General features: G+C 51.4%; 1 protein-coding gene and 1 long non-coding RNA gene across 2 annotated transcripts; one reads left to right on the forward strand and one right to left on the reverse strand.

Annotated features, from left to right (window-relative positions):
• The first annotated feature begins 2,359 nt into the window (after nt 1–2,359).
• Nucleotides 2,360–33,255, forward strand: LOC117879600. Its single transcript, XR_004646328.1, has 3 exons — nt 2,360–2,624; nt 19,106–19,271; nt 32,414–33,255. It is a non-coding gene; the product is annotated as an uncharacterized LOC117879600 (long non-coding RNA).
• FOXE1 (forkhead box E1) lies at nt 7,541–9,553 on the reverse strand. The gene has a single exon (XM_034774874.1). It carries the CDS (start codon nt 9,176–9,178, stop codon nt 8,225–8,227), a length of 954 nt encoding a protein of 317 aa, XP_034630765.1. The 5' UTR covers nt 9,179–9,553; the 3' UTR covers nt 7,541–8,224.
• Nucleotides 33,256–71,508: the final 38,253 nt, after the last annotated feature.

Genomic DNA, 71,508 nt, shown 5'->3' on the forward strand with positions numbered 1-71,508 from the left:
AAAAGTTTAGACCTTCTGTTTCTTGTCATTATAGCTGCGCAATTGCAGGCCCAGGCAGGCTTCCCCTGGGAAAGGCAAATCTCCTCTCCCTTGCACAAGGCTGTGTCCCTGCTGGGCAGAGGTGAGATTCTCTAGCAGTTCTACACTGCTCTGTGTTCAGAGGAGCGAGCAGGCCAGTATTGTGATCGCAGGGGGAAGGGTGCTTGCTTTTTAACTTCCATTTTTATTCATTTGCACTCAGATGCAATTTGTGACCAGGCACAAATGTAATTAATGCTAGAGTCAGGGGGCTGCCTCATTTCCCTAGGTGCCCAACATGGGCCTGATCCTGCACTCACTGTCATCAGCGGCAGCTTTTCCAGACAGCTCAAAGGGCGCAGGCTCCGACCCTCTGTGCCTTCAGTGTGTACCTGTAAAATGTGCATATGCTCCTGTTGCGCGTCCACACTTGTGGCCATGCAGGATACAATATCTGCATTTTCTCATGGAGGCAAAATGCATACATATGGACACAAATGCAGGACTTGCATATGCAGAGGTTGCAACTACAATTTAGGCAACATATTTTTTAATGTGGCCCTTAGAAGCAAATCCTGTGTTGGACCTAGGTTAACCTATAAAAACTACTGGTCTGTTGACTGTAAGATTCTTGGGGCGGGGCCCTGGCACCATAAGTGTTTGTACAGCACCTAGCACAGCAGATGCCTGATCCTAATTCAGGCCTCCAACTGCTACTCTGGCATAATTCTTTAATGCTAATGCATATAAAATGGGCAGGGGCATGCCATCGATGTATGCAACACATGCATTGCATGGCCAGGAATTAAAACATGGTTCACCTGGCTGCAGATTGAACCCCTTGGATGATTCTCTCTGGCCCCTGAAAGCGTATGGAGGATGCCATTTCATGGAACATCACTGAAAAGGCATGCAAGTGTTGAACTGACTACCTCAGGTGTTAATGGGGCCTTGCCATTATGTAAGTACAGAAGGGAGCATCTCTCTTTGCATGACTCAACAATTCAATAATTATTATTGAGACATTACTACAAGAAGGATGTGGAAAAATTGGAAAGAGTCCAGCGGAGGGCAACAAAAACGATTAGGGGGCTGGAACACATGACTTATGAGGAGAGGCTGAGGGAAGTGGGATTGTTTAGTCTCCAGAAGAGAAGAATGAGGGGGGATTTGATAGCTGCTTTCAACTACCTGAAAGGGGGTTCCAAAGAGGATGGATCTAGACTGTTCTCAGTGATACCTGATGGCAGAACAAGGAGTAATGGTCTCAAGTTGCAGTGGGGGAGGTTTAGGTTGGATATTAGAAAAAACTTTTTCACTAGGAGGGTGGTGAAGCACTGGAATGGATTACCTAGGGAGGTGGTGGAATCTCCTTCCTTAGAGGTTTTTAAGGTCAGGCTTAACAAAGCCCTGGCTGGGATGATTTAGTTGAGAATTGGTCCTGCTTTGAGCAGGGGGTTGGACTAGATGACCTCCTGAGGTCCCTTCCAACCCTGATATTCTATGATTCTATGATCAGGCCATTGTACATTCTGGCAGTTGACTAGATTAAATGCACTATAGATGTTTAACATAGTTCTTTGAGGTTTGCATTCAGATACCATGGATCTACTAAAACTTCACATGTGCTGATAAGATCAATTAGACTGTATCTATATGGAAACATTGTTGAGTTCTTGAGGTGAGTTGATCTGTATGGAAGACTAAAAAGGCATGCAAGTGTAGGGATGAATTATACGCGATAGAACAGAGCTATTTTTTTATCTGCCACCTACAAAGTTGCTGCATGGCTTACTAGCAATGTCACTGCATGCCCCTGAGGATGAGGCACTGGGCTACTCATTTGCATTGATTTGCTGTTATGCATATTCAGGATTATTTGGTGGTCCTGACATTGAATGGAGACATTTTAGGAGATTCTAGTTTGTATTCCCATCAGTCTTGAGGAAAATAAGAATAGTTCTCTGAGAATGGAGGCCCTGCTCCTGCAAACACTTACACAAAAGCTTCACTTTCACCTACCGTGTTCCAAGTCACTAAGGCCCTCACATGAACAGCCACGTGTTTGCAGGCTCAGGCCTTAGGGTATGTCTATATTACAATAAAAGACCCCTGGCATAGCTGCAGCTGGTTCAGGTCACCTGACTGGGGCTTGGGCTGCAGGGCTATAAAACTGCAGTATGGATGTTCAGGCTCAAGCTGCAAGTGGGACTCTGAGACCCTGCGAGGGGGGCGAGCTTCAGAGGCTGGGCTCCAGCTGGAGCCCAAACATCCGCACTGGAATTTTGTATCCCTGCTGGAGCCCCACAAGGCCAAGGCAGCTGACCCAGGCTTTGAGACTCTGTGCCGCTGGGTTTTTATCACAATGTAGACGTCCCCAGAGTGCTATTCTTCTACTGACAGGGTATTTGGAGGAGACTGAGCACATGCTGCTGCCGCTCACTGTGCTTGTCTTATCCAGTCCATGATGCTAATTGTGTCTGCTCACCTCAGGATGTTGAACTTAAAAGTACCTTACACAGACAAATGAGTTATGTGGCTTGGATCTCTTAATCACACAGAAACAAGCAAACCGTAAGAGGGGAGATGAACATTTATCCTAAATGGTAAGTGATCGGTCACTTTCCTTTTTGTTAGTTTGGGTTTCTGGGTAATCGTGGTGTATTTTCTATTCAGTTCAGCTCAGCTCATGGAATTAGGAGTTTCCTTCTGCAGGGCAGAGATACAAGGATTCTCAGGAGAGGCTGCCACAATTCCTGTGCCCCACCTCTCTGCCAGCCAAGGAAAAAGGACCTGGGGAGCAACTCAGAAGTTGCCTAATAAGGATGCACTTAGCTAGCACAGAGCAGAATTTTACCCTTATTTAACAACACTTAGTTAAGCAGCTCTGAGGCTGCATTACAGATGTTGGCAAATAGAAATTAAGGGTATATCTTCCTATGTGCTTCAACTGAACAGAATAAGAAGAAGAAATGCTGTCTGATTGCAGATGTGTTTGTTTCGGTGCTTTGAGCTCATCTAGAGTTAGATAACCTGGGGGAAAGCTTGATTAGTTCAACGGGCATAAACCCGCCTCACGCTGCCTAGGCTTGGCACAGTGCAAAGACACTGAGTGCTGAGTTGATGCACGCACAATCTCACATGCATCCACATGGACACACACATGTTCTCTCCACGTGCACACAAATATGCACACACTCTCACATACATGTGCATGTGCACACACACATGCTCTCACGCACACACATGTACATGTACGCACATGTACTCTCTCACACACGCACAGGCACACATGCACACACACACACTCGTGTGCACACATGCACACACACACATGCCCGCGCCCATGCACATACATTCTCACGCACATGCACGTACGCTAGCATACACACATGTACACATGCGCATGTGCACACAAGTTCATACACATGTATGCACACTCTCTCACATACATTAGCACACACACATACACACATACAGGTACACACACACATCCCCACGCACATGCTCTCACATACACACATTAGCATACACTCACATACACACACGCATGTGCGCACACACATATGCTCTGACCTATACATGCATGTGCACACACAATCCACATGTGCGTGCACGCGCACACACACACACACAAAAACCTTTTACCTTCGCTAAACTTCCTCTTGGTTCCAAGGGCCACCACTGCCATGATCTGTCCCTTCACACTTGTGCTGTCCAAGCTTTTCAGAGTGAGGCCAGGCCCGTTATTTCCAAAAGCCGAGTTGCCGCAGTCAGTGCTCTGGGGGCAGATTCCCTGGCTGGCCTGCCCCCGTTTGTGCTGCCCAGGTGGTGCAGAAACCCCCCAACAGGCTCCTGCGGGGGATTCTGCCTGTGTAGAGAAGTCCCCACCGGCCTAGCGGGGCCCTACGTGTCCTTCCCTGCAGCTCCCGGCGCCAGAGGCATATTGGGGCAGGACGGGGAGGCCTGGAGCGTGCTGTGCTCAGAGGGCAGGTGGCCCCTGGCCAACTGGAATAAGTTCGAGCTGCCCCTGGGTTCAAGCCTGGTCTGGGGCAGAGAACTGGGGAGTGTCGCTGGCTGTTTGCTCTCATCAGCTTTTCTTTCCCGCTGCCCAGAGTGGTTGCATGGGGAAGGGGGGCCAGCCTGCACTAGGGGCTCCCGTAGGCTCAGGCGGAGCCAGTGGAGCTCCTGCATCCTGCTCTCCCAGAGGCTTCTGCAGCCCATGGAGCAGCCAGCTGCTTTCTGCTCCTCTAGGGCAGTGCAACAACGGCCAGTGAGCAGCTGCAGCAGGCAAGGGGCAGCCTGTGCTCAGTGGGGCTGGGCTCTTCCCCAGGGCTGCAGGGGAGCCCCCGCCCCGGCACTCCGCAGTGACAGTCTGATGCCATCGGGCGTGGCACCAGTCCATGGGCACATACCCAAATCACAACGTTCCGCCTCAGGGGCCACCAGCCCCCCCGGCAGGTTGGACGCTGCTGTTCTAGACCCTTCGCTTTATACCCCCAAGACTTTGGTTAAGTCTGAGCCGACCAACCCAGCTCCAGAGCCCTGGCCAGGTCCTTGGCTGGTGTCTATGGGCACAGCGCAGCTCACTCGCTCGCAGAGCCTCGGGCTTTTAATGCAAAACCAAGGCAAGTTACAGACCTGTGCAGCGGGGCTCGCAGGAGTTGATACATTTAGAAATAGGCAAAAAACCCGGCCCCCTTCCAATGTTCCCAACAATCCGAAGTACCCGACGTGAAGGCACGCGCCGGCATGTGGACCCAGTGGGCAGCCACGCCCTGGCCTGGCTGCGGGGCGAGCAGAAATGGCTAGTCTCGTGCAGCCCTGCTGGGATCACCCAGCAATCCCAGACTAACCGGAGCGGGGCACTAGCCGCTGTGCTGCCCAGCAACGCCCAGGGCTTCCCTCGCTCCGAGCCGGCTACATGAGCAGCTCACGTCACTTCATTCAACCCCCTTGGCCAAATCTCCCCCCGCAGCCCGCAGTGTAACGGACTCCCGGTTTCACTCCGATTTGCGCCCCTGACAGCTTTCCAGAAGCCACAGGATTCACCCGCAGCCCAGCCCGCTCCCCCATGTCAGCGGGGATATCGCCATGGATCGCGGCCCGGGGAGGCCCGGCCAGCGCAGAGACAGAGGCGGGTTTTCATTCCACTGCCAGTTCTGAAAAACCAGGGGGGGGGATTACTTTGAACTGAATCAAAAACACCCCCCCTTCTTTTTTTTCAAAATTTTCGTTGATTGAAAAGTAAATAATCGTTTTAAAAATCATTTCAGGTCAAATGAAACGTTTTGTTCAACTCCAGACAAAATACTTTGCTTCAATTTTCAGCATTTGAAAAGGTTGTTGACTCTTTAAAATAAAATTAAAAGAAATGTTTAAATGAAGTCTGAACCAGAAACCGAAATATTGTTCCAAAAAGATCAAACACGAAACGTTTCCATTTGATTCGGGCGGGTTTTAGGTTATTTTGGACCAAAATGAGTTGGCAAAACCGACACGGCAGAGAACACGGCCACGCTGCCCACGCGGGATTGGTTGTTTTGTTTGGTTTTTTTGGCCAGAAACAATTTTGTACAAAAGTTTTGCCCCGCTCTATAGCTGGTGCTCCCCGGCTTCTAGCGGGAGTTGTTCCGGAGTAGGGACCATACAATCCGTGTGCCAAGCTGGGCCCGAGTTTACCTATTGTAAGTAAAGAATTGTACATCGCCCCCGCTCGCTTTCCCGGTCTGGTCCTGCTGCTTCGCGTCCTGCGCGGTTTTAACCTCCCTCAGCTGCCCGACCCCCAGGCGGTCTGGCGGTGTAACATTTCCCCCCGGTGCTGGTATTAGCCCCAGCACGGCTGCAGCGAGTGGCACCGGGCCTTGGCGTGTGGCATTTCCTGAGCCGGAATATCAGCATCTCTCTCCCCCTGGGATCAACAGTACCGGGATTTCAAACCGCTGTCCCGAACGCTAGCCCACACCGCACGTGCAAACTCAACACACTCGGTCCGCGGTGGCGAAGGGGCCTGTATTTGCCACCGAAGTTCTGTCTGACTGCTACAGCCCGACCGGAGTTTGCTTGTATAAATATTAGGGTAAATCTAGGTTCGGAAACCTTCTTCTCTCTCTCTTTTGGAGGTCTGGGTTTTCTCTCACACACTATACTACATTTTTACCTGTCTAGCAGTGAAGCATTTCAAATATGGGTAAGATTGTCAAGAGTGGCTGGCTGCCCACTTCGATGCGCTGTAAAGGGGCTGATTTTCAGAAAACTGCGCAGCACTTGCTCTCTGAACATCAGTGTCTCCAGTTGAGCATAACACCATTTTCAGGTACAAATTTCCCCAAACAGAAAAGGGCTGCATCCAGCACTCCTTGCTCAGGGAGTTGTGATAGTCACGTCAATGGCCCCACTCGAATAAGAGTTTGTGGAGTGGGGTCCACATTCTGCCCGCATCCCTTGTGCGCGCAAATCACCCCCTGACCTCCAGGGGAGCGTTGTGTGCAGGAACACACTTGGAACAGAGCCAGTGGGACTGCTCAGCTGAACAGAGAAACTCGGGGCGCCCCTAGGATCAGGATCAGGCCCTTACACGTCAAGCTCTTTGGGGTGAAGAACGATTTGCTGCCAGCTCCTAAAGACTCGGGGCTGTATATATTCATTACAAATACTTACGTTCATTTCAAAACATCGCTTTGCTGCCGCATACATTGCAAACGAGCAGACTGGTGCTAGCTGCTAGGGGCAAGTCGGGGAAAAGCCTCCCAAAGCCCGACTGACCGGTGTGGGCTTGCGGCAACATGACCAAGGAAAACACAGAAGCAGAGGCAGCCCGGGCCCGCGAGTAGCGCCCGATATCCTGAATGTGAGCAGGCTGCTGGGTGACCGTGGGAAGTCTCTTCCCCACGCTGGGCCTCAGTTTCCTTCCGCTATCTGTGAAGGGAAAGTGCTACTGGCATCTCCCCCCGGCTGGACACTTGGACCCATTCGGGGATGGGCGGCTTTTTTTCAATGTAGCTTAGGCCCCTTCCCACGCAACAAACTAAACTGAAACCAGAGTTTTACATTTTACACCGCACTACGCGCACCCAGCCGGGGGTGACACCTCTATAGCGGCATCGTTTTAATTCACCTGCCTTAGTTTACAGCCGTAGAACTGCCCCCGTAGACTCGCCCTGAGACAGCGAGTTCGGCGGGGTGGGGTGCGGGCTGTGTAGGGTATTGTGCAGCGCCTCCCACTGAGGCAAACAACCAGTCCGCCTGGGCTGCCTCTCCAGCCAGCGCTGAGTTGATAAAACCTCGCTCCCAAAAGGCTGGTGTCAGTGGCTTTGTCTCCGGTCCTGATTTCCCAGTTAACTGGCTTTTTTCCACTAATCAGACCGGGGAGGAGAAAGCGCTGTCTGCGGCCAGGGGACGGAATCTCACTTAAACTTCAGCCGGGAGAGGAGTCAAACCCAGCGTGGTGTGATCGCGCAGCTGCTCTGGGAACTAGCACTGCCCCTACCTGGAAGGAGCGGAGCGGAGAGCTGACCTGGGGCACATGACTAATGAGGGAGCGGCCCACGAATTAGCCAGGGGATGGGGAGGTTAAGCTATTTGCCTAAGACCCGTGAAGAGAACTGGAAATCTTGGTTTTAAAGATGGAAACCCAACGCGGTGCTGCCGGGAGAGCCATTTATTGCGGGGACACGTCCGAGGCCGTTAGGAACAGAACTGCGGGCACCCCCACCCCGTCTTTGGGATCTGAAGTATCGGGAGTCAAGGACCGATGAGTCCGGGCCAGAAGGACTTTATGGTTCATGTGGAATTGGGTCTTGTGCAGGAGCAGCTCGGGCCCTCTCCGTTCCCGGTACTGCCCTGCACCGCGCAGGGCCCCGGCGGGCAGAGAGGCGCCGGCGATGTGGGGAACAGCCCCCGCGCCCCATCGCTCCCCACGCGGGGCGAGTCCTGGAGCCAGTTCCGGCCGCAAGCAAAGGGGAACAACGCTGACTACTCGCCGTGTCCTGGGTCGCGGCCGGGGGCTTTGCCAGAGGTCCGTCTCGGTGTCCTCCCGAGTCCCGCACGGCCGCTCTGCACAGCGCAGCGGGAGCCACCCCTGGCTAGCCACGGCCCCGCGGGGACCCCGTTGGAGCCCATGGGGCCGGTTCCCGGCTTCTCACTCCCGGCGGCGCGGCTCGGTCCCTCCGGCGACCGCTCCAGCGCCAGCCCAGGGCCGGCCCCTTCACATGGCCGGGACGAACCTCTCCACGGCGCCGGGGTAGGGCGCGGGGCGCAGGTAGGCGCCGGGGCCGCCCAGCTGCGCGCCGGGGCCGTAGCCGTGGGCCAGCGCAGGGCAGGGCCCGGGGGACATGCGGCCGTAGAAGTCCCGGCTGTCGCCGCCGAGCGGGGGCGAGGCGGACAGGGCCAGGCGGCCGGGCGGGTACAGCTGGCCGCTGCCCTGCGGGTAGGGCCCCTGGGTGAGCGGCAGCGGCGCGCCGGGGCCCGGGTACGGGTAGGAGACGGCGCCCCCGGCGCAGCCCGGGCTGGCGTAGGCGGCTCCCCCGAAGGCGCAGGAGCTGGCGGTGCCCGGGGCCAGCTCGGGGCTGAGCGGGCGGCCGGGCTGCGGGACGAGCTGGGCGCCGGGCGGCCCCCCGAGGCCGAAGAGGCGGCGCGGGGCGGCGGGGTAGCAGGCGGCGGGCGGCCCGAAGGTCCCGTCGGGCGCGGGGCCCGGGTAGGTGGAGAGGTCGCTGCGCTTGAAGCGCTTCCTCCGGCGCAGGAAGCTGCCGCTCTCGAACATGTCGCGGGCCGCCGGGTCCAGCGCCCAGTAGTTGCCCTTGCCCGGGCGGCCCGGCTCCCGCGGCACCTTGACGAAGCAGTCGTTGAGGGTCAGGTTGTGGCGGATGCTGTTCTGCCACTTGCGCGGCCCGTCGCGGTAGAAGGCGAAGCGCTCGGTGATGAAGCGGTAGATGCCGCCCAGCGTGAGGCGCCGCTCCGGGGCTTGCGCGATGGCCATGGCGATGAGGGCGATGTAGCTGTACGGGGGCTTGCCCCGCTGCACCGGCCGCTTCCGCCGCCGCCCCGCGCCCCGCGCTCCCGCCTCAGGCGGCCCCGGCTCCGCCTTCACCAGGGGCATGAGCAGGAGGCCGGGCTCGGCGCGGCTGGCCCCGCACAGGGGCTGCTGACTCTCCGCGGTCATCCCCGGCCGGCCCCTACCCCTGGCGCGCAAGCTCCGCTCCGGGGCTCCCGAGGCCGGCGACTCAGTCCAGGAGGGGCGCGGTGGGGCGCAGGAACTCACTGCTGATGGGCGCGGGGGAGGCTCGGGCTCCGGGCCGCCCGGGGCAGTGAGGTCGGTGACTCCAGACCCAGGGCTGCGGGAGCTGCTGCCCCCATCACCATTAACTTGTGCCCGGCTGGCCGCGGGGCAGGGAGCCCGGGGCGGAGGGCGCCGCAGCTCCCGGCGCGCAGGTAACCCCGCCGGCCCGGCAAAGGAGGCGTGGGGGCGGGACTCCCTCCTTTTATGCCGCCTGCTGAGCCGCGATCTCCGGCTCCTTCTGTGCCTGCCGTACCTGGGCAGCCGGCACTCCCACCTGCCCGGGCCATCGCCTCCGCCCCCAGTGCCTTAAAGAGACAGGCCGGGCAGGGGCGCAGCCTCCCTGACGCACCTGCAGGAAGGGGCTGACCTGTCCAGAGCCGTGGCAGCCGCGGGGAAGGATATGCCCGAGCCCTTCCCCCACCTTCCCAGGTAACTCCTGACTCCGAGGCTCCAGAGTCGGGAATGGGCGCGGCGCAGGAGAGGAGCTGCCAGCCCGAAAAGCAGAGCGCCCATGCCCGCTCTCGGGCTCGGGAGCCCCGTGGGCAGCGTGCGCTCTGGAGAAGCGCTGGAGCGGAGCCAGGCGGGGTCGGCGCGTAGCTTTCTCCAGGGTCAGAGCAAGGCGCCAGGAGAGGGGCGCACTGGGCTGGGGAGAGGCACCTGGAGCCCGCCAGGCGCCAGGACATCGTGCCCAGGACTCCCCCACTGCTCTGGCCAGCGCCTTCCTGGAGTGGGGCCCCGGGCTGTAATCCTGAAATAGCGCCTTGTGCCCTGGAGCTCCGTCCCCGACCCCGCCTGGGGTTTGCATCGCTGGAGACGTACCCCTACAATAGGCCTCGGGTGCCCTGCGGCGGGCGCCTCCTTGGAGAGAGGGGCCCGTGCGTTCTCCTGGGTTTGTGCAGCGCCTGGCACGGCGGGGGCCCCGCGCCCAATCACAACAGCAGCGTGAACAAAACATGAACGATAAGCGCCTCGATGCGCCTTTCTGAAGCGCCCCCTACTCGGCTTAGGGCCTCACCGGCCGGTAGCGATAAAACTCCGCACTCGCTATAATAACCGCGGCGAGCGAATCACACAGCAACGAAACCCGCGTCCGCCCGAGGCCCCTGTCCGATTCGTTAGGGGCTGGGCTGGGATTCGTGCGGAGCTGCGGGAACCGGGGCCGAAGCCGTATCTAAACGGGGGCAGAGGTTTAAGATCGACATGAGGAGCTGGCTGGTCGTGTTCAAACGGATTCCTTGTGTCCAGTGCATTTCAATTGCAATGAGTGAAAGTGACCAGTCTAAACTTTTCTGAATGCGGCTATAACCTATTTCCTACAATGCTGAAACGCGGAGCCCGTCTGGGTGTGTGTGTACGGAGGTGTCTCTAACTCCTTTGCACAGCGGATGTAGACACTAGAGAGACAAGCTGGGTGAGGAATTATCTTTTATTGAACCAACCTACTCCTCAGAACTTTTGTTCTGTTCTAGTCTTGTTCATTAGCAGAAGTTGCTCCAATCCCAGATATTACCTCACCCACCCTGTCTCCCTGGTGTCCTGGGACCAACATGGCTACAACACCGCAAACAACAACCTGTGTGCTGCACAGGGATGCTTGTCTCCAAATGCTGGACACGCCCCAAGGCTACATGCACCAGGGCCGGCTCTAGGATTTTTGCCTCCCAAAGCAAAAACAATTTTGGCTGCCCCCCCTTCTTTAATTACCCCACACCTGGCCTGCCTCAACTCCGCCCCTTCCCCAAATCCCCAGCCCTGCCTCCTCCCCCCAGGCTCTCAAGCCTAGGAGGGAGGGAGGGAGGGGGAGAAGCGGGCAAGGGCGCCATGGCCTCTCGGAGTCTCCCCACCCTCCCAGGTTTGAGAGCCTGGGAGGGAGGGGGAGACTCCGAGTGGCCGCGGAGCCGGCGCCGCTTCTCCTCCTCCCTCCCAGGCTCCCAAGCCTGGGAGGGAGGGGGAGCAGCGGCACGCGAAACGGCCGCTCGGGATCTCCCCCCACTCCCAGGTTTGAAAGCCTGGGAGGGAGGGCGAGTAGCGGCGCGCGAATCAGCTGTTTTGCACGCTGTGGCAGCAGCGGAGGTGAGCTAGGGCGGCCGGGGCACATTTTTAGGGGCGGCATTCTGGTGCCGGCCATGCCGCCCCTAAAAATGTGCCGCCCCAAGCACCAGCTTGTTTTGCTGGTACCTAGAGCCAGCCCTGCCATGCGCCTTCCCTTACAGAGCACCTAATTTTAGACTCGCGGCCAGGCCAGGACAGCTGTGTTTGGATCCCCGTTTTCACACCAGTTTATCGGGTTTGCACTTTTCTTAGAGATTTGCCAACCCGGGGCTTTTAGAGACTTCTCTGTAGTAAATTAAATTAAATAAGAAAAATAAAGCACGCGCGCCATCCCGTTAAAAACCCCAGGTAATAAACCAGAGAACAACCGGGACCGAACACTCCTCTTTATTTTATGCTTTCAAAATACACAGACAGTAAAGTCCAATTCTAACCTATGAACACGTGCAAAACCCGACCCCAAACCTACCTCTGCTAACTGTACAGAGCTCTCATTAGATTTCCCAGCGCAGCGTTTGTGTCTGTTCCTTTGTAACAAGAAGCTGACATAACATAACCCCCGGGGATACAATCTGTACAATACCAGAAGAGGAATATATTCACAATGAAATTGAAGCAACGTGGCTTTTGGGATGCAAACTGGGGGGCTCTGTATCTTCGCACACAAACGCACTGTGAGGCAGGTTTCTTCCTCACAGTGGCAGAGTGTGTTGGACTGCAGATTGATTTTCTGATCATTATAAAGTAGGGACTAGAATAAATACTGCCCTGCGCTGTGACGTCTGTTTGTTGGTGGGGGATTGGTTTTCTTTCCAGTATTGCAAACACATTCTTCAGTCCCTGTTGGCGGGGGCAGCGAGTTATATGGGCCTGGGGTGCCCGTGCTCCAGGAATATTCAGGGCCCGGGGCCTCCACCAATGTTTGGGGCTAGGTCCGCCAGCCCTGCCTGCTGCCCCTGGGTGATTTAAAAGGGCCTGGGGGCCCCTGGCCACCGCCATCACCAGTGGCAGCACAGCGGGTCTAAAGCGGCCTCGCTCCAGGCCACTCCCAGAAGCCGTTGGAACGGCCCTATGGCCCCGGAGGGGGGTGTCTCCGTGTGCTGCCCCTGCCCGGAGCACCATCTCCACAGCTCCCATTGGCCGGTAACTGCAGCCAGTGGGAGCTGCGGGGGCAGGGCCAGTTTTAGGAAGTGCGGGGCCCAATTTGAACATTTTCAGGGGGCCCCGACAGGGATGACTTAAACAAAACAAAAAAAACCCAGAAAAATCTACCTTTCATTTCTTCCATGTATTATTTACTTTCCATAACTATATAAATAATAACAAAATTATATATTACATACATTGCGTAATGTATGCGGATACATGCTAACCCTACCTAAAACTAGGGTAAAGATGCCCCCCCCCGGGACCCTTTCCCCATCCACCCCCCTTCCCTGTCCCCTGACTGCCCCCTGACACCCTATCCAACCCCTCCTCTCATTCCTGATGGCCCCCTGGGACCCCTGCCCCATACAACCACCCCTTCTCTCTGTCCCCGACTGCCCCTGGAACCCTGGCCCCTGACTGCCCCCCCACCGCCCAATCCAACCCCTGCTCCTTCCTGACTGCCCCCCTGGGACCCTTGCCTCCATTCAATCCCCCTGTTCCCTGCCCTCTGACCGCCCTGACCCTATCCACACCCCCACAATCCCCCGAACACCCCTGCCCTCTTCCAACACCCCCTCCCTGCCCCCTTACCGCACTGCCTGGAGCTGCTCGGCTGGGTCCGGGTCCGGGTCCGCTCGGTCTGGGCCGGAGCCACTCGGCCAGGACCGAGACTGGCGCCGCAGGGCCCGAGCCAGAGCTGCTTGGCCGGGACCGGGCTGGGGCTGGGGGCGTTCAGCCGGGGCCAGGCCGGGGTCGGGGACCAGGCCGGAGGGAGCCGCACGCTCGGCTAGGTCCGGCCTGGGCCGCGCCTCCCTGGAACCGTCCTCGCATACCCCCCACCCCACCCCAGCTTACCACCTGCCTGCTGCTTGTTTCAGGCTTCCCACGACCATCTGAGGGGGAGGGGCGGAGCGTTCAGGGGAGGAGGGGGAAGTGGGCCGGGGCAGGGTGGACAGCTGCGCGGGGCCCTCTAGGTGTGGGGCCCCAGTCAGGGGAATCTGCCTAAAGCCAGCCCTGTGCGGGGGTGGTGCCTGTGGGCAGCAGCACACAGGGACCCCTGCCTAGGAGCTGCTGCCAGATGGGGGTGTGGGTTGCTTTTGAGAGCCACCCAAGGTAAGTGCCACACCCCTCACAGTTTCCCGCACCCCAAGTCCCTGCCCCAGCCCAGAGCCCACACCCAAACTCCCTCCCAGAGCCTGTCCCCTGCACCCCCTTATGCACCCCAACTCCCTGCCCCAGCCTAGAGCCTTCACCCAAACTCCCTTCCAGAGCCCGCATCCCTCCCACACCCAAACTCCCTCCCAGATCCTTTAGGCAGGTGTGTGGGGGGGCACTTGGGCCCGTTCTGCGCACCACCAAAAATTATATAAACCGGTCACCCTGCTTGGAGTATCCAAACAAGCCACTGAGCCCCAGTGCAAAGCCTGGGGCAGACCCTGAGCTGGTGGGAAAGGGCTGTGTGATCCTCCGCAGCAAACAGCCTCCTTCCAAGAACAAGGCAGATATGAAGGGCCTGATCCTGAAGACCCAGGACAGTCAGTTTCACGCCCAAGCCTGTAGACAGTGCCCTGGATCCAGCACATTTAGAGCTGACAACATTAGAACCTTCCCTCTTCCCTCCTTGTAGCATTCCTGCCCAGCCAGCTGTATGCGGGATGGAGTCTGCAGAAGAGAAGAGTGAGGGGGGATTTGATAGCAGCCTTCAACTACCTGAAGCGGGGTTCCAAAGAGGATGGATCTAGACTGTTCTCAGTGGTGGCAGATGACAGAATAAGGAGTAATGGTCTCAAGTTGCAGTGGGGGAGGCTTAGGTTGGATATTAGGAAACACTATTTCACTAGGAGGGTGGTGAAGCACTGGAATGGGTTACCTAGGGAGGTGGTGGAATCTCCTTCCTTAGAGGTTTTTAAGGTCAGGCTTGACAAAGCCCTGGCTGGGATGATTTAGTTGGGGATTGGTCCTGCTTTGAGCAGGGGGTTGGACTAGATGACCTCCTGAGGTCCCTTCTAACCCTGATAGTCTCTGATTCCAGGGTGAGTCTGTAGTGAAAATAGCTCCGGGTCTGTGCACAGCCCCCAGGCTCGCCCTGAAGGCAGGCGGGGAGGTTTGTGTTTGCCAGCAAAGGGAAAGGTTGCAGGCTAAAAGCCAGGCGGATTCCGACCGCACGTGTTGAGAAACGGGGGACACTGCCCAAGGAACTAGTTTAATTCCAGTTCTACGCAATATGCTCCCGTTCGCGTGTCTCTTTCCCGCAAGTCCACGTGTCCAGAGCAGCTTTCTGTGGCGTGCGGTGCCTCCACGTGGGGTGAAGTAACCCCGCATTGGCACAGTGCGCTCGGGGGTCCTCGCCCAGCCTGGCCGCTTCCAGCGGTTCCGTTCGTGCCTTTGCCATTTCCAAGCACAGAGAGTCAGTTGTTAGCTGCCCTTAGCCCAGGCCCGTGGCTGACACGGCTGCTGTTTCGCTTAGTGGGCAGACTGGCCTGGCTCTCTCGGGTTCAGCGTTTGGATTTTCTAAGCCAATTGTTAAACTGTGGCCTGACTGTCGGGCTCTCCCTGTGCCCCACTTGCATTACCTCGCCTGCACCGCAGGGAATTGCCACAGCCAGCCTGCGCGCCTACAAACCAAACCCCGCTTCTGAAGTCCCCGGGCACCTGCTCCCCACGGGGAGCCAGGCGCTAAACCAGCGCTCCGCTGCGCACAGGAGGAAGGGAGCAGCACCCTGGAACATTGGAGTGAGGAAGCCAGGTTTCTGGCACTGTCCAAGCCCGGCCATGCCCATCATGGGGACAGCAGCCAGGTGAGAAGCACCCCCAAAGCCTGGAATGAAAGTGGTCTGGCCCTGCGTTAGGGCTAGTGGTATAAACCCGTGGCCAGGCTGCGGGGCCTGGAGCGGAGCGCGCTCTCCCCTGGCGCTGGGATGGGACAGAGCAGAGGCAGGTTATTTTGCCTGTTTACATTTGGCAGCTCAGTAAGTTAAACAGGAGTGTTTATTCAGCGTTACAGTAACAGCATTTCCATTCTTCCAAGGCAAGTAAATAACAGTTACAGAACAAGTAACCCCAGCGGGAGAAGAGCCTGGACATCACTTGGAGATGCTGTGTGATTTGTGATCACAACAGAAAGGGTAGAAATTCAATGAGGAAATTGGTTATGATATAATATAAGTATAGTGTATAACTATAAAATAAGGACAATAACAATCATAGTAATACATTCTTCTGCTGATTTGTAATCTCCGAGACCCTGACTTCTGTTTTAAAAGTCAATTACGTCCGGAGAAAGGGTTGGAATAATGCACCTTCCTAATTCCACAAGCGATTTGCTCCTGGGGCGTTCACGCACTTTACCGACAAACTACGATTTACTCTAGCAGTGCGGGGACAAGACATCTGGGGGACCTGTGCTGGGGCCAACGCCTCTGCCTGCAGCCAAAACTGCTGACCACAGAGACTTTATGAATGGCATCATTAGACGAGGGAGGAAGAGCTTTGCCTGACTCTCAGAGCCCATCTTTGCACGGCTGGCAATTAGGGGGAAAAAAACAACAATTTATAACTGTTAAGTAGAGCAAATCTGATACGGGAATCATTGAGCAAGATTAAATACGGGACTCTGCCAGGTCATTTGACAAAGTCATTGGTAAGAATATAATATTTGGCTAGACACCCAAATACTCATTTGATAGAAACCAATTGCTACTCAGATTGTAAATCTTTGGGGCACTGACAGTCTTTTTGTTCTGTGTCTGCACAGCTCCTAACACAATGAGGATGGTCCATGGCTAGAGCTCTTTGGTGCTATCACAACACAAACAATGATAAATTATAATAATGTATACACAGTTTCAAGAACTCTGCATGCAATTATAGTGATTGCACATGGAAAAGTGCTGCTGTTTTGCATGAATTCTTGCACATGCTCCTGGGCCTCTCTCTACTGAAAATCTGGGTCTGAAAATTCCATCCGAACTTTCTGATTCCAGAAAGCATCCAGATATTATCCTAGAGTATCCAACATCTCCCTCCTTGTTCTACTGAAATTAAGGACAAAACTACCATTGATGTCGTCAGAGAGCTCAAATGCAGGCCGGAAGCTCTCCGGTACCTTTGAAACACCTGACATTGAAGTGCCCTGCTGCCCACCATGATCCTGTAGGGCCCAATGCTGAGCACACTGAAGTCAAGGGCAACACGCCATTGCCTTCAGTGGGAGCAAGATCAAGTCCTTAGGTGGCTCATCTTAACTGTAACATTATAACGTTGTATGTAGGGCAGCTTCCTTTCCTTTGGAAGATAAAACAGCCCCAGAGACCAATAGGAGTCGATCTTTGTGTTCTGAGGGTGGCAGCACATCTACTAGGATCTGCCCTCTGGCTTTTGCGTAGCTGGGTGCATAGATAAATGTGTCTTTGGGCAGGGGTTCTCTGGCATTGCTTCTGGGAACTGTGCTCAATGTTTCATTCATATCCAGGCCCAGGAGTGTCTTTTGCTGTGTCTTGGCTGGCTAGGTCTAAGGGTGTTCATGGATGTTCAGGAATACATGCTCAGTTCACTATTGTTATTCCCTTGTCCAATCAGGGAGCAAAAATACCACCACATGACTCAGTAGTAAACACACATATGCATACACCACCCACCCCTCCACCTCTCCATCGTTACTTGGGGGGCTGTTGCAGTTGGATATAGCCAGAGATGGGAGATAAAAAAGGGGGACGTTTAGATCAAGATGGGACATTTTTCAAAAGGATCTGCTCTAGCTCAGCCATAAATTCTGAGCCTGATGCAGGAATCAGCGGTTGAGGGTCTTAGGCCTTAAAATCTATCAAACAATAAAGGGGATGCAGCTGGGTGCAACCCAAGGATTGGGCCCTTATTTAAAAAAACAGCTTGTCTCTCCTCCAAGGTAACTGTGTTGGGGGAAGAGATTATTTTTTTTAAAAGAGAACAAAAAGACAGATGCTTTTAGCTATGCCTCATCTGCACTAGGTCTATTGACTTAACAAACAGGATGAACTATCTTTTGTTGATTAAAGACTTGGAGGTCATTTTTTTAATGTGACAGAAAGTGTGCTAAATTTGGATCAGCGTTGGCCACAATAAACACACTAGAGTATTTAATTCTGCTTCTTTGACAAATAAAGTTTTGAAAAATTAATCTGGGTCAACATTTTTCCATCCAAATTTCTCAGTTTAAATGATGTGTGGGCCAAGCTCTGCAGTCCTCAACTGAGCAAAACTGGAATTGACTTTCAGGATCAGAACCCGCAGAATTGAGCTGTATATTTCTGCACTTGTGGCTGTCATCCCCCAGCCTGCAGAGGGTCACTCATTGGTTCTACTACATATAAATGAATCAATCTAGCCAGAACACCACATTTTTGGAACTCCGAGTCCGAGACATAATTTCCACACATGGAAAGGTTCAACCTCTTTGGGCCCGTTGCCCTTACACTACTCCAGTTTTACAAGCGAGATCACTAAGATGCATGGAGTTACTTGGTGTGAATCTGCAGTGACCTGGTGGGGAGCCAGGCTCTATATTTGCTATTGAGGGTTTTAAATTTTTTTGCTTAGAATCTAAAATGTCGCAGACTCTCCTATCCCTTTGCTGTCTGCCAATAGTGGCTACAAATATGGACCCACAGAGGGCAAATCCTGCTCCTCTCACTCTCTCAAGCAGGCCCAGTGAGGAAGAAAAGCCATCCTAGTGCACAACCTAAGCCCTGCCTCAGGGCTGTGGGAGGAGAGAGCCACAGCGGGAGCAGCCATGAGCATGGAAAGCCTTGTTTGCTGTATAAGATGGCCACCTGTAGGCCAGCACAGAGGGCTGCGATGGGGACAGGCTGGAAGACGGTCCATAGGATGCCCATTTATCTGCATCTGGGGGCTTTAGCGCCTTGTACAAATGATGTGGCGTCTGCAGGGTGTGTGTGGGTGCATTCAGGGATGTCTGGCTGTGTGGAAGGCCCAGAGCCTGGCTCTGGGTAGGTCAGGTAGATTTCACCTCAACAACCTCCTCCCCCCTTCCTCTCTGCCCAGAACCTGATTGCTTGGTCTCTGTGTGGGCGAAATGGCCTTCACTGTGAGGCAATACACTGAGAGAGGTTTGGCATCACTATTAGTATAGTAATGGTGCACACTAACCCTTCATTAGTCCTAGACAACACACCATTCAGCCATTCTCCTGGTAACTCAAATCACCACGTTTAAGCAGCAGATTACATTTATTAAATAACTATGTGATTGCTTTATCTGTGACTATGAAAGACATTGAATAACAAAACAACACCACAGACAACAGCATGGGCAGCATAAATAGGAGCTAAGGACTCAACACATCTCTCAGTCCTACAATGATGTCCCTTTATTGAAAGGAACCCACTGAGTGTAGGTTCAACACCAGAGATGGCTTTGTCGTCTGTTAATATTGTATTTACCACTGAACAGTGGCAAGGGCAGGGTCTTGCCAAGTGTTGCTATTTTGCGAACAGCAGCTATGCAAATCCATCATACCCATTAAAAAGGAGAGCCTGACTTTGACAGGGAATAGGCAAAGCATTTTAATGCTCTCTTTGGAAACTGAAAATTGCTTGCTATGCTTGATTGCAGGCCTGGTGAATTTTGCATCACTGCTGTTCCACCCACGGCACTATATGTCAGCTCCTCATGAAAATTTCCAGGCCGGCATCTTTGAATAGCTCCCAGGCTGCCAGCATGAGAAGAGGCTCTTTATATTTTGCCTATCAAATCACCAGTTTGGTCTGTCTGTTTACAGGTTAGTAAAGTTTAATTCCATAATAATATTAACAAATCAGTGACCCAGTCCAGCTTTACTTGGAAGTTCTGCCTGGGTAAGGAGTGCTGGCTTGAGCATAGTAGCAGAAATTCACTACTTCGCAGAGAGCCTGTACCAGCCTATACACCATTTCAGTCCTGCTTAGTGGGGCAAGGAACATTGCAATAATAGACCTTAACAAAGGCTATTGATAGATACCCTTGACCTAACTTCACACAGTGAGACAGCATTCAGAACCGATCTCCTTATGCTCCCGGGGGGTTGTCAGTTCAGAACAATGCCCTTTGGGTTATAAGATCCATCAGCTACTTTCCAGAGACTGATGGACTGTCTGCTGACTGAGCATGTAGGGATCTGTGCTGCAAACCATGATGGTTTTCAGGAAGGCTTGGAAGGAACCTCTGGAGCACTTATGAGCAGCATTTCAAGAGGTGCTAATGACAGGTGTGAGTATGGACCCAAACAGACATTGCCAAGGGTACAGAGAAATAAAATCTTGGGTATTTTCATGGAGCAGAAAGAAAAGGCAATGACCCAGGCAATGATGGAGGCTAAATTTCCTATCAACAAGAGAGTAGAGAAGTCTTTATAGGGCTTCCTCCACCTCACAAACAAGGAACACCCCCAGCCCATTTTCAGAGCAACTTTTCAGAGAAGAGCCCCCACTTAAACACTTACATAACACTTTATATTTTCAAAGCACTTTACAAACATCAATTCATCTAAATATATTGAGCTGACAGAGGCTATGATGCAGTTAGTTGATGGATTTGATAATAAATATCTCGGGAGACTTACCTAAGGCCTTTAGATAGCAGAGATGAGAGACCTGGGAATGAGAAGACAAGCTCTACATCCTTCTCAGGGTGAGCCCCATCATATACATGCAGAGAAGTAGGATCCTACCAGCAAGTGTTGACTGGAGGCCAGATGGAAGAAAACATGGGTGGAAGCCAAAGTTGGATAGATTTCTCAGTGACACAATGAAGGCCGAAACCAATTGGAATGAGAGGTGAACAGAAGTAAGATAATCGTATGGCCAACCTCAAAAGTTTGAGTTAGGCCCCTCACAAAATCATGAGATTGGCCCAACAATTATGAGATTTTATTTTAAAACAATTATATCGTGTTCTTTGTCTTCTGATTTTTGAAAAAAAAGAAAAAACCCTCCCACCTCCGCTTGTGTGAGACAATTCCAGAGCAGCCGGCTCTGGCAGATTTGCACCCAGGAAGGAGACTTTGGCTCCAGCCTCAGGAGCTCTCTCATTAGCAACACCCTGAGGTATCCAGTCCCTCATCGGCACGAACCTGATTTGAGATTGAGACTGCTTTCTGGACATTGAAATGTATTAAACCAAGTTCTAGGCTTTGTTAGCCCCACCTCAATTAACACTGTGCCCCAGAGTCCCATATTTTCCCTTTCCCGCAGCCCTGCAGCAACCTCGCCCATGTAGCTTCATGTCAGTCTTGCATGGCACCAGCCCCACATCTGCTGTCCCCTGCGCCACAGTCCCACCAGGCCTGATGTTGCAGGGAGGGAGAAGGAAGGAGGGAGCAGACTGACCCATTGCTAACAGGAGGGGAGCCCACATCCATGGCCACCTGTCACCTCCCAACATAGTCCTGGGACACATCACCCACACAGCATAACTCTTCTACACTTCTGCTATGAACAATGTGTCCCCACTTACCTATCTCACACTCTGGCTACTCATATGCAAACCACCCACACTGTCTATATTAGCCAGCTACAGAGCCAAAGAGCCTCCTGCACGTCACCCTCCTGTTTCTGAACCAGGCACAGCATCTTGCTTTCTTTCCATGCTCCATAGGCAGACCAAAGACCAGGCCATATCCCTACTTCAGCCAAGAGATTGCAACACTTTCATATCATACCCTCTCCGTCACGCTTTCTTTTCCACATCAGTTCACTGTAAACCTGCCTTGTCCTGCCTTAATTTGCAGACTAGATACACCACAATCTTAATCCCACTTTAACAAATGCTGGGGAACGACTAAAGGTTTTCAATCTCCAAGCACTTTTCAGTAGCATGATAGTGCTACTCCAGTAATCTGTTAGGGATTTATACTAGTGCCCATCACTGAGGTATCTGAGCATCCTCTCGATTGGCAGTGATGTTCTAAATGCACTTTATGTAACTTGTGGCTCTTCTCCCTTTTTGCGTTAAAGGAAACTGCTTGGAGTAGGGATGGTGTGTGATGGTGGGGGCAGCATGAAGCAGAGCACACTGCAAATGTCATGCTGCACACGATAGAAAAGCATTACCAGTGAGGCAGGCTGAAAGATATTGGTTACGGATTTTAAGCCCATAGAACTAAAAATAGCTGGAATTACAAAGACAGAATATGCTAAATAGCCCCTTTAGGTATTTTGAAAACAAAATTTAAAACAGAAATGGTTAGAGCTTGTTGGAAAATGGGGAACAAAAACTGTGAAAACTTTCACAAACCGTTCATTTCAATTTTTGTATGAAAATTGTGTTTTTGTCAACATTTTCTGGCCAGCTCTATAAATACTGGGATATGATGGACAAATCCCACCATCCTTACTGGAGCAGAGCTCCCATGGAAGTCCGTTTGCTTAAGTAAGGACCAAACCATTTGGTCCTAAACGAGAAAAAGTCGTTATTGCACATGCTCAGTAACTCTTCTTCTTTTGACCAACTGTACAGCTTCTTGACCAGATCTTCATCTGGCATGCCTCTCTTGGTATTGACACCTTCTCCTCAATTATTGGGAGTGGACCACATCCATCCTGCTAAATTGGCCTTCAACATTGGTTCTGCACTTGTAAAGTAACTCCTTTCTCTTCATGTGCCAATATATATTTATGCCTGTATCTGTAATTTTCACTCAATGCATCTGAAGAAGTGGGTTTTTTACCCATGAAAGCTTATGCCCAAATAAATCTGTTAGGGTTTAAGGCGCCACTGGGCTCCGCGTTGTTTCTGAGGACTTCTATTGAAGCCAATGGATCTGTAACAATTTATGTCAGCAGAGAATTTTCCCCTTTACTTTTTAATATGCACGTGCTCTATATGTGTATAATCCAATTAGTATATGTTTTAGAAAGAGTTCTTCTGTGTGTAGGGTGCATTTTTAAATATCAAGGTGAGACCTTAATTTTGAACATCCCAATTTTAGTTCTATTGTCACGCCTTCATTTTATTAGGATTTAAACATCTTTTCATTTTTGATATTTGTCTGTCAAAGACTGCGCCATATTTTTTGGTGTAGGGCAAGAAAATGCATTGTTAAGCAGGATTATTGCCATAATAGAGATCTGTTGAAATGAGCTTCACCATATGGTTCACATATGAGTTCCAGTCCGGTCATCTCACATCCCGTCATAGCAAAGAAATAGGGAAATGACCCAAGAACACAGGCAAAATGATTTCTAAAAATACCAGCTGCTCAGATCTCATTCCTCTCACCTGGCTTGAGTAGTTTTGCTTATTCAGGTTATGTTTCTTTCAATGCAAATCACAGATTTGCCAGATGACAGACCATTATTCACAATTATTTCTTCCAGCAATAATTTATTTAAGAACCCATAACTGTTACTAGTAGTGCAATTGTCATCCACAAAAATGGGACCCTGTAATACCAGAGTACAAAATACATGGGAATGACAGAGGAGGTTGTGCTAGTGGGGGCATGACACTATATAGAATCATAGGACTGGAAGGGACCTTGAGAAGTCATCTAGTCCAGTCATCTAGTCCTGCACTCATGGCAGGACTAAGTGTTATCTAGATCATCCCTGACTGGAGATTTTTAAGAGCAGTTTAAACAAACCCCTATGATGGAGATTCCACAGGCAATTTATTCCAGTGCTTAACCACCCTGACAGTGAGGAAGTTTTTCCTAACGTCTAACCTAAACCTCCTTTGCTGCAATTTAAGCCCATTGCTTCTTGTCCTAACCTCAGAGGTTAAGAAGAACAATTTTTCTCTCTCCTCCTTGTAACAACCTTTTATGTACTTGAAAACTGTTATCATGTCCCCTCTCAGTCTTCTCTTCTCCAGACTCAACAAACCCATTTTTTTCAATCTTCCCTCATAGGTCATGTTTTCTAGCCCTTTAATCATTTTTGTTGCTCTTATCTGGACTTTCTCCAATTTGTCCACATCTTTCCTGAAATGTGGCGCCCAGAACTGGACACAATACTCCACTTGAGGCCTAATCAGCACAGAATAGAGCAGAAGAATTACTTCTCGTGTCTTGCTTACAATACTCCTGGTAATACATCCCAGAATGATGTTCACTTTTTTTGCAACAGTGTTACATTGTTGACTCATATTTAGCTTGTGATCCACTATGACCCCCAGATCCCTTTCCGCAGTACTTCTTCCTAGGCAGTCATTTCCCACTTAGTATGTGTGCCACTGATTGTTCCTTCCTACATGGAGTACTTTGCATTTGTCCTTACTGAATTTCATCCTGTTTACTTCAGATCATTTCTCCAGTTTGTCCAGATCGTTTTGAATTTTAACCATATCCTCCAAAGCACTTGCAACCCCTCTCAGCTTGTTATCGTCCGCAAACTTTATATGTGCACTCTCTATGCCGTTATCTAAATCACTGATGAAGATATTGAACAGAACTGGACCCAGAACTGATCCCTGCGGGACCCCACTCGTTATGCCCTTCCAGCATGACTGTGAACCACTGATAACTGCTCTCTGGGAATGGTTTTCCAACCAGTTTTGCACCCACCTTATAGTATTTCACTATGTGAAAGAAAGCATAGCATCAAATACAGTAAAAAAGTTAAATGAATCAAACCGTACCATAGAATCTCTATGGATAAAAATTCCAAAGAGTATAGCAGTAGGAATATATTACCGACCATCTGACCAGGATGTTGATGGTGAAATACTCAGGGAGATTAGAGAAGCTTTAAAAACAACAACTCATTAATAATGGGGATTTCAACTATCCCCATATTGACTGGGAACATGTCACCACGGGACGGGATGCAGAGATAAAGTTTCTAGACACCATTAATGACTGCTTGTTGGAGCAGCTAGTCCTGGAACCCACAAGGGGAGGCAATTCTTGATTTAGTCCTAGGTGAACCACAGGATGTGGTCCAAGAGGTGAATATAAATGAACCGCTTGGTAATAGTGACCATAATGTAATGAAATTTAACTTCTTTGTGTGTGGGGGGGAGGGGAGGATACCAAAGAAGCTCACCATGGTAGGATTTAACTTCGAAAAGGAGAGCTATACAAAAATGAGGCTAGTTAAATAGAAGTTAAAAGGAACAGTCACAAGAGTGAAATGCCTGCAAGCTACATGGAAACTTTTTAAAAACATCATAATTCAGTGTATACCCAAAATTAAAAAACATAGTAAGAAGACCAAAAAAATGCCACCATGGCTGAACAACGGAGTAAAAGAGGCAGTTAGAGGCAAAAAGACATCCTTTAAAAATTGGAAGTCAAATTCTATTGAGGAAAATATAAAGGAGAATGAACTCTGGCAAGTCAAAAGCAAAAGTATAATTAGGCAGGCCAAAAAAGAATTTGAAGAACTAGCAAAAGACACAAAAACTAACAGCAATTTTTTTTAAGTACATCAGAAGCAGGAAGCCTGTCAAACAATCAGTGGGGTCACTGGACGATCAAGATGCTAAAGGAGCACTCAAGGAAGACAAAGCCATTGTGGAGAAGCTAAATGAATTCTTTGCATCAGTCTTCACTGCAGTGGGTGTGAGGGAGATTTCCACACCTGAGCCATTCTTATTAGGTGACAAATCTGAAGAACTATCCTAGATGGTGGTGTCAGTAGAGGAAGTTTTGGAACAAATTGATAAATTAAATAGTAATAAATCACAGGACCAGATGGTATCACCCAAGAGTTTTGAAGGAAATCAAATAGGAAATTGCAGAACTACTAACTGTGGTATGTAACATATCACTTAAATCAGCATCTGTACCAGGTGACTGGAGGATAGTTAACGTGATGCTAATTTTTAAAAAAGGCTCCAGAGGTGATCCTGGCAATTATAGGCCAGTAAGCCTAAATTCAGTACCAGGCAAATTTGTTGAAACTGTAGTAAAGAACAGAATTATCAGCAGGGCCGGCTCTACTGTTTTTGCCGCCCCAAGCAGTGTGCCAAATTGCCACCCTGGACGGCGGGGGCAGTCCATGTGCCGTTAGGGCGGCACGCACGTTTCCGCGGTGGCGGCAATTCGGCGGCAGCTTCAGCAGGCAGACAGAAGCTGCCGAATTGCCGCCGCGGACAGCTGAACATAGAAGCTGCCGCCGAATTGCCGTCACCATGGAAACGCACGTGCTGGGAAAAGCCATATTGACTCTTCCCCCCCGGCTTTTGTGAAGGGAAATCATGCCTCACCAATCTTTGAGGTGGTCAACAAACAGGTGGACAAGGGTGATCAAGTGGATACATGCATCTGACGAAGTGGGCATTCACCCATGAAAGCTTATGCTCCAATACATTTGTTAGTCTTAAATGTGCCACAGGACTCTGTTGCTTTTCAAGTGGATATAGTCGTCTTAGACTTTCAGAAAGCCTTTGACAAAGTTCCTCACCAAAGGCTCTTAAGCAATGTAAGCAGTCGTGGGATAAGAGGGAACGTTCTCTCATGGATCAGGTTTCAGAGTAGCAGCCGTGTTAGTCTGTATCCGCAAAAAGAACAGGAGTACTTGTGGCACCTTAGAGTCTAAGGTGAATCAGTAACTTGTTAAAAGACAGGAAACAAAGGGTAGGAATAAATGGTCAGTTTTCAGAATGGAGAGAGGTTAATAGTGGTGTCCCCCAGGGGTCTGTACAGGGACCAGTGCTGTTCAACATAGTCATAAGTGATCTGGAAAAAGGGGTAAACAGGTGGCAAAGTTTGTAGGGAATACAAAACTACTCAAGATAGTTAAGTTCAAAGCAAACTGTGAAGAGCTACAAAAGGATCTCTCAAAACTGGGTGACTGGGCAACCAAATGGCAGATGAAATTCAATGTTGACAAATGCAAAGTAATGCATACTGGAAAACATAATACTAACTATACATATAAAATGATGAGGTCCAAATTAGCTGTTACCACTCAAGAAAGAGATCTTGGAGTCATTGTGGATAGTTCTCTGAAAACAGCCACTCAATGTGCAGCGGCAGTCAAAAAAGCGAACAGAATGTTGGGAATCATTAAGAAAGGGATAAGATAGTAAATATCATAATGCCACTAAATAAATCCACGGTACATCCACACCCTGAATATTGTGTGCAGTTCTAGTTACTCAATCTCAAAAAAGATATATTAGAAATGGAAACAAAAGGTAACAAAAATGATTAGGGGTATGGAACAGCTTCTATATGAGGAGAGATTAAAACGATTGGAACTTTTCAGTTTGGAAAAGAGATGACTAAGGAGGAGTGTGACTGGGTCCTCTCACTGCAGGTGGTGCCTCCTCCTGGCTGTCTGAGGGATTAGCTCTACCAGGCATTGCACCCTCCTCTGGAGGTGTCATCTCCTACCCTGTTTCACCCTGCAGCCCCTCTCGCCCCAGGAACTTTAGCTACTCTTCATGACTTGGTCCTCAGGTTGGATCACCATATGTATTCCCCTTCCAGGAGCGATGTAACAAAGTATTTTCTGAGCAAACCATACCAGTCAGTCGGCTGTTCTCTGCCTGGTCGGTGCCACATCCTCAGTGCCTGGGCCCACCCTCTACTCCAGGTTCCAACTCAGGGGCCCTCCGATCAAAAAGCCTGGGCCTGCACTGACCTGCCTTGCTGCTTTCCTTTTGTACTTTTTCCTACTTTCCTGGCTTCCCCCCTTTCTGGTCTCATCAACCTCCCAACTCCTTCCTCTCAAGGAGTGACTACAGCCTATTTCCCTGAAGCCCCTTTCTGCTGTCTGTTCCCTGGCTTTATGGAAGTCCTGCCTGTTCCTGCTCAGCGGAGCCTGTTCCCAATCAATCCCCTACTCCCTGGCTCCTCCTCCAGGTGCAGCCTGTGGAGTTAATTGGCCCACCTAGCTACCTTAGCCCCTTAAAGTCCTGTGTGGGGTAGATACCCCACCACAGGGAGATATGATAAAAGTCTATAAAATCATGAATGGTGTGGAGAAAGTCAATAAGGAAGCTTTATTTATCCCCTTCACATATCACAAAAACCAGGGGTCACCTAATGAAATTAATAGGTAGCAGGTTTAAAACAAATATAAGGAAGTACTTCACACAACGGCCAGTTAACCTGTGGAATTCCTTGATGGGGAGGTTGTGAAGGCCAAAAGTATAACTGGTTTCAAAAAACAATTGGAAAAATTCATGGAGGACAGGTCCATCAGTGGCTATTAGCCAAGATGGTCAGGGACTCAATCCCCATGCTCAAGGTGTCCCTAGGCCTCTGACTACCAGATGCTAAGACTAGATGACAGGGGATGGAGCACTTCATTATTGCCCTGTTCTGTTCATTATTGCCCTCTGAAGCATCTGGCATTGGCCACTGTTGGAAGACAGGATACTGGGCTAGATGGACCATTGGTTTGACCCAATATGCCCATTCTTATGTTCTTAATAACAAAATTTGCTGGAAGAAAGGGAAGAATTTTCAAGTTGTAGCTTTTTGAGAATTCAATCTTCCCTCTCTGCATCTCTCGTTTTCTTTGCATTCAACTGGGCGCAGTAACATGGGTTTTTTTTCATGAAATTTCTTAGTTATCTTTAAAAATTAAGAAAGGAAAATATAGGGGAAAAAAAGTAAAAAATAAAAATATACACATGTTTAACACAATTATTTGAATGACAATCTGTACCAGAAATGCATCATTCACTGTTCTTTATTCTCCTATATGACATGTTTCTGTCTTCCAATCTGGGAGCAGAGATACATTCATGATTCAGTTCTATAGATTATTTTAAAGAGTAATTGCTATAGATTCTCTTCTGGTTTAATTCTTCCTTAATGCTCTAGGACTTTTCCATAAAGGCATGCATGGGGTACATCTGCTTCTTGAGCAGATACTGGGCAAATGTGGGGTGTCTTCGTTAGTGTATTTATATGTGTAATGTGTATGTAGGAGGAGCTGGCCCCAGCTGCAGCACTATGGAGTTATACAATGGCACACTACTGCTTAAAGATTTCAGGGCAGATACACTCAAGGCTTCGTGCCGTGTGATCTGTGTCCAGGGAAGTCTCTGTGCACAGAAAGGGCTAAATTCTGCCCTAGCCACCAAGAGGAGAGGGAGGGTGGAGAGATTGGTATCCATGAGAGACATGATTCAGAGCACAGACTGCTGTTCCTTCAGGGAGGGAGACAAGGTGGCTCCCAGCCCAGCAAGTAGCATCAGGCAGGACCCAAAGGCACAAGTGGGAGCACTAAGGGGTTAACAGTAGGCAGAGCACAGGGGGTTATGAGGCGCAGGGGTGAGAGCTAAGCTGCAGGCAGCACCAGAGCAGTGCCAAGCTCTGAAGAGGACGAGGAGCCCAGATGGAGAGAAGTGCCCAATGCCCACTAGCATTCGCTGGCAGTTGGGTGTCAGAGGCCCTGAAGGAGGCACCCAGCACCAACGGCTGCTTGCTGGGAATTGGGTCTCTGATGGCCTGAAGCCCCTGTGAAAATCACAGCCCATGTGCCTCCTTGTTCTCTGCCTGTCCCACGCCGACCTCCCACCAGGGAAAGGGCTGGGAAGGGAGAGAGCAGATCAGTGCTCCTCTTCCTCCTTTCCCACCCCATCCCGGTCCAGGGGCCCTGCAGAACCGGCCCTGTGATCAAGGATGATTGGCATTAGCACCTGTCCTCTATGCCAGCCGTCCAATCGACATTCCCGAGCCATGGCACTTTTCCAGGCCATATGGGAAGCAGCAATGGGCTTACTCTGCAGCAAGGCAGAGGCTAGGGCTGCCAACTTTCTACTCGCACAAAACCAAACACTCTTGCCCCGCCCCACCCCTCCTCCAAGGCCCCACCCTCTGCCCCACCCTTATCCGAGACCCCGCTCCCACTCACTCCATCCCCCCTCTCTCTATCTCTCGCTCTCCCCACCGTCATGCACTCGTTCATTTTCACCGGGCTGGCTCAGAGGGTTGGGGTGTGGGAGTGGGTGAGGGCTCTGGCTGGGGGGTGCGGGCAGGGCCAGCTCTAACTTTTTTGCCGCCTCAGGCAAAAAAGAAGAGCTCCACCCCGCCGTAACACTCCCCACCAAGTGCTGCGCCGCCGACCCCCCGCCCCGCCCAGCGCTGCGCTGCGCCGGGCCGCCCAAGCCCCCCACCCCCCAAGCGCCGGGTCGCCCAAAACCCCCGGAGCGCCGTGCCTCTCAAACCCCCGAGCGCTGCACTGGGCCGCCGAAACCCCCCAAGCGCCTCACTGGACCGCCCAACCCCCCCCAGCCCCCCCCCGGGCCCCCCCACCCCCCAACCCCCCCCCCCCCCCCCCCCCCCCCGCCCCACCCCCCCCGCCCCCCCCCCCCCAGTGCCGCGCCGGGCCGACCAAACCCCCAAGCGCCACGCTGGGCCGCCCAAACCCACGCCCCTCCGGAGCCGCCATGCCGGGACGCCCAAACCCCCACTCCCCCAGAGCGCCGTGCCCCAAAGCCCCCGCTCCCCCCAGCGCCACGCCATACCACCGAAACAAAAAAAAATCCTCGAGCGCCACCCTGCGAACAAAAACAAAAACACCGTGAGCACCCCCCACCACCCCAACATTGGCTGCCCCTTATAAGGTGCTGCCCCTAGCTCGTGCTTGGTCGGCTGGTGCCTGGAGCCGGCCCTGGGTGCGGGCTCTGGGTAGGGCTGGGGATGATGGGGTTGGGATGCAGGACAGGGCTCCAGGCTGGGATTGAGGGGTTTCACAGGGCAGGAGGGGGATCAGAACTGGGGCAGGGGGTTAGGCACAGGGGGGGGAGTGAGGGCTCCGGCTGTGGGTGCTGGCTCTGGGGTGGAGCTGGAGATGAGGGGTTTGGGGCGCAGGAGGGTGCTCTGGGCTGGGATTGAGGGGTTCGAAGGGCAGGAGGGGGATCAGGGCTGGGGCAGGGGCTTAGGGCGTGGGAGGGGATCAGGGGGTCAGGGTCCAGGCGGTGCTTACCTCAAGCAGCTCCAGGAAGCAGCAGCATGTCTCCCCTCCAGCTCCCACATGGAGGCAGGGCCAGGCGGCTCTGCACACTGCCCTGTCTGCAGGCACCACCCCTATATTTCCCATTGGCTGAGGTTCCCAGCCAATGGGAGCTGCGGAGCTGGCGCCTGGGGCGGGGACAGCGCAGGGAGCCCCCAAGCTGCCCCTATGTGTAGGAGCCAGAGGGAGACATGCCACTGCTTCCGGGAGCTGAGCGGAGCGACATCTGGTAGGGAGCCTGCCTTAGCTCTGTGGTGCCACCAACTGGACTTTTAACAGTGGTGCTGACTGAAACCACCAGGGTCCCTTTTTGACCGGGCATTCCAGCTGAAAACCAGACACCTGGCAACCCTAGCAGTGGTGGATTAATGCATGGGGCCCAGCCAATTTGGAGGGCCCCCCAGGAGTGCCGGAATCTGTGTAGAAATTGGGGCAGTACCAGCACTGGAACTGTGGCCCCAGCCCCTACTTCTCCTCTTTCCCCCCAAAAGCCCTGACCCCTGACCAGGCCAGAATCCAGAGCCAGGCCGTGGTAAGAGCTGCCCAGGGAGCCCAGGCTGCTGTGGGGAGCCCTGGAGCCTGCACCTGCCCTGGGCAGGGGGCTGGGGTGCCCCAGAGCAACCCCCGGCCTGTATCCCTGCTTCCTGGGACATGATGTCCAGGGCAGGTGGAGGGTCCGTTGCTCCCCACAGCAGCCTGGGCTCCCTAGGCAGCTCTTACCATGGCCAGACCAGGGGGTGGGGCCTCAGGGGGAAAAGGAGGAACAGGGGGAAGGGCTCTGGGGCGAGCAGGGGGCTAAGGCCCACCAAAGCACAGATGCTGTGTTTTGGTGGGGATCTGTGCTTTGCAGTGGGGGAGCTGCTCAACTTATCAGCTCCCCTGCTGCGAAGTGCAGTCCCTGCCGCGCCTGCCTGAGGCCACTACGCCCATGTTAACAAGTGGGCAGGCCTGGCCCTCCCACTCTTCCAAGTTTCTAACTCTCAGGGTAGTTCAGCTCTGGAACAGGTTTCTGAGGGAGGTGGTGGAATCCCGCACTGGAGTCTTTTCAGAACAGGTGGGACAAACACCTGTCAGGGCTGGTCTAGGTTGACTTGATCCTGCCTCAGTACAGGGCTGGACTTGGTGACCTCTCAGGGTCCCTTCTGGCCCGACATGTCTATGGAGGGAGAGGAGACTGTAACACACACAGAAATTCAGGCCATCCTGTGGTAACAACCAGGCAAGGTACTAACAAGCTTCAACAGGACTTTATTCTTACAGTGGAAACCTCTTTACCAAGCTGCTGCTGCACCCTCTGTACCTCTCACTTTGCCTCCTCAACTCCTCCCCCTCCTTCCTGTTTCCTGTCCTTTCAGACTCCCAACAGCCAGTGCTCCCAGTTCTCATAATTACAAGCAACATCTAAACACCACATTCCCTCAGCAGCCACCAAACGACGCTGGGGAGAGTCAGGAGAGGATCACGGCTGCCAGATACAGGAACTGTTCTGTCAGGGCAAGAGTACATTTAAAGGCTGTAGTGCTTTAATGAAGACGCTGTTGGGAGAGAGCTCGCACACTGGCATAGTTAATCCACCCCCCCAAGAGGCAGTAACTATGTTGGCACGAGAAGCTCTCCCAGCCAGCGACATAGCGCTATCTACACTGGGGGTTAGGTCAGTATAACCTCGTCGCAGAGACTGTCACACACACATACACTCACACACCCCTTTACATGTATTGCAATAACTGGGCCTACAAATTTACTCTAATTGTGATTTGAACTGTAAAAAAGGAGTAAAAATTTATAAAACATTACAATAACCTACAACAACAAATGTTGCTGAAAAAAGGTATGAAAGGGAGACAGAAAAACTGAATTAGCCAAAGGAAAAAGCCTCCTGGTATAACTCAAAGATTGTGTTTAAGATCATGATGATAAACCCAGGAAGCGTGGGATCAGAAATCAGTGAGGCAACATTGGTGTGTTGGAAAGGAGGCCAGAATAATGACGGGCTGTTCCACCCACCATTCCCTTTCTTTTACAGAGAGAGACTTTAAGGAGAAAAAATGGTTACTGGAGCAAGCTTCACCATCATAGCTGCTACCCCACCATTCTTCATCCAAATCCTGAGGGATGTCCTGACCAGACTGGGCCAGAGAGAGGGACCAGATGATATTGACACCACCAGCAGCTCCAGCTGAATGCCAACCATCACTTGGGATGTGTGTGAGATTTTGTTTTCCCTCCACCCCAACATGTCCTTTTCCTTCCTTCCCTTATTTCTTCTTTTCAACCTTTTTCTTCTGTCTCATTAGGGTCTGGCTTAGTCAGCCAAGACTGCATATTTTGAAACACTGCTGTAGGCCTGTGACCAGAGAGGCAGCTACGAGTAATGCCCTAAACAGCCCAGTGCTGGCACAAGTTTGTCATGTATGGTCTCGGAGTGCCTGCTCAGACCCAGTGCCATGCCTGTGTTTATCCAGCAGGGAGGCTGCAAGTGAGAGTCAGCACCAGAGGCAGATGCTGCTTTTTCTGTCTTTGCTGTTCTTTTGTCTCCCCTTTTGTCTTGTTTTGTTTTCTAGGAAACAGGATCAGAATTTAATAATGCCAGCACCAATGACAGCTCCAGCCCAGCTCCCCTAACTTCTCTTCTCCCCAAAAAGAACAGTTATCAAAAACCTCAAAACTGACTCGGAGACTGTCAAACAAAGGGGTTTTTCCTTCTAAAAACTCTCTCCAGTTCCCAGGGAAGGAAAGAAAGAGGGCTGTTGTAAAGTATTAAGTCCAGGCTTTCATGTGTACATGTGAAAGGCTTTAGCTGTTTTTCCTTCTTTTCTATATCTTCAATAAAAGGATTTGTAATGGTGTGTTTCCCATGGTACTAAAGCAGGCTAACGTCTCTGTATGCCAAGCCCCAGACCTTTTGAACGCTGTTTAATGTTGGACAGTGACTGGGTGGTGTGAACACCTTTGGCCCATACGTTCCATCTAACTTAATACAACACACTACAAACACACGACTAATAGCACATACACAACACACACATTTGGGCACACCACACTATCCATGGGCACACACTATTCAGATATGTTTGCATACACATGCAACACTATACACAAACACAAATACACACTATACACATGTGCATACCCTATACACATGTACACACACAGACAGAGAGTTGGTCAAAGAACTCAGAGCTTTGGCTGTATGTTGAGTCTGGGCACTTTGGGCATCCATCCTTTATTTAGATGTGTAAGCAGGAGCTGAGCTTTCGGGGGCGCCGAGCCCTGTATGCAGCATGTAGGGGTGTGTGCCAGGCCATGGACTTGGCAGCAGGGAACCTCTGGCCAGTTAGTTGAAAGTATCGGGAGAAATCCCGAAGGTAACATGAAGTCTCCATTGCTGTAGGACTAATACTAGAATTGCCGAGCAAAAGGCAATCAGCCACGTGCTGCCAGCAGGGCTGTGCAACGGCCAGGCAAGCCAGTGCCAGGCAGAGGCTTTTCTTTACTAGCTGCAGGAGGTGGGGTGGTCCCTGCTCAGTGCAGGAGGTGTTTTGTTCCTGTCACTTGTGATACATCTCCATTGTTTGGGGAGTGTTCATTCTTTCTCCAAAACTAGTCCGGGCAACACCATCCAGGAGGACTGAGAAGGAAGAGTTAATCCTGGGGGAGTGACTCATTTTGGCGCTGGGATTGGCAGAAAGAGGTGGTGGGGATGAGAAGTTCAGGTACAGCAAAGGGGAACGGTGCCTGTAGTAAAACTCTGTGGTTTGGAGCTTGACAGTAACTGCTGCACAATCAAAGTTTGAAAAAAAACCAACAAATTGCTGTAGTCCAAACCTTGACAGTGGCTATTGCAGCTCAGTGTTTCTGCCTGTTCTTGCACAGACAGGCGCTTTCCACACGAGCTGCAGATGGGATTGAGTCTCATTGGCCAGGTCTACACTACCATGTGGCTCAGAGGTGTGAATCAGCCACCCGCTGAGTGAGGTAAGTTACACTAACTAAGTGCCAGTGTGGCCAGCACTATGTCAGCAGGAGAGCTGCTCCTGCCACGCACGGAGGTGGTTTTATTAAGCTGACAGGCGACCTTTCTGTCATTCGCATAGCCAGTCTTCAAGAGATGCGCTATAGTGGCCCAGATGCATTGGTGCAGCTGCGCGGCTGTAGCGCTGCTAGTGTAGACCAACCCGTTGTCACCACACAGGAATGGAGACCCCTTTTTACAGAAACAGGTCAGGCAATTAAATTAGTCAGTAAATGGCATTGAAACAATGTTCACGGGAGTCAAGTCTGCTCAGAAAAGGCTGGAAGGCCCAAGGACTTTGGGGTACTTTGGCACCTATCCGCCTCCTCGGGCTCCTAAATCCACTGTTTAGGCACCAGGGACATTTTCAAAACATCCGCTCGGCTGCCATCTAACTCAGGAGGTTCCTAAGTCCCTGCTGGTCAGCATTTGCTGTGCTGATGCTGCCTCACCGCTAACACGCAGCTCAGAAGCCTTGCTCCAGCCCAGGCCTGGGAGGCCGCGAAGTTGGATTCTCCAACCATGCGGGTGAATGCCCAGCTCAGCAGCGGGGCCCGATCCTGTAGGCTTGCTGCGCACACCTGACAGCAGGAGGGCGGGATGCAGGCCACCAATGTGGGAAGCAGCACAACACAGGCACAAGACAGCTGGGGAACCAAGGACAAGTACGGTAAGCATGAGGGGGCACAGGGGCTGGAATTAGAGGTGCTGGGGAGGTAGTGGCTTGAAGTGGTTTCCATCATATGTAGATTTTACAGTTTGGTTCAATGGCTCTCAGTACCCCCACTATACACACTGCTCCAGCGCCCCTGGGAGAGATCTGGAGTATGAGCCGGGGGGGGGGGGGTGTTCAGTTGCCAGGGCAGGGGCTACCTAAGTGCCTAACTCCAGGAGAGGGTTCATGGCAGAGGACCCTGAGCAGAGGGAGGGGCCTCTCTCTTGCCCTCACCGTTAATCTTTGGCCATGATGAAAACGGATCATTTAATCCTGCTCTTTGCTCTCCGTCTCACAGTCAGTTCTTCACCAGGCCAATGCTTTTCATCTCACCCCCTCGCTCAGCAGCTTCTGTAGCAGCCTTTTGTGCTGGACCTTGGCCAGGCTTTTTGGAATCTAAATAAATGATGCCCTCTGGTTCTCCTTCTCGCCACTACTTCAGTGACAAGTTCAAAGAATTCCCAGAGGTGGTGAGGCACGATTTTCCTGTGCAGAATGCAGGCTGGTTGGACCCTATTAGATCAGTCCAAGGGTTTGGTTATTCTATTCTGATGATCATTTCAATGAATGTAACAGGCACAGATGAAAGGCTTATTGGGCTATAACTCCATGGCTCACCCCTTGAGTCTGTATTAAATATAGGAACAATCTTTGCTCCCCTCTAATCCTCTGCAACAGCCATTGTGTTTAATAAGAGATTCCATATTTCTGTTAAATAGCTAAGATCCTTCAGAAGGCTGGGCAGTAACCCTGCTGGGTCTGGTGACCTACTGCTTTGTTCCAGCACCTCTTCTTCTGATCTTTCAATCTCTGCAAATACTTCATGTTCATCACCAGGAAAAAGAGAGGTCCAGGGTAGGTGTCTGCCCCACATCGTCTGTGGCAAAGACGGACTCAGCGATATCATTTAGCATCTCAGCAATGTCCTTATCAGCCTTGATTTTTAAAAACATTTTAGGAAACTGTTCTCCTCTCTGATCCACACACTGGATCTTGATTCCCATGCTCTGAAATTACTTCACATAATATCCCTGTAAGGTGGCTAAGTACATATGATTATTATCCCTGCTTTAGACATTTAGGTGGGAAAACCGAGGCAGAAAAGTTAAGTGACTTGCCCAGGGACCCACAGGGAGTCAGTGTCAGAACCACCATTAGCATTCCAAATGCCTACCTCACCCTCCTCAGCTCAGACCTGAGACCATGCTTCTCTGCATAGCAGAACTCCTGTATGGCCTTTGCTTCAGAGGCTGGTGTTATGGGAGCTCTGCTCTTTGTCTCGATAAAACGCCAGCACTTCGACCCAAGCCCTCACAGGCATTTAGGTGTTGCTCCTCTCAGCCCTGCAATGCTTGTCCCTGAGGTGCCCTGCTGCTAAGTGAAACCCTCAGCCCTGAACTCAGCGCCCAGGCTCCCCGCACAATGCATGGGCAATGAGGGGCCTAGGCCAGGGGCCCTCAGAGGCCAAAGCTGAGCAGGGGAGCTGCCTAAGCCAGCCAGGAGTGGAATGACAAGGAGACGAGCAGGAAGGGACACCCTGGTGTACTGGGCTGATAGGCCAAAGACAGGCATCTCCCTCTGCTCAGGCTCTTCAGCTAGTGCTGTGCTGCCATCCTCATTTAGACAGAAAACGATGACATCAGTGACAGCCAATCACAAGCCTCCCTTTTGTGCCAAACCACTTTCTGCCCAGCCCTCTCTACATTCAGAACACCAGGGCGGCGTCACTGCCATGGCATGTACTGGATGGACTGGCTTTTTAAGAAAAATGGATTTCATCTCGGTACATCTGGGCCTCGCCTTGCCAGCTCTTTCCTAATCCGGCCAGCTGCTCAAAAGAGCTCTCAGTGCAGCTGTTAAAACTAGCTTGTGAGTCATCATAACTCTTCATCCATATCTCACCAAGACCAGGGGCGGCAACAGGAAACTCCACGACTCGTTCTTTTGTACAGACACATGTCAAAGACAAGAATGCCTGGCAGCAGCAGCGGCAGCTTGCTAGAGGCACTGGCTCCGGCCAAGGCGTGGGAGTGGGCAGGCAAGGTACGATAGCAGTCTGGCACCTACTCTGCAGTCACACATGCTCTGTCTCTCCAAGGACCTATCTCAGACCAGAAGAAGAGCTCTGCGTAGCGCCTATGCTTCTCTCTCTCACCAAGAGAAGCTGGTGCAGTAAAAGGTATTCCTTCCCCGGCCTTGCCTCTCTCTGCACTGAGGTTTTTCAGGCAAGTGAGGACAGAGGATGACATCCTGGCCCCAGCGAAGTCAATAGGCATTTTGCCACTGGCGTTAATGCGGCCTAAAATCTCACATCTCACTCCCCAAGTACCTCCTGAGGATCTTCCAGTTCTCCCTGCTTTAGGCTTGCTCCCTCCTTTCATGGACCTTCAGCGGACTCCTTGGCTTTCTTTTCACACTATTATATACGCAGGGTAGTTGTAGTCGTGTAGGTCCCAGGGTTTTAGAGAGACAAGGTGGGTGAAGTCATATCTATTATTGGACAAACTACGGTACCTAGTCCAGACCTGAAGAGCAGCTCTGTGTGGTTCAAAAGCTCATCTCTCTCACCAGGACGAGTTGGTCCAATACAAGATATTACCTCACCCACTTGTCACACTATTATATAGACAGAGAACTATTTCTTAAGTGATTATTCAAGGGACTGACAACAATTTGCTGCCAAACCGAGGTGCTCTTCTGCCACAGATGGGACAGTGGGTGAGATTTTCAAAGCAGTTTTGGCATATTAGACACATGTTTCCCATTCAAATGTATACAACATGCTGCTTTGAAAATCTCAACCTGTCTGTGGATTCTCTGGATGGCCTCTTGGGGCAGGTGATTGCCTAATACTGGTGAACTCCGTGCAACAGGCATCTACTGCTGCATAATAAATAAGGGAGCAACCCTTCCTCCTTCCCATGTGACCCGTAAGGTAAGGCCAGGGGTGAGGAAAGAGGGCAGATCTCACAGGGCTCCTCCAGGCACAGCCATTTTCCAACAAGGTCATGACCAGGGCATAGCCAGGGTGCAGGTAAACACAGTGCAAACACTGTGCCCACACACAACGCGGCTGCCAGCTGTATTTTGTAACTGCTCATAACCAAGCTTGTACATGGCTGTTGCTCAACCTAGGTACAGAAACAGTTATACCACAGTGCAGACAAGGACACACATCTACGGCACGCCCTGCACTCCTCCCAGCTCCCTCTCTCCAGGAAGAAAGGGCACAGGGAATTGCACCATACACTCTGTCTCACTTGAGCCATCCCCTCCAGAGTGCTGCCTGGATTAATAGCGGGATCAGGCTGGTTTCTCTTGGCCAGTTTCTGCTGCAGCTACTGCAACATGCATCTTATTGGCAGCATCCAGTTTTATTAGGCAGCTGACCTGTTACGCTAGCTACTGCCACCTGATGCAATGGAATCATAGAATATCAGGGTTGGAAGGGACCTCAGGAGGCAGGGCCGGCTCTAGCTTTTTTGCCACCCCAAGCAAAAAAAAAACCAAAAAAAACCCCGCAGCCGCAGGGAGTGCGTGGAGGGCGGTCAAGGCGGCTCGCAGAGGGGTGAAGGGCAGCGCCTAGCAGCCGGGCGAGAGAGGCTCCCCCCTCCAGCCTTGGGGTGCCTCTCCCGGCCAGGCAGGCGGAGCCCCTGGGGACTGCAGGAGGTACTGGCTCAGCCGCTCCTTTAAAGGCAGCTCGGCTGGGCCGGACTCAGAGCGACGTGGGAGGTACAGGCCGGTGCAAGCGGCAGGGAGTGGTGCGTCCTGGGGAGCCCGGCAGCATGGTGAGTGGCGGGGATCGCTAGTTCCTGCCCCCCCGGGCTGGGGTCCATGCCTCTGCAGGGCTAGGCTGGGACTGGCGGAGCGCGGGGAGCCGGCCAAAAGCAAAGCAAAAAAAAAAAAAAGAACCACGGCAGGGTGGCCGGAATGTACCGTCCCAAGACTGGCCGGAATGCCGCCCCTTACAGTGTACCGCCCCAGGCACGTGCTTTCTCGTCTGGTGCCTGGAGCTGGCTCTGTCAGGAGGTCATCTAGTCCCACCCCCGGCTCAAAGCAGGACCAATCCCCAACTAAATCATCCCAGCCAGGGCTTTGTCAAGCCTGACCTTAAAAACCTCTAAGGATGGAGATTCCACCACCTCCCTAGGTAACGCATTCCAGTGCTTCACCACCCTCCTAGTGAAATAGTGTTTCCTAATATCCAACCTAGACCTCCCCCACTGCAACTTGAGACCATTACTCCTTGTTCTGTCATCTGCCACCACTGAGAACAGTCTAGAGCCATCCTCTTTGGAACCCCCTTTCAGGTAGTTGAAAGCAGCTATCAAATCCCCCCTCATTCTTCTCTTCTGCAGACTAAACAATCCCACTTCCCTCAGCCTCTCCTCATAAGTCATGTGTTCCAGCCCCCTAATCATTTTTGTTGCCCTCCGCTGGACTCTCTCCAATTTTTCCACATTCTTCTTATAGTGTGGGGCCCAAAACTGGACACAGTATTCCAGATGAGGCCTCACCAATGCCGAATAGAGGGGAATGATCACTTCCCTCAATCTGTTGGCAATGCCCCTACTTATACAGCCCAAATGCCATTAGCCTTCTTGGCAACAAGGGCACACTATTGACTCATATCCAGCTTCTCATCCACTGTGACCCCTAGGTCCTTTTCTGCAGAACTGCTGCCTAGCCACTCGGTCCCTAGTCTGTAGCGGTGCATGGGATTCTTCCGTCCTAAGTGCAGGACTCTGCACTTGTCCGTGTTGAACCTCATCAGATTTCTTTTGGCCCAATCCTCTAATTTGTCTAGTAGACCCGTGATCAGACACTGCAATAAGGAACATGCTTGGGATCAGTGGCCAGGAGACTATCCAAAGTTCCTGCTAGAAGGTGCCAGCATGCGTATGAATAGATTTCAACCAGACTCACAGAACCCAGATGAAGAGTGCTGCTAGAGAATCAAGGCATCGCAAGGCTGAGATAGCCAGATGTAGGAGCATTATCCAAAGTCCTTGGCTTTGTGGGTACCTGCCTGTGATTTCAGGCATGATTCCTAGCAAACACCCAAACCTCCCCATGTGTACATGAGCCACCTGCTGTGACAGAGAGACCATGTGGATGACCAAGGTGACAGGATAGTGTGCTGCCTTCTGAGGGCCAAGACACAAGACATCACGCTAAGACTGGATAGGCTTTTGAGGTCAACAGGAAAGGATCCATTGTTGGTTGTTCACATTGGCACTAATGATGCTGTGTTGCAGGATATCTCACAGATAGTAGATAACTTCAGGAAACTCGGAAGTGTGCTGAAGAAGAATGTCTAAGCAATCTTCTCTGAGATCCTTCCTGTCCCATGAGCAAAGGAAGGCAGAAGATTCTGGAAGTAAATCCCTGGCTAGATAAGTGGTATAGAGTGGAGGGTTTGGGTTTTGTGGAAATTGGTCCACCTTCTATGGAGGGGATTGGACAGTTTGAATGACCTCTATCTCTAGAAGGGGAACCAATCTCCTTGGGGACAGGCTGACTAGAGTAGTCAGGAGGACATTAAACTAGTAACAAAAAGGGAGGATGAAAAGCACAAAATTGAGATGTTGAAAACAAAATTAATTAAAGAAAACAAAGGACATGAAGAGAAAAGATTCTTGAATTGCCTATTCACCAGTGCTTGGAGCCTGGGTAACAAACTAGGGGACTTAGAACTGCTCATTTATAAGCATACATTTGATCTAGTGCTATTATTGAAACCTAGTGGGGTGATTTCTGTGATTGGAATGTTAAAATCAATGGTTATAACTTCTTTAGGAAGGATTAAGTGGGCAAAAGGGGAGGGGGAATGGAACTCTGGCAGAAATGGCATTACCTGTTTCTGAATCACTGATAACTCAGAAGAAAATGATCTTGAATGGATATGGATCAATGTCCTAACAGATAGAGCACATGATGGGGTATTAGTTGGTGTCTGCTACAGACCACAAACCATACTTGTGATCAGCTAGTCTGACTCCCGTAGAACGCAGGCCAGAGACCCTCACCCACTGACTTGTGAATCCAACCCAGAACTGCCTTCCGGCTGAGGGAGGAAGAGTAGATCTCTTTAAAAGATATCCAGTCTTGATTTAAATGCTACAAGTAACAGAGACTCTGCCCCAGCCCTTCGAAAGTTGTTCTAATGGTTAATTACTTGGCTAAAAAAGTTACACCTTATTTCTAATCTGAATTTGTCTAGTTCAGCATCCAGACATGGACTTTGTTCTCCCTTTTTCTGTTAGATTAAAGAGCTTTCCGCTCTCAGGAACCTGCTCTCTATCTTGATACTTATAGCCCATGATCCATCACCTCTTAACCTTTTGATTGAGGTAGGTTTTCCAGACCTCAATGTAGCGTTTCTCTGAATCCTTTCCAATCTATCAACATCCTTCCTGAAGTGTGGACACGAGAACTACCGGTAATGGTCTCACCCCGTCTTATACAGAAGTGATACCGTCTCCCTACTCCTACTTGAGATTGCCCTGCTTACACATCCAAGGATCACATTTGCTCTGTTGAATATGACCTCCCAGTGCGATGCAGTAGCTGGTCATGTTCAACTGGTTATCCACCAGTATCCCTCTGCCCCCATGTCCTTTTCAGAGTCACCACTTTCCAAAATGCAGCTCCCCAGCCTATAAGTGTGACGTACATTCTCGGTTCCTAGATGCATGACCTTGCATTTGGCCATATTAAAACACATGAGCCCAGTTTACGAAGCAATCCAGATTGGTATGTCCTTATTATTCCACCACTCCACCAGTTCTTGTATCATGCATAAACTTTATTAGCAATTATGTTATATTTTCTTTCAGATCATTGATAAAGATATTGAATTGCATCAAGCCAAGAACAGATCCTTGTAAGACTCCACTAGAAACACCCATTGGACGATGATTCCCCATTCAGAATTACTACTTGAGATCTATAGGTTAGCCAGTTTATAACCCATCTAACACATGGTGCACTGAGTTTTGCTTGTCTTTTGAAAGTGTTGTGCAGGTTTCCTTTGAGGATGAGGACTGATAGGTCAGATATAGAATGACTGCTTTGTGAAAAGTGTTCATCCACAGGTGATAGGGTGGTTTTGTCTTTTATAATTTTCCTTTGTGAGTTCGTGTGAGAGATCATAGTGATTGTCTGGTTTCACCACATAGTTATAAGGGCATTGAGCACCCTGGATGAGGTACACCACATATTGTGATTGGCATGTGTATGATCCATGGATCTTGAAAGGTCTGCTGTGGGAGGTGTTAATCATTGTTGCAGTGGAAATATGTCTGCAGGTTTTGCATCTTTTGTTCTAGAAAGGCGTGGTGGTGTTTTGAGTTGGTGTGTCCTGGTCCACAAAACCAATGATATACATCAATGATATTTTCATCCACTGGACAGATGGCTTAAACTCCCTCATACATTTCCACCACAACTTCAACAACCAGCACTCATCCATTAAACTCTCTGGAACACTCCCACACCAGCATCAGCTTCCTGGACACCACGATCAGCTTCAACAGTGGAACCTTACAGACAACAAGATGCAAGAAACCCATGGATCACCACACCTACCTTCATAGAGCCACGAGCCACCCCAAACTCATCAAAAAGTCTTGTCTACTGCCAGCCACTCATACCACAGAAGAGGCTTTGAGCAGAAAGTCCAGGATACACACTTTAACACACTCACCTTCACCAAACAAGGACACTCCACCGGAGAAATAGATCACATCATGGAATGAGCCACCCAGATACCCCAAGAGAACCTACTTCGAAACAGAAATAATTCTCCCCCTTCTGACCGCGCTCCCTTAGTGGTCACCCCACACTGGAACCCATATGGGGTATCAGACAACTACAACCCATACATCATGGGGGCCACATTCCAAAATAAATCTTTCCCAACCTCCCATTTCTGGCCTTCAAACAACCCCCCAACCTCATCATCAGAAGCAAGCTCTCCCCAGACCAAGACACACCAACTTCAAGTGGTACCAGACTCTGACAGAAAAACAGATGCAAAACCTGCAGACATATCTACACTGCCACAATGATCAATATCCCCCACAACATCAATGGATCCTTCACATGCCCACCCAACATGTGGTGTACCTCATCTCCTCAACAACAGCTATGTGGATTAAACCTCTCTGGATTCATCCACATAGCAGGAGTGTTGTATGCAAGACACGAGAAGTAATTCTTCTGCTCTATTCTGCATTGATATGGCCTCAACTGGAATATTGTGTCCAGTTCTGGGCGCCATATTTCAGGAAAGATGTGGACAAATTGGAGAAAGTCCAGAGAAGAGCAACAAAAATGATTAAAGGTCTGGAAAACATGACCTATGATTGAAAAAAATTGGGTTTGTTTAGTCTGCAGAAGAGAAGACTGAGGGGGGACATGATAGTTTTCAAGTACATAAAAGGTTGTTACAAGGAAGAGGGCAAAAAATTGTTCTCATTAACCGCTGATAGGAGAAGAAGCAATGGGCTTAAATTGCAGCAAAAGAGGTTTAGGTTGGACAGTAGCACAAACTTCCTGTCAGGATGGTTAAGCACTGGAATAAATTGCCTAAGAACAGAGGCGATGCGTGGGAGGGGGGCAGGCAGATTTCTGTGAGTGTCGATCTGCCCTAGCAGAGCTGGATGGGCCATCTCATCTCAACATGCAGCGCAGCTGGAAAGCTGGGGGAGGCTACAGGAGGAAGGTAGTGGGGGGTGGAAAGGAACCCATGAGTGAGGGAAACAGAGCAGGATCTCACTTTTCTCAGACAGGGTCATCGCAGGTGCAGCGATGATGGTCAGGCATCCCTACTGGTGTGCTGAGGGCTGGTGTCATGGTGATACAATGCTCCTTGAGGCTCTCCAGCAAAGGACATAGACTCTGGACTGAAGCAGAGGCCTATTGGCCTTTCCCCCCAGGAATCTCCCAGGCACCTCCCCCCATTTGAACCTCCCTTCCAAAGTGCCATTTTAAGGACCCCAAGGTGAGACTAATGGGTGGCACAGCCCAACCCTTGTTATCCCCTTGTCCATCAATTCGGCCTTGTTTCCAACATAACAGTTCTGGTGCACTATTTCCAGTGCCGCCTTCCTCTTGTTCAGCAGATGCGATCTCACCATCTCAGTCCTCGGGTGGGCTCAGGAGCTCACCCAGCCTGTGTCCCCATTAGCATGGTTTGTTACAGGGAAATGGATCGTTTCATAAGCTGTCACTCACTTTCCAGAATTGAGCTCACCCTTGGGGCCTGCCTGCCTGGCTCCATGCCCCATGCTGGAGCACATTTGCATACTCCACTCCTCAAGCATCATCAAACAAGCAGGTTCCCAAGTGTCCTGGTCTGCCTCAGGGTGATTCAGACAGAAATGGGGCCAAGGTTGCCCCAGACATTGTTCACTCAGCTCTGACCAGACCCCAATGCCCCTCTAACTACCACTGTACATCCTTCACACCCCATCTTTCCCCACGCCCACTGGGTTCAGTTCCATTTGACCTACCCCCTCTACCCCGCTCATCCCCTCAGAGCTGGGAAGAGATGACACTTCTAGCCTCCCTCTCCCCAGTGTAGCCATTGCCAATCGCTCCCCCAGTAAGGCATGGCTGACGTGTCACCTTCCTCCCAGCCAATTCCGAAGAGCTGCCTATTCCTGATGGTCAGGGGTGGCATATCCCTTTGCTTCCTCTCCCATAGCCCAGAGGGGGTAGGCAAAGCAACAAAGCCCACTCTCCAATCCCACCTCTCCTCCCAGGGGTCTCCCCTGCTGTAGGGTTACCATATTCAAACATTTAAAAAAAGAGGACACTCCATGGGTTCCCGGCCCCGCCCCAACTCCGCCCCTTCCCCGCCCCCAGCCCCACCCCAACCCCACCCCTTTCCCGCCCCCATTCCAACCCCTTCCCCAAAGTCCCTGCCCCAACTCTTCCCCCTCCTCTGAGCACCCCACATTCCCCCTCCTCCCTCCCGCTCTGATCTTGGTTGGGGGTTGCTAAGTGCTTCCCTGCTCCCCTCTCGCCCTGCAGCCCCTGCACCCCGCCCCCCGCCCCTGCAGCCTGTGCACCCCCCACCTGCCCTGCCCCTGCGCCCCCCTGCAGCCTCTATGCCCCTGCCTGCCCTGCTCCTTCTCACCCTGCAGCCTCTGCACCCCCACGCCTGCCATGCCCCTGCGCCCCCCTGCCCCGCCTGCCCTGCTCCTCCTCGCCCTGCAGCCCCTGTACCCTCCGCCCCTGCAGCCTCTGCGCCCCCATCTGCCCTGCCCCTGCGTCCCCCTGCCCCTGCAGCCTCTATGCTCCTGCCTGCTCTGCTCCTCCTCACCCTGCAGCCTTTGCACCCCCACGCCTGCCCTGCTCCCCCGCTCCCCTGGCAGCTTCTGCCTGGTGGGGGCTTCGGATGATCAGCGGCGACCAGGGCAGCGAGGGTCCCTGCAGCCCCGGCACACGCCGCACTCCCTGCCCCGTGCCGCAGCCTCCTTCCTGCCGCGCGGGGTGACGGGGCTGCAGGAAGGGTCCCCCAGTAGCCGGGGAGTCCCCGCCCATGAGGGAAGCTAGAGCCGCTGGCTGGGCCCGGCCTTCCCGTGGTCCTGCGGGCTCAGCTGGGGCGCGTGGTCCGCCCGGCCTCCGGGGGCAGCAGCGGCCCCTCCGCCGCCTTCTGTGGCTGCGCCCCCCCTTCCCCCGCCCGAGCTCGCTACAATGTAGCCGGGCGGCTGGGCTGCGCTGCGGACCCAGCGGGTCGTGCTGGGGCCGGGCGGACCCTGGCTTATGCAGCCTCCCTATTTCCCCGGACATGTCCGGCTTTTTGGCAATTCCCCCCGGACGGGGATTTGAGTACCAGAAAGCCGGACATGTCCGGGGAAATCCGGAAGTATGGTAACCCTACCCTGCTGGGATGCAATTACTGATACGCCCCTGGTCTTTCCTATGACGCAGGCAGTGGTAGATAAGCACATGCATCCACTGCACTGTGCACACCTGAACGAGACCCCTCCCTCAGTCACTGAGCTGTAGATCCAAACTGTGACTCAGCTTTCATCAGAATGATGAAAAACTCCAGGCCTCTTGTTTTCTGCTGCTGTGCTACTTCCCATCCACACAGACCCCGGCTGAGCTCAGGCAAGATACTCAGCTGGAAGCACAGCAGTTCTTCCTCAAGCCCAGTGAGTCACACTCAGTAATGCACCTAAAAGCTCGTTTGCTTTTTTCAACTCTGCTGAGCCTCTTGTGGTTGCTCTCAATCTATTAGTCACATCTTCTTCTCCCACCACCCAGCATAACGTACATGGAGTTTTCTGCAGCTCAGTCCTAATCAAATGCTTTTTGCCACTCAGGCATCACAAGCACAGCTACCCAGGTAAAGGTCAGACACACCGTAAGCTTAGCCCTAAAGGAATCACAATGCCACTAACATATCCCAAGACAAATGGAAAAGTCTCACCAAACATCTGGACCTTGTCTGCCAATCTCTTGGGAACTTTGCAGCGATGTTCTGGAGTTCAGTGCCTGGGCGAGACGTGTCTGTATAGGAACATGCCACTCCATGGGCGGTCACAGCATTCAAACCAACATGCTGGGTGCATTCCTTTACATTTCAGGTTGTGCATGCAAATAAATGGCTGGGCATGGCGATTTGGGGCCAGGTTCCACCCTCACACCAGTGAAAAGCTGGGAAGTTTCCACTGAAGTCCAGGGTTTTACTCTGGACACCAGCATAACAGACAGCAGAGGACAAGGCTCTGACTAGCCCCGGTGTGGATGCCACCCCTGCAGCCCTTCTCCTCCCCTGAGTGCCATGCCCACTCCAGGCTAGCCTGGGCTCCAGTACAGACTGGGAGGGGAGGGACTGCACCTGCTCATGGAGGGCAAGGAGGGACGGTGAGGAGGCAAGGTCACAGCCAGTGCCTGCCCAAGGAGGTGAGCTCCCTTGCCCACATGGAGCCTGCACCTAGTGTATCAGGTGCCATCAGCTCAGAACCTTCCACCCACTTATACTGGGAGCAACATTTCCACCCAATACCCAGGCGTAAGTGACCAACAGGGTGCAGGGCACTAGAGAATCAGCACATGATGGACACACTAGTCAGCTCCACACTGCCCTCCACAGGCCCATGCCTCACACACACAGCTGAGCCAGAAACCGGTCCAATACAGTTGCTAATTGCAGTATAGTGTCTGGGGCTTAAATTTGCCTCCTCTCCCCTCATACAATACTTCATGGGAACCACAAGGGGAGGAATCAGCACTGGTCATTATACTGGCACCTTCTCATCTCACCATGTGACACAATGGATCCCAGGCTGCACCATTATCTCTGTACATCTTTACATATTGGCACTTACATCTCCGGAGTCGTCAGCCCTTCCTTGGGCTCACCTTAGCCATGGCCTCCAGGCGCTACTCCTTTCTATGATGGAGAGGCCTTGGGAGAATCACTGGCTAATCTTGACTTCTCCGTTTCTCTCTCCTGATCGTTTCTTCAGCCTGCACTGTCACTACCCAGGCGATATACATGCTGGCCGTGCTTAGCAGGAGATATTCAGCTCCACAATGGCCCCAAACCTCATCCCTAAATGTGCTTTGGAGCCTGAACGAGCTATTTCCAGCGCTGAGACCTTGTATGCCACGCCCCTGCTTTTACTGCGAAGATATAAACCAGGGGATTTAGGAGGAAAATGATGACACCGCTTTCACTGTTACCAATTAGCATGGCTTCCCTGGCGCCAGCACATCACATGGTGAGATACAGGGTCGGCTCCAGGCACCAGGCACCCAAGCACATGCTTGGGGCGGCACCTGGTAAGGGGCGGCGGGGGGAGCGCAGCGCGGCATTCCGTGAGCAGCTAGAGCCAGCCCTTGTGAGATAAGAGGCAATCTGAACTCTGGAGCCCAGATCCACAGTTGGTGTAAACTGGTGTCAGTCCACTGGTTTCAGTGGAGTGAGGTCCATTTACACCAGCAGAGGATCTGGCCCTGAATTTCCCTGAGAGTTTAAATCAGAGCTGAACCACACACTCTGTGAACCCAGCAATTATGCGCCTTTGGCATCAGTTCTTCAGCACCACCACAGAAGGTACAATGGGGGTGTTTAAGCGGTAGTGGGTATGCAAGAGGAAGTCACCTTTTCCACAGGAGGGGAATTGCTTGTCATCCTGGCTGTATTATCTGCCAGCAACTCATCCATCAAGGTCAGCGAAGAGAAACATTCCAGAGACACTCAGAGCCAGGAGAGAGGGGCAGGTTCAATCTCACTTGCTAGGCCCCTTTTTGCCTTGGTTATTCGTTTGCTTGTGCTCTCCCCTTGGCCGTGACAAGAGGGCAGGGGCATGCCCACTCAGAGCACCGCACTGCATTAACTCTTGAAGGAGGTATTGTCCATGGGCAGCCAGCTCCTCCTTCCTTCTCTCCACTTGGATGGGCTGCACTTTGCAGCATCTTTAAGCAGTTAAGTGTAGACTCAAGCTGCCTCCTTGTCATAACACACCAGGATCAGAATTTCTTTAGTAGGCCCCTGCGGGAGGGGAAAAGCTGGCTGAGTCGGACTCTGACAGCAGCTTTTAGCAGTCAGTGAAGCATGCAGATCTTGGGAACTCTTGCTTTCCAATTTGCCTATCTCCTGAGAGGCAGTGTAGCCCAGCAGGGCCATGTGCCCTGAGTTGGGGGCTCCCCTCGTTTGGAACATGGTGCAAGACAGCGCTTTTGAGGCCATTGCCAATACAGGTAGTTTCAGACTAGCCAGTGAGATTGTTCCTCTGCAGATATGTTTTCAGAGGGACCCAGCCAATGAGTGGAGAAAGTTTCTATTCCTGATCATTCTCATACGACCGGATTCAGCTCCCATTTCAGTCAGTGGAAACTGTCATTGGCTGGATCAGGTCCTTTGACATTCCAAAGGGGTCTATCTGTTTGCTGGGTGTCAGCCTGCACCCCCACATATGGCAATGGGCAAAACCTGAGAGGAAACATTATGCTCTCTCATTTGAGGTTCTTGGCCAGACCAGAGTTTTCCCCTCGCTGAACTGCCAGCTGCTGGAGCTAGTGGAACCTAAGTGCCTTTACTAGTGGTAGGATCAAGTGGGTTAAGACTATGCAAAGACAGGGTGCCCGAGAGGCCCGACTCAGACAGCTGTGGCCAGGAGTCTCTTGCAAGGCAATGATTGCATCACACAGGGTATAAGGCTAGAGCATTTTTGACTTTTTCAGGCTTATTGATCCCAGTCCCCCAAGCCCTGTGCTCTTGTACTGTGGCTGCAGGAATGAGGGCAAGCGGTCTTTTACAGATACCTAGAATAGGCAGAAATTCAGTATTTCTAGATATTGCAGTTAAAATAATATTCACCATCCCAGAGAGAAAATGCTTCATTTGTCTGTTTCCTGAACATCCTCACGTGCAAGAGAAGCAGTGGAGCCCCAGAGATCCATCAGCACACAAACCCCTCCTCATTACTGGATCCTAGGGCACGGCCGCTCTGAGGAGATTGAAAGGCGAGCTAGTCATGAGTGCCGCCCATACATGTTTACCCAGGATTCTGGCTCCCCTCGGCAGCCTAAACCATGTACTTTCTGTCAGGTTTGTTTAAACAAGTACAGCTGAGGATCAACTGTTGCAGAATTCCATGAGTTTCAGTCATGCTAACCTTGGGTTACTGACATGTGATTTGCAGGACTCTTGCCAGGTTTGGTTCACTAGTGAAGCAGACAGGTGCAGTGAGAAAAGTGCTATTTGCCTGCGGTGTGCCAGTCCTGTGCACCTTTGATGAACTGCTGGCATTTTCTGTGAAGGCTCTGCTTCAAAATTCTCTTTTTAATTAACATACACCTGCCATCTGTAAAAAGAACTATACAACTTTTCACCGAGTTCCAAACATAGATCTTCCCGATGGACAATGTCCACCTAAAAGCTATTTAAATCCCTGCTGTCTCTCTCTCATTTCTTAAAAAAAGTGAAAATGAATGAGTATCCTACTCAGTGGAAATAAATTCCAAATAACCCAAAGGAGGGACACTGTGTGGTGCAAACTGGAGTCACTCTGTCAACCCAACCCGATAGGTCTAAAGGAAGAGCAAAGTATATTTTGCACCAGTGAGATTTCACATAACAGGGCCTTTCTTTACACAAACAAAATGTTAAATTCTGAGGAAGTACTTTCCAAGCTATTTTGTGACATGCGAAGCACAATCCAGCATATGTAAAAATCATAAATAATAATTCCACAGTGTGAACAGAGTCAGGGATGCTTTTGATTTTGACAAACCAGGGCTGAGCAAACAGCTGTTGTATGGAGAGCTTATCTGAACTGTAAATACTGAAGCCCACGGAGATGCACAAGTTTACATCAGGCTTTCAATTTGGCCTACTGTTTTGTAATCATCACTAGCCCCTGAACAGAGAGCAGAGGAGATATGATTCATATGTAGGCTAACACTTAAGATAAAAATCTCAGCAAGCGTTTGTGATCAACAGAGAGCGTGTCCTGACGCTAAGTGTTATGTTACAGAAGATCTGTTCTCTCATTTCCCAGAAATCCGTGTGACACTCCGCCCACCAATAAATCAGTCCCATCAAACTTTTTTTCATCATCATTGTGACAAAGTTCCTCCTTTATCTTGGTGGGTCCTGCGGTTATTGGCGGATTTTCTTGCCTCAGAGATTCACCACGTGGGTTGGGGAACAGCCCAGAGACCTTCCCCTCTGAAAGAACCCACAGTCCAGGTCAATTGGGAGGTTTGAGGGGAACCCGGGCCCGGCCTGTACTCCGGGTTCCAGCCCAGGGCCCTGTGGACTGCAGCTGTCTATAGTGCCTCCTGTAACAGCTGCATGACAGCTACAACTCCCTGGGCTACTTCCCCATGGCCTCCTCCAAACACCTTCCTTATTCTCAACACAGGATCTTCCTCCTGGTGTCTGATAACGCTTGTGCTCCTCAGTCCTCCAGCAGCACACCCTCTCACTCTCAGCTCCTTGCGCCTCTTGCTCCCAGCTCCTCACACTCACACCACAAACTGAAGTGAGCTCCTTTTTAAAACCCAGGTGCCCTGATTAGCCTGCCTTAATTGATTCTAGCAGCTTCTTCTTAATTGGCTCCAGGTGTCCTAATTAGCCTGCCTGCACTCTAGTGCAGCCCCTGCTCTGGTCACTCAGGGAACAGAAAACTGTTCATCCAGTGACCGGTATATTTGAGCTCTACCAGACTCCTGTACCCCACTAGTCTGGGTCTATCACATATCCCTCCCCCCTCCTCAACGCCAAGGGGTTGGGCAGCTTGGGACGCCAGACAGTGCACACGTGACAAGCCATCGGCGTTGCCATGATGGCTCCCTGCTCTGTGTTGCACACGGAACTGGAAAGGTTGGAGGGATAAGAACCATCTGGTCACCCTTGTGTTCTTCTCCTTGTTCCGCTGCATCCATTGAAGAGGGGCATGGACGGTCACGAGAACAAATCTGCGCCCGAGCAGGTAGTAGCACAATGTTTCCATGGCCCATTTTACAGCGAGGCATTCTCTCTCCACCACTGCATATTTTTCTTCCCTTGTAAGGAGCTTCCGACTGAGGTATAGAATTGGGTGTTCCTCCTCCCCAACCATCTGTGATAGAACGGCCCCCAACCCTACTTCCGATGCATCCGTCTGCAGGATAAACTCCTTGGTGAAATCAAGGGCTATCAGTATGGGGTTACTGCAGAGGGCAGTCCGTAGGTCTGTGAATGCTTCCTCTGCTGCGTCAGACCATCTCACCAGATCAGGTCCACGGGCTTTCAATAGGTCTGTCCGGGGGCTTGCCCTTGTGGCAAAGTGGGGGATAAATCGTCGGTAATACCCCACCACACCTAGGAACGCCCAGACTTGTTTCTTGCGACTTGGTCGGGGCCAATTTTGGATGGCCTCTAACTTGTTCACTTGGGGTTTTACCAAACCTTTTCCCACAATGTAGCCAAGATATTTGGCCTCTGTAAACCCTACAGCGCACTTGGCAGGGTTTGCTGTAAGGCCAGCTCGCCTGAAGGTATCGAGGACTGCCTCCACCTTCTCCAGGTGGGTTTCCCAGTCTGGGGTATGAATGACCACATCGTCCAAGTAGGCACCAGCATAACTGTTATGCGGGCATAATAGCTTGTCCATGAGGCACTGGAAGGTAGCTGGGGCCCCATGTAGTCCAAAAGGGAGGACAGTATATTGAAAAAGACCCTCTGGTGTAGAGAACGCAGTCTTTTCCTTTGCGTCTTCTGCAAGGGGAATCTGCCAGTACCCCTTTGTCAAGTCTAGGGTAGTCAAGTACCAGGCATTACCCAGACGGTCCACTAGCTCATCTATGCGAGGTATGGGGTACGCGTCGAACTGGGATACTTCGTTTAGTCACCGGAAGTCGTTGCAAAATCTTGTGGTGCCATCAGGTTTGGGCACCAGCACGATTGGGCTGGAACACTGACTATGGGATTCTTCGATGATCCCTAACTCCAGCATTTTTTTTACTTCTGCTTTTATTTCCTCCCTTTTTGCCGCTGGCACCCGATACAGCTTCATTGTTACTCTGGCCCCAGGGTTCGTGACGATGTGGTGATATGTCTCGGTTGTTCAACCCGGTTTTGTCGAGAACACATCTTGGTTCCGGAAGATCATCTCAGACACCTCATTCTTCTGGTCTGGTGTTAAATCGGGAGACACTCTCACCTTTTGGAAGGCTTGTTTTCCTGGGTTAGGTCTTTTTGGACTGTTATGCATGCCTCTTGTGCATGCCAGGGTTTCAGAAGTGTTTGTAACGTGACAAATCTGTTCTTGTTTTCTGCGTCCTGGCTGCCGCACCTTGTAGGTTACTTCCCCCACGGGTTCAACCACCTCATAGGGCCCCTGCCATTGGGCCAGAAGCTTGCTTTCTGCCATGGATACCAACACCATAACCCGATCCCCTGGTTGGAACTGTCGCACTTTTGCCTGGCAATTGTAATGGGTTCACTGGGCCTCCTGTGCCTTCTCCAAATGTTCCCGTACAATAGGGGTAACCCGGGCTATCCGGTCTCGCATCTGCATTACATGCTCTGTTATATTTCTCCCCTCATTGGGTTCCTCTTCCCAGATCTCTTTGGCGATATCTAGTATGCCACGGGGGTGATGCCCGTATAATAACTCGAAGGGGGAAAACCCAGTTGAGGCCTGTGGTACCTCCCGGATAGCGAACATAAGGTAGGGTAGTAGGGTGTCCCAATCCTTCCCGTCCTGACTTACCACCTTCCTTATCATAGCCTTGAGGGTTCGGTTAAACCTTTCTACCAACCCATCAGTCTGCGGATGGTAGACCAAAGTTCTCAGGGTATGTATATGGAGCAGCGTACAGAGGTCCTTCATTAGCTTCAACATAAATGGGGTTCCTTGGTCAATTAATATCTCCTTCGGTAGCCCCATTTGGGCAAAGATCCCCACTGGCTCTTTGGCTATAGTTTTAGAGGCGGTATTCCGCAGGGGAACGGCTTCTGGGTAGCGAGTAGCATAGTCCAAAACAACAAGTGTATATCGGTGGCCCTGAGCCGTCTTCTCCAGTGGTCCCACTAGGTCCATGGCTATTCGCTCGAAGGGGACTTCTATGATGGGAAGGGGTACTAAAGATGCCCTCAAGTGGGGACAGGGACTGTGCAGCTGACACTCCAGGCAGGAGGCACAGTACCTCCGCACTTCTTCATGTACTCCGGGCCAGAAGAACCATCGTAGGACTCATGCCAGTCTTCTCTATCCCCAAATGCCCCCCAAAAAGATGACTATGAGCCAGACTTAATACAGCGTTCTGGTGTTTTTGAGGTACTAGGATCTGCTGTACCTTCTGCCCCTGTACTGGTGCAACCCGGTATAAGAGATCCTTCTTCATTATGAAGTAGGGTCCTGGTCCCTGGGTTTTTCCTTCCATGGGGACTCCATCTATTTCAGTCACCTCCTTCCTAATGTTGTCATACCTTGGGTCTTCTGCCTGGTTCTGTCCAAAATTTCCTCTCCCGGGGCTAATCTGCCCAAGATCTAGGGGCCCAGTCTCTGTTGCCGCTACTGGTTCAGAAGCATTAGGGTGGAGGTCAGACTCAGGTGCTTCTCCCTCTTGCGTGGCCTCCTTTTCAGCTGCGCAGGTCCGCCTACCTACAAGAGCGACCCTCTGGCTTTGGGCCAGTATTCGGGTTCCCAAGGCCTTAGCTACCCTTCTTTCCCTTTTTGTCTTTCTACCCTGTCTGGGAGTGGAGAACAAATCTGGGGATATTTCAGAGAAGATTGGGGGTTGACAGTCTGCTGTGGATGCCTCACCAATTTTAGGGTCCCCATCTTTCTCCAATCCCCCTACTGGGAGTAAGTTTCCAAACCCTGGGAAGTCCCTCCCTATGAGCACCGGGTATGGGAGTTTAGGGACTACACCTGCTGCTACCTCAGTAGTGTTCCCTTGGATCTCGATTTTTACTGGGATGGTGGGGTAGTAACTAACTGTCCCATGGACACATGTTATCCCCGTACGTTTAGCCTGCAGCAGCTGACTACGCTTCACGAGCTTCCCTGAGATAAGCGTGATAGCACTCCCCGAATCAACCAGTGCCGTGGTCCCTACCCCATTTAGTTTCACTGGTCTGGTATACATATGTGGGGTTAGTGAGACCCCCACAAGGTGGATTAGGGAGCATGGATCTGCCCAGTTCCCCAGGTTACCCTGCATAGGCTCCTCAGCATTGGGACACTGTGCAGCTATGTGTCCCCACTCCCCGCAGGCATAACATCTGTATGGAGCCCTAGGCATTCCCCGGTCTCTTGGTTTGGGCAGTCTAACATCACGATCCTCTTCTCCCTCAGTGCTCCGACTCTTTGTGGCCTCTGATGGGCCTTCAGCCTCTCTCTTTTTCCACCTGGGCCCTCCTGGTGGCCCAGTCACCCGAACTTTAGGGCTTGGTGCTTCTAGTTTAACCCGAGGGCGCCACTTCCTTAACTGGTCGGGTCAGCTCCCTCGCTGTCCTTCACCTCTCTACCAGGGCGACAACCTCGTCATAGGTGCAGGGTTTGTTCTGGCTTACCCAGGCATGAAGGTCTGGTGGTAGTCCCCTCATGTATCGGTCGATGACCAGAACTGCTAGTATCTCTTCCGGACTCCGGGACTCTGTTTGCAACCACTTTTGTGCGAGATGGATGAGGTCATACAATTGGGACCGCAGGGTTTGTCTTCCTGATACCTCCAACCGTGATACTGCTGGGCCCGCACTGCTGTTGTTACCCCAGATCTGGCCAGGATCTCTGCTTTCAGCTGGGGGTAGTCTGCTGCAGCCTCTTCAGGCAGATCATGGTAGGCCTTCTGGGCCTCCCCACACAGGAATGGGGAAGGATGCCAGACCACTGATCTCGAGGCCAGGCCTCCCGTAGAGCTGTCCAAAGGCCAGAAGGTATGCCTCTATATCATCCTCCCGTGTCATTTTCTGCAGCCAATGGCTGGCCCGTATAAGCCGCATCCTATCATGGCCGCGATTCAGCGCTGTAAGGGACTTTACCTGGTTTACCAGTTCCCACAACATAGCTCGGTCTTGAGCAGCCTGATCCATCAGCAGGCGATTAGTCTCTTGCTGCAGCCGCACTGCCTCCTGTTGGGCGGCTGCCTGGACATGGGTAGCCTCCTGCTGGGCCGCCGTAGCTTCTATCAATGCCCGCACTACGTCATCCATTGTGGTGGGGAAAAAAAATAAACCCTCTCCCTTTTTTTTTTCTTTGTTGTTGTTGTTTTTTAAATCACCCTCCTTCCGCCGTGCTGTGCACCCCAAGATCCCACTCCTGACACCAGTGTGACAAAGTTCCTCCTCTATCTTGGTGGGTCCTGCGCTTATTGGCAGATTTTCTTGCCTCAGAGATTCACCATGTGGGTTGGGGAACAGCCCAGAGACCTTCCCCTCTGGAAGAACCCACAGTCCAGGTCAATTGGGAGGTTTGGGGGGAACCCAGGCCCACCCTCTACTCCGGGTTCCAGCGCAGGGCCCTGTGGACTGCAGCTGTCTATAGTGCCTCCTGCAACAGCTGCATGACAGCTACAACTCCCTGGGCTACTTCCCCAGGGCCTCCTCCTAACACCTTCCTTATTCTCACCACAGGACCTTCCTCCTAGTATCTGATAACACTTGTGCTCCTCAATCCTCCAGCAGCACACCCTCTCACTCTCAGCTCCTTGCATCTCTTGCTCCCAGCTCCTCACACTCGCACCACAAACTGAAGTGAGCTCCTTTTTAAAACCCAGGTGCCCTGATTAGCCTGCCTTAATTGATTCTAGCAGCTTCTTCTTAATTGGCTCCAGGTGTCCTAATTAGCCTGCCTGCCTGAACTGGTTCTAGCAGGTTCCTGATTACTCTAGTACAGCCCCTGCTCTGGTCACTCAGGGAACAGAAAACTACTCATCCAGTGACCAGTATATTTGCCCTCTACCAGACTCCTGTACCCCACTGGTCTGGGTCTGTCACATCATCTACTCAGTGATATTTCCAGCTCCTGATAAGACGCAGTCTAGTGGGTTTCCCTGCTACATAGCCTTCTGCAGCAGTCCCAAGATATTGCCTCTACTAAAACAATTGGAGAGATTCATTCATTTTGTAACTCCATTTGACTTTGATGGGAAACACTGGAACAAAGCACTTGGGTGGATACGAAGACAACCCCTGAAGAACAGGGCAGGGCAAGGCAGAAACTGCTGGGGAGCAAGCTGAACCCCAGCACCCAGAGATGGGGGGTGCCTGAGGAAAGCTAGGACCATCTTTAAAAATCCTTCTTCCTTGCTGTGCTTTGTTCCTGCTGTTGAGATTAAATACTCTGTTCAAAAAGGCTGGTTTGGGTCACAGCTCCTAGAAAAGCAGACTTTGTAGGTAGCCAAACCATTTGGGCCTGCCTAGTAATCATGGGTGGCACACTGCGGGCTGCAGCCCAGGGACCTGCTCAGCAAATGGGAGAACTGTGGGGTTTCACCCTAGGGCAGGGGAAGGCACAGGGCCTGTGCTCTCTGGAAGGAGCCAAGGGCTCACTGCCCCCTGTAGCCATGAGAGCAGAGATTACACTGACATCAAGCAGCCAGCTCCTCAGCTGGTGGGAGCTGAGCTAGCTCCCAGGAAGTCACTTCATGCAGATTTGCACCAGCAAAGGCTGAGCCAGGCAGTGTTCTGCCTGCCCCGGGGCTGCAGGTCCATTTGCACTCACCTGCGCCCATGGCAGCATTAGGGACTAGCTTTGCGCGCTTGTGAAACGTACCCACTAGTGTTACTACTATGACAGGGGCCAGCTGCAATGTGGTGGGCAAGGTATTAAACAGAGACATGAAAGGACTTGCCCAAGGTCACAGACAAGGCCATTGACAGAGCTGGGACAAGAATATAGCTCTCCTGGCTCCAAGGCCGTTGCAAGGAAGTTTTGCGCCCTAGGTGAAACTTCCACCTTGCCCCCGCCCCCGCCCTGCGGCAGCTCCCCATCCCCCCCTCCACCCTGAGGTGCCCTCCCGCCCGTGGCAGCTTCCCTCCCCCGGGGAGCCGTGCGGCAGCTCCCCACCCCAGCTCACCTCTGCTCCGCCTCCTCCCCGAGCACGCCACCCTCACTCTAATTCTCCTCCCAGGCTTGCGGCACCAAACAACTGATTGGCACCACAAGCCTGGGAGGCAGGAGAAGTGGGGCAGCAACCGCACGCTCGGGGAGGAATGCTATAAAAAAAAATTGGGGGCACCGCTTTTTGGCGCCCCCAAATCTTGGCGCCCTAGGCAACTGCCTAGTTCGCCTTAATGGTAGCTCCGGCCCTGCCTGGCTCCCAGTCCAGTGCCCAATCAACTGGGCCATCCTGCCTCTCCACACAGGCTGCACATCGTCCCGGATTGCTCTGACCTTTGGCAGTGCCAGGCATCTGCAACTCACATTGAGGTCTATGAGAGCTGCTGGCCCCTCTGCACTTCAGGCCTTCCCTGCTCGCTGCCCAGAAACAGTTTCCATTTAGAGTGCTGTACCAACAGGGAGACAAATCGAGTGGAGAACAGCAGGACCCTTCTCAAGCTTTACATGGGAGATGCTGTCTCTCCTGCCATGCCAATGGCAGCTTCCTGCTCTTCTCAGCTCCCTCCACACTAAGCCTGACCCCCTCCTCCTCTCTGAAGTGAGCAGCGCTGTGCTCACCACAGCTCATCATCCCGGACAGCTCAGAGGCCCCTTGGCATTGCTGCCACTTGCATGGAATCGCCTTCCCATTAGCACCAGTTCCTAAGATCTCTATTTTCCCCTCTACGACGAGGTGGGTTTTGTGGGGTCAGCGCCATCGCACAGACACAGACACTCCTTGGTCACCTCTCTGCCTAGAGGCAGCAGGTTGGTTTCCAGAGAAGGAAAAAATCAGTGACATGGGGTCTGCATGTTCTCCAAGTGTAACTTGCTTAATTTACACAGCTACACCAGTCCTGTTGTGAGATGCTCAAACAACGTGCAGGCAATCCAGTCTCCCAGGAATCTCAGCTGGATGTCCAGTCCCAGAATTGACTCTGATCACAGCCCAAGGTAAAGAACAAACTCTTTAGCTGTTCACAGATCCTGTGTAACCCAAAAACTAACACCACACCAAGTTTTCCCAGGAGTCAAAATTTGTTCACACACTAAGAAAAAGAACATCAGCCATAACAACATGCTAAGTCTGGTCCTAGATTCACAGATGCCAGAAGGAACTGTTGTGATCCTCTAAGCTGACCTCCTGGATAACAGGCCAGAGAACTGCCCTGAAAGAATTCCTAGAGCAGACCTCTTTGAGTTCTAGCATTTTAGCATTAAAACAGAGATATTTTAAACCACCAGAGGGTTTTGGTGGGTTGGGAATTTTCTGTGCTCCATTTAATGAAGGGGAGGGGGGGAGCTAGGGAAGTACCAAGTACACTGAGGCAGTGCCATCCTGTAAGGAACAGGATCTGCTCTGCTTAGAACAAAGATGGGCACAGGCTGGAAGAAATCCTCCTCCTGGGGCTGAGCATGGGGCCGCCCTTGTTTCACTTGGGAACATCTGCAGGGCAGGTGATGGCAGATTCGAAACTCAAGCATCGTGCTGACCTGAGGCCACAGCACAGCTCACCAGCTTTAGCAAACCCCCCGAAGCAGAGCTGTGTCACTGGCTAAAGTCACATTGGCATGTTATGGGATCAAATCCAAATCCTTTCATTGGCCAACAACAAACCTAATTCCACTGCTAATGGCCTTCTCTGTGCAGCGATTGTAGAGAGCAGGAACAGTGATCACGACTTAGGCTTTCTCCTCATAAAATGACATATTTGACATTCAGGTGCAATACATCAAATCCAGCCTCAGGAAATGGTGTAAATGCTCAGGATTTACTGGCAGGGGTTTCATGGCTTCTTTATTTGAAAAAAAGACGCTGGTTTTTTGCATTTATTTTGGAGGGGAAGGACCATGTGCCTTTCGAAGGTGAGAAACTTTCCTGCTGAGCAAGTGACACCCAAATGGCATTCCAAGTCCCATTGGTGAACTCTGGGTGCAGACCCAGCCCTACTGAAGTCAATGGGAGTGTTGCATTGACTTTGATGCAGCCAGGATTTCATCCTCTGCCCGGCAAGCCACTTCTTACCCTCCAGAGACACACTCAGCACCTTCCAAAATCAGGCTACTTATGTCGCTGCCCAGGAGCCTCACTTGCAGCTGTTGCTGGAAATCTTGGCCCACAGCAACAATCACTTGAGATGCTTTTACACAGGAATAGTTAGTAAACTTCCCTTTATCATTGCGGAGCCAAGACCCCTAGCCCAGAAGCCCTTACTAATGCGTTAATTCGGATTTGAAAGGGACTGTTGGAGTAAGGGTTACTTGTGTAAGAAAAGGGTGTGGGATTGGGCCCTAAGTCAACAGCTGACCAAAGTGAACACTCGCCAATGGTCATTTAGTCTGTGGCTGTTTTGGCAGCTGAAGGTGCTGCTATTTCTGAGAAGCGCTTTGGCTGGGAGGGCGAACGCCTCCCTCCATGGCTGTCCCCCCTGAGAGAAGCATGACCCGAGCTGTTGATGCTGTAGGGGAGTTGTGCTGCACTAGCAGACAGTCAGTGGTTCATGGATTTCTAGGATGGAGAGGGTCCAGAAATCCAGGATCCATTTTTAAGTGGTTTCAGGGGTTTTTCTAGTGACAAAGTTGTCAGTTCTCCACACTGCAGCTGAGTCTTGTGTCATCGAATTGCCTGCTGGGCAGGGGCGGCTCTATGTATTTTGCCGCCCCAAGCATGGCAGTCAGGTAGCTTTCGGCGGTGTGTCTGCGGGAGGTCTGGCTGGTAACGCGGATTCGGCGGCATGCCTGCAGGAAGTCCGCCGGTCCCGCGCCTTCAGCGTACCTGCTGCCGAATTGCCACGAAGTTGCGGGACTGTCGGACCTCCTGCAGGCACGCCGCCGAAGGCTGCCTGTCTGCTGCCCCCACAGCGACCGTCAGGCCACCCCCCGCGGCTTTCCTCCCCAGGCACGCGCTTGCTGCGCTGGTGCTTGGAGCCGCCCCTGCTGCAGGGATCAGGCAGGAATTCATAGCCTGGTGGATAGAAGAGGTCAAAGTACTGACCTCTGCTCAGAGCCTCTGAAAACCAGGCTTTCAGCCTGTGAGCCCTGCATTGTGAAATTCTCTAGGTACTTTCTGGGGTCATTACCTTCCTCTGAATCACCAGGAACTGACCATGGCAGCAGGCTGCATGTGTAACACCAACAGACCCCAGTCTGCAGCTTAGTGCATGAGCCTCTACTACCTGAGCGAAAAGCCAACTGGCCCTTAGCTAAGGCTGTGGAGCAGACTCATTTTATCTCTCTCTACGCGGTCTCGGTGCCACTAGATTGGACAGAGCCCCACCCCCAGGAGGTGTGTGGGTTACACATGGACCAATCGTCTGATCTGCTATGGCAGCCCATTTATCTAGGTAAAAGAAGAACAATCAGCGTCTCTTGATGGGAGGGGCAAAGGAGATGAGCTCTCAGACTGATGACACATGTGACATGACTAGGAAGTCTGGTGGGCTGGACGGGAGACAGGGAATCGAATTTGCTAGTACAGCTGGTTGGGAAACAGGATGTCCATTCCAATTCCCAAATTGGAACAAAAAAATTAAAATTTTGACATTTACCATGGAATAAAAATTCAGAAATATCTCATTTCAGAAATATCAAAGTGAACTGACTGAAACATTTCTCAATGTCAAACAACATACAACAATAAACAGTAGAACCAAAATTTAATATTAAAAATTAAAAGTTTGAAAAGCTAAAGTAAAAGTCAAAACAAAATGCAATGCTAAAGTCAGAGTGACTCAGAACAAAAAAGTCAAAATGAAATACTCCAATTGTTTCCATATTCTTTTTATCAAAAATACTATTGAATGCAACATGTTCCCGTGAAACATTTCAGTTCTGACAAATCAGCAATTTCGAATGGAAAGCTGTTCTGTCCAAACCATTTTGATCAGCTCTGTTTGCTAGGTACATTGGTGGTAGTTGCCAGAGAGTAACCTAAGAAAAATTCTTCAGAGAACTTAAAGCTTGGCTCATATGTAAATGAACTTTCCTTTAACCTGCCTGTTGTCCTGAATGTCCTATTGTGGGGGAAACCACACACTCGATTCTTTTTCTTCCCTGCTGCATAAGAATTCTGTCATGATGTATGGAAACTTGCAAGGAAATCCACCCATTGTATCCATCAGAGTTAGAAAGTTCATGTTTTGTTGATCAGATAAAGAGTGTGAATAGCACATAGGAAATGCAATAATAAAAGCTAGCAAACAGCTTCTCTCATTAGAAAAGGCGAGTTTTAATGCTTTCATTATCTCAGGACAAAAAGCAAGCTACTGGAGTGGGTTTTGTATGGCAAAGACATCAGAAGTTCTCAGCAGGCGGGGTGTTCTTTTGTCTGATATCGTGACAAAGCCATACAAGGACTAATCCCTGGAGAATACCTGCTGAGGGCTGACAGCCAGAAAGCATTTCCCTGCCCACCTTCCCTTAATCCTGCAGGTACTGTACGGGCTGCAGGTTCTGGCTGCTGCAGCAGGGAGCAGAGGATGTTGCCTTCCAGGTGATTGCAGGTGTGGAGCATGCTCTCTCTCTCTCTCTCTCTCTCACACACACACACACACACACACACACACACACACACACACACAGTTGCTCTTGCAGTGGCTTGGGCAGATATTTCTAATGAAGAGTGTTGTGACTGGCTCTGGAGGGCAGCCACTGTTCATCACCCAATGCACAGAGAAGTTTTCAGTGTCAATTCTGCCTTGTTCAGGCATTTTACAGGAAAACCCAAAACATTGGTCTATTTCCTCCTGTACTGTGAACATTGCCCATGGCACTAGGTGTGTGGGAGGTATTTCTTTCATTGTGCTCACAGACCATGTCACAAAGTGCTGCAGCCCCTCCTATGTAAGGCTGGGGCAGGGTTGTTGTGTTGCTAGGCTGTGGAACCAGCTAGGTGCTTCTGTAACACCAACCGACCCTGGTTGTCGGCAGGCGGGATTGAACCTGGGGCCACAGTGCATGAGCCTCTATTGGAGGAGCTGAAAGCCAACGGGCTGTTAGTTAAGGCTGTAGAGCAGACTCATTTCACCTCTCTCTTTCAGTGGTCTTGGTGCCACTAGATAGGACAGAACACCACAGCCTGGAGCTGTGTGGGTTACACTTCCAGACTCCAAATGGACACTGAACACCCGAATGGGGCACGAGACAGTTGCCAGGACAACCTGTGTTCAAATCAGACACACCAAGAATGGAGGTCGGTGTCTGTCCGGTGGAGGACCATTGTAGGAGGTACTGGTAAGACTCATGGTGGACAATTCGGGTCGTCCATGTGCAAGAATGAGTAAGTTAAACTGGAGCAGGTGCAGAGAAGAGTTATTGGCGGATCAGGGCCTGTCTTATGAGGAAGCTGGAGGAGCTTGGCTAGCAAAAAGAAGGTTGGGTGGGAGGGACTGATTCTCTCTGTGAATTTGTTAGGGGGGTAAATACCAGGGAGAGTGAAGAGCTATTTAAACTAAGGGACAAGGCTGGCACAGAACATATGGATATGAACTGGCCATGTGCACATTCAGGCAGGAAATGAGAAGCATGTCTCTAACCATCAGAGGGGTGAGGTTCAGGGACAGCTCCCAACAGGAACTGATGGGGCAAATGACATAATTAGTGGGACGCTGGGTGGGGAGAGCCGATGCGCTGAGGTGGCACTGATCATTCTCCCTGGTGCTTGGTTGGCTGGTTCTTGATCACATGCTCAGGGTCTCACTGATCACAGTATGTGGGGCCAGGAAGGGATGTTCCCCCAGGTCCCTTGGCAGTGAGCTTGGGGTCTTTTGTCTTCCTCTGTAGCATGTGGATGCGGGTCACTTGCCAGGGTTATTGGGGTGAATCTCACTTTATCATTTCCCTGCCATTGCCCTCCTGTTCTCTGCCTGTGGGACATCCTAGTCTAGTCTCCTGGGGGAGTCTCATTGACTTTGGTCTCATTTCCATCGTTGGGCTTATTGTGCAGGTGCTGACAAAGGTGTGGGAACTAAAGGTGTGGGGGGTGCTGCAACACCCCCGGGTTTTGTGTGGGGTCCCGTCTGCTGACCCTGTGCTCTGCTCCCACCCTCAGCTGTGGTCCCAGCCTCAGCCCCCTTACCTTGTCCGCATCCCCCTCCCTCCTGGAACCACGGCCCGAGCTCTGGGGAGAGGGGGCACAGACAGAGGTAAGGGGGGGTATAAGGTAAAAAGTTTGGGGACCACTGGCTTTCAGCACCCCCCCCCCCCAAAAGTGTCCCACTGTGTGTTGGGGCCTGTGCTGTACAGGAGGTCAGACTACATCAGGGGTAGGCAACCTATGGCACGCGTGCCAAAGGCGGCACGCAAGCTGATTTTCAGTGGCACTCTCACTGCCCGGGTCCTGGCCACCGGTCTGGGGGCTCTGCATTTTAATTTAATTTTAAACGAAGCTTCTTAAATATTTTAAAAACCTTATTTACTTTACATACAACAATAGTTTAGTTATATATTATAGACTTATAGAAAGAGACCTTCTAAAAACTTTTAAATGTATTACTGGCACGCGAAACGTTAAATTAGAGTGAATGAATGAAGACTCGGCACACCACTTGTGAAAGGTTGCCGACCGCTGGAGTAGATTATCAGTGATCCCTTCTGGCCTTCAATGCTGACTCCAGAGCTCTGCGGTGGAACAGCTGCACACTACTCTTGCCTCAAAGTGATTTCATTAAGTGGTAACCACTATATTTTAACATGTAAATGTATCATTAGTACTTTCTGTGTTATAGTTCATGGAATCACGGTGATCTGTTGACTTAAATATCACATGTTATACGGATAAATGATTGGTGGCCCCTGGGTTCTTGTCTCAGAAGTAGTCCATGGTATATGAAGATTGAGAGCCACATCTTCAGAGAATTACCGGCAGCTTTACAATGTATTTGGTATAACTGTAACTGCAAAGAGTGCACTGCGGTAGAAAGAGTGAATACAAGCAGGCAGTAACAGACTTCTCTCTCCCTGTCTGGCCATTTGGCATTGTGTATTGTATGCATCTCAGTGTAGGCCTATTCGCCTACTGAGCTGGGGCTAAATGAGAGATTGTGAAATCTACAAGAAGAAATAAACAGCAGGGGTGGCCTGGTTATGGCACAAGACAAAGGAGTGTTCTGGTCAGGGCCGGCTCTAGGCACCAGCAAACCAAGCACGTGCTTCGGGCAGCACATTCTGGCCATTTTTTTTTTGTGCTTCCGGCAGCAAACGCCTAGAACCGGCCCTGGCAGCAGCAGCACTTCGTGCACGGGGGGCGCCCTATAGGCGCTGCAGTTCGCGCCACGGGGGAGCAGCGCCCACACTTTGTGGCTGGGCCAGGCAGGCTTTGAGCGGGGGACACTCAGGCTGGGGGACACCCCACGGGGCACACGGAGCCGCCTGCAGGTGCCACAGGGCGGCCGCCCCCCAGCGCTGCAGCTGGGGCTGGGCGAAGCGGCCCAAGCAGCCCAGGGACTGTGGCAGGGCGGCCAGAAGCAGCAGCAGCAGCGGGGCTAGGGTTACCATTCGTCCAGATTCCCCCGGACATGTCCGGATTTTTGAACTAAAAATAGCGTCCGGGGGGAATTTGTTAATGTCCGGACTCTCCCCCCCCCCATGCAGAGCACGCACGGCTAACAGGGCAGCCGGATGGTGCCACTTACATGTGGCTCCGACAGCGAGAGAGAGTCCCTCCTCCCCCTGCAGCATAGCTCACTCCCTCCCTCCCTGCATTCGCCTCCGGCAGTCTGGAGCTCCTCCCCCGCTGCTGCCCAGCATACCGGAGCATGGCTCAGACAGTTCCTGAGCAAGCTCGCAGAGAGCCCTTAGGCGAACCGAAGGCCAACGACAAGGGAGCCAGGGGGTTGGAGAAGGGGCAGGGAGGTTCTAGAGGGGGCAGTCAAGAGACAGGGGGGAGGGTCGGGAGTTCGGGGGGGGCTTTCTGGGGGGGTGGATAAGGTTTTGGGCAGTCAGGGTACAGGTAGGGGGTAGGGTCCTGGGGGGCAGTTTGGGGGGGTCTTAGGAGGGGGCAGTCAGGGGACAAGAGGCAGGGAGGCTTAGGTAGGGGGTGGGGTTCTGGAGGGCAGTTAGGAGGGGCAGGGGTCCCAGGAGGGGGCAGTCAGGGGACAAGGAGCGGGGGGGAGGGTTGGGAGTTTTGAGGGGGGCGGGGCCAGGGCAGGACAGGGGCGGGGCTCCGCCCATCCTCTTTTTTGCTTGCTGAAATATGGTAACCCTAAGCGGGGCCATAGAGGGCGCACCGCTGCCATGCGAGGCCCACATCCCACTCTCCAGGGCTCCACTCCCTCTGGGGCTACCCTGCCCCGGCTCCTCAGCCCTCTGCCGGGGCGGTCCCTCGGCTCTGCCCTCCCGGGTCCCGGCTGGTCCTGGAGGCGGGAACCCTGGCTGGAGGGACCCTGGGCTGAGGCGTGGCCTGGGAGCCCTGCTGCTTTCCCTGACCCTGCCAGTGCCGGACCAGCTGGAGGTGAGGGGGGAGCAGGAAGAGTCATCACTGGTGGGGGGAGCCCAGGCTGGGGCGGCAGGGGGTGTGGGGAGGGGGGAAGAGAGAGCCCAGGGCTGGGGCAGCTGGGGGTGGGGGGGGGAAGAGAGAGCCCAGGGCTGGGGTGGCAGGGGGTGCGGGTGGGAGGGGGGAAGAGAGAACCCAGGGGTGGAGTGGGGGGCAGCCAAAATTTTTTTTGCTTGGGGCGGCCAAAAACCTAGAGCCGGCCCTGGTTCTGGTATATCTGGAGGAGAAAGGAATCCTTCACTGAGCCCACAAACTGACAGCAAATTTGTCTCATGAGAGGAGGGTCACAGCCAAGCCTGGTTATAAAGCTCTGAATGGATTTTGGGGGAGCAATACTTGGTTAGACATGAGAGTATCTTGTTAGTTAAGAGTAGACTTTAGAATGCATGTTGATTTTATTGCATATGTAACCATTTGTTTCTGATACTTCTACTTGCATCTCTGGCCTTTGTTAAATAAACTTACACTGAATTTCACGGTAACACACAGCACGTAGATCTGTTTTAAGTGAGCAGTGACCAGAGATGGACGGGGGAAGCTGGGGTGCCCTGTTTCTTTTGAAGCAGTGACTCTGTGAATACAGTGGGTGTCCAGCGGGCCAGGTGCTGGACACTCTGGGATTGGCTTGAGGGCTGGAGTGTTCCAGTTGCTAGCCTGCAGAGTGACAATGGGCCCTGCAAGGCCTAGAGGGCAGAGCTTGTGTTGCCTGTGGCCGGTGGAGTTGGGGAGCTGACCCCCAGCAGGCACAGATAAGACTCCCTCAGGCTAAGGGAAGGGGCAGTGACGTGCCTCACAACCTTGGGCAGCCCCAGGAAGTGTCACAGTGAGGCTTTTAAGGGAAGGTAAAAATGGGTGGATTCTCAGGGAAATGATCTGAGATCATCTGAAGATCCCCATTCCCAACTGGCTTCTGCTTTGTTGCATTAGCAGTAGGTGCCATGTTCAGCACACAGCACAATGAGGCTTCAATATTCAGATACTAGCTTGTTTTCTTTCCCATGATTTTACCCACACCAATATTCAGTTTGAAGGCCTGGGTTTCAGATTTTCATCTGTCAGAACAGCAGCCACCATGTCATGGACCACCTGGGTCAGAATCAGACCTAGCATAACTGAGTTGAAATCCACTGAGCTTCACCCATGTACACCCAGTCTAGATTAGAGCTTGTGTGTGCATGCACATTTAAAATGTACATAAAAGTATATCACATTCACCATCATTTTACAAGCAATGGATGTTCAAATTACTAAGAGTTACTGTGCAGTGTGATCATGGGCAATTTTACTCCTCCCTCTGCCATCAGTATTATTGTGACTCTGTGCATAGCTGACAAGCCAAATCCCAGGCCTGGAGACTATTACTCAGCCAGGTGTTTAGAGCTGACTACTTCCCAATGGAGTCAGCTCAGCAAAGAGTACTCGTTCTGTGACAGGATTAACTTTAGCAAAACATTTCACCAAACCTTTCTGGCAACAGACAAATTGAACAGCTTTCATAGACAGTGATATGTCACTTACTCACCTTCTCAGGCTTGAGATGTATGAAAGGTAATGTCCAAAGTAAATGAAAGGCTTATAAAAATACAAATGAGGAATAATTACATTCATCCTTAACTGAACCACCAAATTTCAGTTTGACCCAGAGCTACCTGCTTTAAGGACTCTGGATATCAGGGAGTTCAAAGCAACAGTAACATCCTGAAGTTTGATTCTTCTGAATTCCTCTGCTAGTGGAATCCAGAAAGTTGGGTCGCCCCCGCCAAGTGCTGAGCGCCTGCAACTCCCACTGTAGCCAATGAGATGTGCGTGTGCTCAGTGTTGTGTTCACAGCACACAGAGAGACGTTAGATAAACATAAAATACTCTTGCTAGAATATAGATATGCATCCGAAGAAGTGGGCTGTAGTCCACGAAAGCTTATGCTCTAATAAATTTGTTAGTCTCTAAGGTGCCACAAGTACTCCTGTTCTTTTTGCGGATACAGACTAACACGGCTGCTACTCTGAAACCTGTCATCTTGCTAGAAGGTTGCAATGTCACAGTATTTTATTTCTTAAAATCCAGAAACTTAATGCACAAGAACCAAAACCAGAGAGAGACAAAGCAGGCTGTTCCCTGTGGCAGAGAGGCGTAGCTCACCTAACCTTGCTCTAGGCTGGCTTTTTGCAGACTGACTGCACAAGACGCCAGATCGCAGGCTTTCCTACATGGCACCTAACCTGCAAGCAGGACCAGGAAACCACTTAGAACAAAGTAAAAGCTTGTAATATTAATAGTTTCCAATACACCACTCTCAGCACTTCTGAGAATCCTGCCACAGGCCCCTACAAAAATGAGGAGAACCCATTCCTCTCAATTACTAATGTAACCCTTCTGCCAGGCCAAGTTGATAGCAGCAAGGGCCGGGTTCAGTACATAGGGGTCCCCTCCCAACCGCGTGACACAAAACCAGCTCGAGCCCCCACCCAGTGACCTGGGAAAATCTTACACACGCCCCTGAGTGCCTCAAAGAGGCAATACTTCCCCTCTTGCAAGCACAGAGTCTTGGTGTAGCAGCAGATGTTTAATAACATGAGGTAAACGACATAGCATTAAATTGGGAAAACACCACAACTAGAGTTCATAGACCAAACCATGAGCAAAGATCCACCCCAGCAAATTGGGCCGTGTCCTTTCCTGTTGGTTCTTGAAACCAGCAACCCAAGAATCACCAAAGTCCCAAAAGTCCAACAACCCCCCAAAGCCGCTGTCCCGGATCAGTGCAGCCCCAGAGTTCAAAAGGGGGGCACGCAGGGTGTTAAGGGGCACCTTACGTGATCCGAGGCCGACTGGCCGCCTCTCCATGGGGTTCCGCCGCAGCCTTCACCACAAGCCGCTCCACTCCACCAGCCGTCCCACAAACTGCTCTGCTCTGCTCTACCAGCTGCTCTGCTCCGCTCCACTCCCTGACCTGTGAGCCGCTCGGCTCCGCTCCGCTCCAACCGTCCCTTGGGCCGCTCCAACCGTCCCCGCAAGGCTCCACTCTGCTAGCTGCTCCTCCAGCCGCCCCCGCAAACTGCTCCGCCAGCCACTTAGCAATATAGCTTCAGGCTCCCCCACTAGTTAACACAGCTTCAGTGATCTCAGCTCTTAGTAACTTTAGCTCTTTCGTGATTTCAGCTCTTAGCAATTTCAGCTCATAGTAGGGGAGCCCCAGTGCTAGTGCACCATTGGCCCAAAGTGAATTCAGCTCAGCAGCCTGTAACTAGACACCTAATGGAATCAAAGTTAGCTCTGATATTCAACAGTGGAGAGAGGAGGAGGTGCAATTGGTGTTTCAGGCTCACAAAAGGGGGGGGGCCCATACCACCAGGTACAAATACCTACCCCTAATCTCTCTCAATTCACTAGGTTTTGTAACCCATGCCCCTTGTCAAGCAAGTGCTACTTAGGTAATGGTGAGTCCTTCTGTCATACAACAGTTCCACTGGCCTTGATTCACAGAATCAGGGTAACAACACTTTATTCTTCCTGCCCCAATAACAGAGAAACTGAGGATCCCACACCAGCCAAAGTACCCAGTTTCAGTTGCTGTTGTTTCATGCCAGACGGGTGGGTGTGCCTATGCAAACAAGATCAGCCCCTGGAGTTCTTTTCCACTCGCCATAATTCACCACCAGATGTTAGGGTAGAGCTCATCCTGATTCTGCTTACATCTACACAACTCCTGTGCGCTACTGCAGACTGACCTGGGGCGCACAGGCTGGCGGTTGCAATGGAATAGTTATATTTTCTATACTAATGGGCCACATTCAGCACTTACAGACTCAGCTAGTCAGACATACAAGTGTCAGCAGCACCCACCCAGAACTCGGAGCACTTTCCCAGCAGTTTTCAGAGTAGCAGCCGTGTTAGTCTGTATTCACAAAAAGAACAAGAGTACTTGTGGCACCTTAGAGACTAACAAATTTATTAGAGCATAAGCTTTCGTGACATAAGCTTTCCCAGCAGTGACATTCAGTCAATGCCAATAAGTAATCCTTAGTAACTGACTGCCACAGACCTCTACTCCATCAGTCAAATGACAAGAGCCCTTTCGCCAGCACCCACACTCCATACCTGCCATCTGTGGGGGGCTGTGTGTTGAGCCTAGAGCCTGCTAGGCAATGCTGAGCGCTTCCGAACGAGGATCTAGCCCCATCCTTTGATCCCTACTCTCTTTAGGGTCCCTTGGCAAGGGGACAAGGAGAGCGGGGGCTAAAAACTTAGCTTCTAAGCAACTAGGAGGAGCTAGTGAAGAGGAGCAGCGAACAGGGGAGTTTTGTGAGGGATGGGAGAGAGGGAGCGTGACAGCCAGATACACCTAACAAACATTCTCTAAACTTAGGCCGATAAACACCGCAGCCCCAAAGAAAAAAAACAGAGAAAAAAGGACACCCTGCAAGGGTCAGAATGATAGAGGCGGAAGTCCAGCAGCAGAGTGGGGACTATCCTGTTGTAGTCTTTTGTTCTATTTAATGTTAATTATACTCCAGTGGGTTCGGCTCTACAGTCTCAAGTTCAACAGAGTCACCTCTGCTTGTTCTGGATCCAGAGCCCATAGGAACACATGAAGCCATAGGCAAATGACACATACACTCACAAGAGCATCTATCTTTTAACAGTTTTATTAAAGTTACCAACAAAGTTATAAGTGTCACAGCATATACAATTCCTAAAGGTAAGCACCATGTACCAGTTATACCTACAGATGTACTCACATCCTCCTAGATGGTGTCAGTCTGTCGGCCCTCTCATGGATTGATCATTAATACGGGGGTGGTTCCTGCTGGAGTTTCCCATAGGAAGCTCAATTTTCCTGCTCTGGGCACCCTTTTTTATTCTGTGATTCAGTCTATACCTACATTCTGCGCATGTACATGAACGTGTCAACCCGCTCTTTCTTATTGGTCTGTGTCCCCTAGAAACACAAGGGACTCCGAATGCCATAGACTGGGTAGGTTCTCATTAACATTGACGTACCACCGTTATCTTGTGGTTAAGACACATGTTGGAGACAACAGCTGCAGTTACAGCATTTTATAATTTAAATTTAATCTTCCCAGCTAAACTTTCGCAATATTACCAGTTGGTACCTCTTTTCACATAAGCTTTCGGGTTATTTCTCAGTCATTGATTTATGTCATCATTTCTTGTCTCCAAAGCCTAAAATAGCTAAGCTAAAGTCTTGCAGGCCTCAGCCTACAGGTTCTTGAGTTTCAGCTTTTCTTACTGACGTCTACTACATGGTTCCTCTAAATACTGATCAATCTTCTACTTCTATAATCCTAAAAATTAACTCTAATTAACATACAAT

The sequence above is a fragment of the Trachemys scripta genome, chromosome 6 (genome assembly GCF_013100865.1).
Source record: "Trachemys scripta elegans isolate TJP31775 chromosome 6, CAS_Tse_1.0, whole genome shotgun sequence".
Lineage (NCBI taxonomy): Eukaryota > Metazoa > Chordata > Testudines > Emydidae > Trachemys > Trachemys scripta.

Excerpts from the sequence above, each read along its gene's own strand:
- FOXE1 (XM_034774874.1), bottom strand. The coding sequence starts at position 9,178 with ATGACCGCGGAGAGTCAGCAGCCCCTGTGCGGGGCCAGCCGCGCCGAG.